Source organism: Hibiscus syriacus, unplaced genomic scaffold (assembly GCF_006381635.1).
Source record: "Hibiscus syriacus cultivar Baekdansim isolate YM2019G1 unplaced genomic scaffold, ASM638163v2 tig00116974_pilon, whole genome shotgun sequence".
NCBI lineage: Eukaryota > Viridiplantae > Streptophyta > Magnoliopsida > Malvales > Malvaceae > Hibiscus > Hibiscus syriacus.
The window spans coordinates 46940-103413 of NW_024063498.1; the positions used below are offsets into that span (position 1 = coordinate 46940).

At 37.2% G+C, this 56474-nt stretch overlaps 2 protein-coding genes and 1 long non-coding RNA gene across 3 annotated transcripts; all 3 read right to left on the reverse strand.

The window, feature by feature from the left end:
- Positions 1-25719: 25719 nt before the first annotated feature.
- LOC120192358 lies at positions 25720-43181 on the reverse strand. Its single transcript, XR_005522769.1, has 3 exons — positions 43043-43181; positions 27624-27627; positions 25720-25729 (listed from the first exon to the last, which is right to left on the reverse strand). It is a non-coding gene; the product is annotated as an uncharacterized LOC120192358 (long non-coding RNA).
- Positions 38282-39197, reverse strand: LOC120192357. The gene has a single exon (XM_039195149.1). It carries the CDS (start codon positions 39080-39082, stop codon positions 38282-38284), a length of 801 nt encoding a protein of 266 aa, XP_039051080.1. The 5' UTR covers positions 39083-39197.
- LOC120192356 lies at positions 39916-43031 on the reverse strand. The gene is made up of 6 exons (XM_039195148.1): positions 42976-43031; positions 42744-42876; positions 42380-42483; positions 41702-41846; positions 41474-41614; positions 39916-41370 (listed from the first exon to the last, which is right to left on the reverse strand). The coding sequence occupies exons 1-6, from the start codon at positions 43014-43016 to the stop codon at positions 39922-39924; spliced, it is 2013 nt and encodes a 670-aa protein (XP_039051079.1). The 5' UTR covers positions 43017-43031; the 3' UTR covers positions 39916-39921.
- Positions 43182-56474: the final 13293 nt, after the last annotated feature.

The window sequence follows — 56474 nt, forward strand, 5'->3', positions numbered from 1 at the left end:
TTAATATACCCTGGCAAAGTCTTAAGCTCTAGAGTGTGTGCATGCATTAATGAAGGCTTAGGAGGAATAAATTCATCAAAATTTAGAGGTTCAAAATTAATACATGATCTAGCTTGTAGTAAGCTAGATTGTTCCTCCAACATTGGAAAGTTGTCGGACTCCACTAAGCTTTCATCATCCACCCAATATTCATTTTCTGCTAGCTGAATAAAATTGTTCTGGCAAAGATATTCAGTCTCTTCTTCAATCACTGAGTTCAATTCAGAAATGCCTTGATATTCTTCAGTGTCATCAACATATTTGAGCGTTCCAAAAATATTGACAGTCACACACTGATCAGTGTTAGCGTGTTGTGAGTACTATAAAATATACGCAAATAATGTGCAAGTATACACAATCGCTCAAGTAATATAATGATGAGTGAGTATCGTCTCCACAGAGATTGGGTGAAATTACGAAAGTCTAACCAAAGCAATGCAATATTCTATCTAAGTATAGTTAGTCTTGATATATACAAATGTCACGGCAATGGATATGTGTATGCTGGTGGATGCGGATTGATGGTGTGATGGTGTAGCAAATGGAAATGCAGTGGCAATGATGGATGTTTAATGTTGAGTATGATGAAATGTCAAGGCAATGAAAAATGGTAAAAACAGTAAATAAAAAGATAAATAAAATAAGAAGAAAATAATCCTCACGTGACAAGCTTCCAATGAAATGAATGGTAAGGATTGGTCTAAGGTTGCTAAACTTATTTCTCAAGTATATTTAAGCTAACTGGTCTTTACTTACTCGACAGGGCTTTCCTAAAGTGTTCAAAAGAACCTAACAGAATAGGATGCCAAGGCATCTGCTCTCACTCAACGATGTTGGACAGCCTACCCTATTGATAAAGACACCCTTTTTAGTTGTTGAAATCCTATTCTAGTCTCTTCCGAGATCTAAGGGATTAAGTTATAATATTCCTAGGCCGGTTCAAAGCCCCTTGAAAATACCATAACCCATTGCTTATGAGGATCTTATCTTGCGTTTCTTCCAAAATACTTACAAGTATTTTTAGCTTAGGATTCTTCTGAATACCTAACCTTCATCTAAGAGATGGACATTTCCATACCTCTTACAAGCCTAGATGGTGAAGCATTCATAAGCAAAGCAAATAAAGAACCAAAATAAACTTAAATATACTATTGAAAATAAAGTTCAAACAACCATTCAACCAACCACCACCAAATAAGTTAGTTCATGGTGGGGTTCGAAATATCCAAACACAAAGTCATGAAAATATTTGTTCCAACAACCCACAAAATAATAATAAAATAGCAGCAAAAAGGGAAGTGAAAAGAAGCCTTCGACGCGCCACCGGAGGTCTCCTCTCGCCACCACGAACCACCTAGCTCGCTAGCTCCTTCCGGCGCCTAGCTTGCCACTCCTTGGAGCTTTATCAATGGAGGAATATTCCCAAGGAAGAAGAAAGAAAAAGAGAAAATAAAAATGTGATTTTTCTGCTCTATACGTGTGCTCTTCGTCCTCTCCCCCCTTCTCTCTCATGAGGTATCATATATAATAAAATATCTAGGGGTAATGATGAGGTTGTTGGGTGCAAAATACCCCTCATACCCCTAGAATCATATGTTGTGCATGAACCTTATCCTCCAAGTGGCAGTGGTCCATTGGCAGCTCTGGCAGGCGGTTACAGCAGTCCTCCACGTGCAGAGACAGCTGTCCAGTGCCAGCTGTCCTTATGCAGAAATATCTTTTTGTCTTTTTCTACGATAGAAATGCCAAGGCATTTCAATCTGCTTTAGCAACGTGTGATGCCGCGACATTACTTCCCAAAGAATCCTTTTTCTTGCTATTCCCTACACACCATAGACAAACTGCACCTTTCCCTCAAACAGCACCATTAAGAAATAAAATAGCACAACCACCACAAATGCAACTATATGCAACTACATGATCCTAAAATGACTAAAATGAGCTTTTAAACAAACAATAACTTAAGTGAAAAAGGCTTTAAAAGTAGCCTTTTTAGGAAGTTAACACACCCCCAAACTTAAGCTATTGCTTGTCCTCAAGCAATGGATAGCAATTACATAAGCATAATGTCATGGCAAAGTTCGATAGTAAGACAGTAGGATAAAATTGAATTTCAACCCTCAGAACGATAGGCTTCAATATGCTAGACTTATCAAGAATTCAAGTACTTTTCCCTAGGTCAAAATCCTTTGTGGTAGTGTGTGTGCGTGATTGTATCCAATCTATACTTAGCGAATTTAGACAATTTCTAATCAAGTCCCCTAGTTTTTGTCAAGGCATTTACTTATCATTAAGCACATTTTTACTCCCTTTTCTGTGATTTTTTTAAACTATTACGAAGGGAGTCAGCTCATCACACCTACTCTCCCACACTCTAGATGAAAGGGAGAATACCTTCCATCCCCGAGCTAGTTAAGTAGAGTCATCCCGTGACTTCTTTCATTCACTCATATGCACGAGGCTTCCATTTATTAAAGAAAGTTCCAGGAAATGCCACGGCAAAGAGGAGTGTCCCTCTACAGTTATGCTTAAGCATTTATTCACAGTTTCATTTCTAAGGGAGTTTGTTTTTGATTTTTCTTTTAAACACCATACTATCTTTCAATGCCAAGACTAACTAAAGTTCCTTCATAAAAATTTCCTAAATTTTCTAAGTATAGAAAACATACAAATAGTGTAAATATTTTTCACAAAGCATGAAGCCCTAGAGTGAGTTCTATCATTGTCAATAGTCATTTACATTCAGATTCTAGCCTAACAAAATTATCATCATCGGGTATCCTCAAAACATTTCATCTAACTGTCCTACCATTTACTGATGCCATAGCATAATACTATGCTAATGATATCATGCATATGACCTACCAAGAACAATACCTCCCCCAAACTTAAGGGAAGCATTGTCCTCAATGCTTTAAAGAGAACTAAACTAACTATAAACTATATGTTATGCAATGAAATGCAACTAAATGAAAATGGATGCAAGAGAGGTACCTCAATGTTTACGTGGTGGTGGTGCTTTGGAGGTGCTTGCAGCTCTTCGTCGGGTGCGCTTTCGGATAGGTGCTAGGCTGGACTCGGAAGAATTGGAGTAATAGTGCGTAATGCGTCCAGCCGTGGTCTTGGTGCGGCGACCACTACGTTGTGCATGAGAATGATTGGGTGCTGGGACGGGGCTGGGTGTTTCTTCGACAGGGACAGTGGATGGATATTCAGGAGTTTCGGAACGGTGTGTATCAGGAGTAGGGTCAGCAGGAGGAGGATCGGGTGCATCGTGCTCAGGCTCTGGAGATGCCTCGGCATTAAATGCCGGCAGAATTTCGTCAGGGAATCCAGGAAAATTCCGTTGTCCGTGGGGAATGATTTCTTGAAAGAATGATTCCACCACACCATCTCTATGCTTCACATATCCAAAGAAGTTACAGATGTCACCGTGTAAAGCATGCATTTGAGCTTGAGTCTGCGTCACAGCTTCCTCGAGAGCAAGTAACCTTGCCTCGGTATTTGATTCTGTAGCACCTGCAGATTGCTCCTGAACAGGGTCGTTAGACTTGGGATTTTCAATTACCAACAACAGTGGAAGTCTAGCCCTAGTGATGCCCGATAATCAAGGTAAAATTTCATCAAAAGCATTTTCCTCAACCTTTTCCTTACGACACAAAGCTGTAATTAAATTAGGAAACACCAAAGCACTTGCCTTTTTACCCAAACAGTCGTGAACTTGCTGAACAATGATACGACCCACATCGATCGGACGGGATACCATTATAGAATGTAAAAGCAATAAGCGTGAAAGTGATACCGTAGTGTTGTGGGAGGTGGGCATGAGTTTATGCTTGAGGAAGTGATTCCATAATTTGGCACGCGGCTGAAGACGTTCCCGATTGACCGAGTATCGGTTCGTCTGGCGACCATTCCACTCAGTGTTTTCGAAACAAAGGTCCTCCAAGACCCCATCGTATGTGTTGCTATCGGCTTCCTCTTCGAACTTGGCATGGTTATCCACAACATCCTGCAAATGAAAATAACGATTAATAGCAGTGGATGTAAAACGGATTTTCTTACCTCGAACGAAGATGGAGTGTTGATTGGGCTTGGAAATGTTCGCATAGAAATCCTTAACTAATGAGGAGTTCACCGAACCGGATGACGGGCAAACTTCTGCCACTTGAGCGGCGTCACGATGTCCATAATATCGGGTCCAAAACCACCATCGGTTTCCTCGGTAAAAATAAATCCCAACTCAAAAAAGAGTTTTCGGTTCTTGAAGTTTTGGAACCGAGCTTTGGCCTTGTCGTTCTCAAACTGTTGCCAAGAGGTCGTGTTGGTTGGAGCCGGTCTTGAGCACACCATTTTCAATGTTTTTGAAGTAAGAAAAATGAAAAAGGAAGAAGCTTCTGAAATCTTTAAAAACTTGGATGTATTTCGGCTATGGAGAAATAACAAAGAAAGAAGATGAATGAAAGAAAGAGAAAAGGTAAAAGTTAAAATGAAAGAGAAAATGAATAATGAAAGATAAAAGAAAAAGTTAAAAATTAAGAAGGAAAAGGGGTGATAGGACGGTTAAGAGAGAAGTTAGTGGGTGGGGGTTGTGCGTGTATGGGGAAGGAAAAACTGCCAAAAAGCAATGATGATGATGGGACAAAAACTGTGGAAAGAGAAAAGTAAATGTCAGAAATTAAATTAAATAAAAAGAAACAAATCAAAAGAATATCTCTCCAATTAATGCTTTGTCCTTTCCTCCCTTTGGTAACCGCTCCTTGTACGGTTTGCAGCAATGTGGTCCCTACAAATCAGATCAAAAATTAATTAAAATAAAATAAAACTAAAGAAAAAAAACTTAAATGTTAAATTTTATTTATGCACAGACACAAATTCAATGCCGAGGCATCGAATTTTGGTTCTCCTCTGGGCACGCTTCAGTATCGTGCAGCCGTAACACGTCCTTGTTGTGCGGTGGTGGAATTCCATTGTAGGCTTTCAGACGTTGGCCATTGACCTTGAAGATCTTCCTATTGTCTATTCTCTTGATGTCAACAGCTCCATGGGGATAGACATAATGCACCTCAAATGGCTCTGACCATCGAGATTTTAGCTTCCCAGGAAAGAGTTTAAGTCTGGAGTTGTAAAGCAAGACTTGTTGCCCCACATGAAAATTCCGTGGCATCAGTTTTTGGTCATGCCACTTCTTGGTTTTCTCCTTGTATATCCGAGTATTCTCATATGCTTATGCTCTAAACTCTTCCATTTCATTAAGTTCTAATAATCTCTGCTCCCCAGCTAGTTGAGCATCGAAATTCAATCGCTTGATAGCCCAATAAGCTTTATGTTCAAGCTCAACCGGGAGATGACAAGCTTTACCATACACTAACTTGAAGGGTGACATCCCCAAAGGAGTTTTGAATGCTGTTTTGTACGCCCAAAGTGCTTCATCCAAATTTGGCGACCAATCCTTTCGCTTTGGGTTCACCACTTTCTCTAAAATCTGCTTGATCTCTCGATTAGATATCTCAGCTTGGCCATTTGTCTACGGATGATATGCCGTGGTAATCTTGTGTCGAACTCCATATCTCAGCAATGCCTTGGCAATTAACTTGTTATCAAAATGGGATCCTTCATCACTGATGATAGCACGAGGTACTCCAAACCGAGTGAAAATATACTTGTGCAAAAACTTGAGTACGGTCTTGGAGTCATTCTTTGATGTTGCTATTGCTTCCACCCACTTTGACACATAATCCACAGCAAGCAATATATATAATTTTCATTCAAAAGCTGGGAATGGTCCCATGAAGTCGATGCCCCACACATCAAACAACTCTATCTCCAAAATATTTTGCAGCGGCATCTCATGTCGTCTGGAGATGTTTCCAGTCCGTTGGCATCGATCACATCCTTTGTAAAATGCTTGGGCATCTCTAAACAAAGTTGGCCAGTAAAAGCCTGATTGCAGGACCTTAGCAGCTGTCCTTGCTCCACCAAAATGGCCTCCACTTGGGGCCGAATGACAATGGTACAAAATATCACTTTGATCCTCTTCAGGTACACATCATCTAATGAGCTGATCGGCACAATGTTTGAACAGATATGGCTCATCCCAAAAATAGTGCCTTGCATCGTGCTTGAACTTCTTTTTATCCTGACTATTCAAATCAAAAGACACAATTCCACTAACAAGAAAATTAACAAGGTCAGCGTACCACGGGATTGCCGCGGCATATAAAATTTTCTCATCAGGAAATTCCTCTTGGATATCTACAGTGTCATGGCATTTAGAATTGTTCTCTAGCCTAGATAAGTGATTAGCAACTTGATTTTCAGTTCCTTTTCTATCTACCACCTCTAAGTCAAATTCTTGTAAAAGTAAGATCCACCTAATAAGTCTAGGCTTGGCATCCTTTTAGTTCACTAAGTATTTTATAGCCGAATGATCAGTGTGAACAATAACTTTAGTACCTATTAGGTAAGGTCTAAATTTATCAAAAGCAAATACTACGGCAAGTAATTCTTTCTCAGTGGTGGTGTAGTTCAATTGTGCTTCATTTAAAGTGCGGCTAGAGTAATAAATAACATGAAAGATTTTACCTCTGCGTTGCCCCAAAATAGCTCCTACGGCATAATAACTTGCATCACACATCAGTTCAAATGGTGATGTCCAGTCGGGAGGGACTACAATGGGTGCCGATATCAGTTTTCGCTTTAGCTCAGTAAACGCGCCGAGGCATAATTTGTCAAACACAAAGGGTTGGTTTTGTTGAAGCAATGTGCACAAGGGTTTAGAAATCTTGGAGAAGTCTTTGATAAACCTTCTATAGAATCCAGCATGTCCAAGAAAACTTCTTATTCCCTTGACCGAAGTTGGTGGTGGTAATTTTTCAATCACTTCAATCTTTGCCTTGTCCACCTCAATACCCTTGTGTGAAATTTTGTGGCATAATACAATACCTTCAGTCACCATGAAGTGACATTTTTCCCAGTTTAATACCAACTCAGCCTCCTCGCATCTCTTGAGAACTTTTGCTAAATTGCCGAGGCATCGTTCAAAGTCGTCCCCACAAACAGAAAAGTCATCCATGAAGATCTCCAGAAAATCCTCAACCATATCTGAAAATATAGCTTGCATACAGCGCTGAAACGTTGCCGGGACATTACAGAGTCCAAAAGGCATCCTCCTAAAGGCAAAAGTGCCATAGGGACAAGTAAATATAGTCTTCTCCTGGTCCTCTGGTGCGATGGCAATTTGATTGTACCCCGAGTACCCATCCAAAAAGTAATAGAATGCTTTGCCGGTCAATCGATCCAACATTTGGTCGATGAAAGGTAGAGGAAAGTGGTCATTCTTCGTAGCTTTGTTGAGTTTTCTATAGTCCATACATATCCTCCATCCGGTCACAGTGCGAGTGGGTAATAGCTCATTATCCTCATTCGTAACCACCGTCGTGCCTCCTCTCTTCGGAACACATTGGACAGGGCTCATCCATGAGCTATTAGAGATAGGGTAGATCACTCCAGCATCAAGCCATTTCAGAATTTCTTTCATCACCACTTGCTTCATAACAGGGTTGAGTCTTCTTTGTGGTTCAATTGAATTGCCGTAGCAATCTTCTAGCAGAATCTTGTGCATGCAGATCGTGGGACTAATGCCTTTCAAATCTGCCATAGTCCAACCAATTGCTTTCTTATGCTGCATCAAAACATTTAACAAACTTTGCTCTTGGTTAGCAGTAAGGTTAGCGGAAATAATCACCGGTAAAGTCTCATCGCTACATAAGTAAACATATTTAAGATGCCCTGGCAAAGTCTTAAGCTCTAAATTGGGTGCATGCAATAATGAAGGCTTAGGAGAAATGAATTCATCAAAATTCAGAGGTTCAAAATTCATACCTGATCTAACTTGTACTAAGCTAGATTGCTCCTCCAAAATTGGAAAGTCGTCGAACTCCACTAAGCTTTCATCATCCACCCAATATTCATTTTCTGCTAGCTGAATGAAGTTGTTCTGGCAAAGATGTTCAGTCTCTTCTTCAATCACTGAGTTCAATTCAGAAATGCCTTGGCATTCTTCAGTGTCATCAACATATTTGAGCGTTCTAAAAACATTGACAGTCACACACTGATCAGCCACTCTCATGGTGAGTTCACCTTTTTCACAGTCTATCAAGATACGTCCAGTGGCTAGGAAAGGTCTTCCCAGAATGATTGGTGCCTTGGCATCAACTTCTTCAATCTTTGCGGGAAGGGTGTGGGAGGTCTAGCTTCCTTAGTTGTAGGAATAGAATTTTCTTTTGCCTTGGCATCAGAATCTGGTACCTTGGCAGAATCCTCCTCCTTGTCCTTCTCAGAAACTCTATCATCTTGTAATTCAGCTTCAGTAGTAGGATTAGAATCATCTTGCTGTGGCCCACTATCCTTGACTTGTCGATTGATTTGTGTTCCACTCCTAAGAGTTAACACATTGTAGTGCTCTTTTCCAGGCCCTTTAGTGACTTCGGTATCACTTGGCAAACGTCCTTGCTGACGCTCTTGCAATGCCGTAGCAATCTGACCAACTTGACCTTCCAAAGCTCTCAGAGACGAGCTATGGCTTTGAAGTAAGGCGCTTTGACTATGAAGTAAAGCTCCTTGATTCTTAATTGAAGTAGAATGGTCTTGCAGCATTGTCTTCATAGTAGATATGAATTCTTGAATTGTAGCTTCTAAGGAACTTATGCTCGCTGAAGATGAAGCTCATTTGTTAGCATTATGCCATGGCATAGCATTTTGGTAACCTTGAGGCTCATTGTGATTCTGCTGCCTAGCAGGTTGATTAGCATTGTGGGCTCCTTGATTTCCCCATGAAAAATTAGGACGCTGACGCCATCCAGCATTATAAGTGTTTGAGTAAGGATTGTTGCTGCCTCGATTGTAATTGCCTACAAAGTTGATGGACTCATGGTTGGTTGGGCATTCGCTCTCGTGATGATTGCCTTGGCATAACAGACATGCCAGATTAGTTGTTTTCACTTCCTTCACATTAGTGGAACATCGTAAGTTCTTCAACATATTAGTAATAGCGGAGAGTTGAGCAGACACCAAATCTTTGGCTTCTAACTCGAATGCTCCAGGTGCTCTCCTCCCACTCCCAAGTCTTGAGGAAGGAAATTGATAATCATTGTTAGCAATTCTGTCCAAGATAGCAAACGCCTCCGTAGGTGATTTGTCCAGCAATGTCCCATTTACCGAGGCATCCAGTAACATCCTCGTGGGTACATTGACTCCATTATAGAACATGACTACTTGAGTCCAATCATGAAAACCATGATTTGAACACTTTCGAAGCAAACTCTTGTAACGATCCCAGCACTCATACATGGATTCGTCGTCGCCCTGGCGAAAAGATGATATTTCATTCCTTAGCTGCGTATTCATGTTCGGTGGGTTGTACCTCAATAAGAAGCTCTTGCAAAGATCGGCCCATGATTCCATCGAACCGGCTGGTACACCACTCAACCAAGCTCTTGCTCGGTCACGCAATGAATACGGAAAAAGCTTTAATTTCAGAAAATCCTCATGCATTCCTTCTTGGCGGAAAGAATCACAAACTTCCAGAAAATTACGAATATGCTGCCTGGCATCTTCAGTTGGCATACCCCCAAATTGCCCAATGGAATTCCACATGTTGAACATGACTGGTTTCAGCTCGAAATGTGCTGCTTGAATTTCGGGTGCCACAATCCCAGGATTCAGATCATCCAGCATCAGATTTAAATGATCTCGAATAACACGAGGCCTGATAGCAGGTTCAACATTGTTTAATGCCGCGGTATTTTGATTTCCGTCATCTTGACCAATGCCTTGGTTTCCAATATGATACATATTTCCTTGAGCACGTCTTCTTCTTCTAAAGAGTCTTTCAATCTCAGGTTATATCGGTTCCAAAGGCTCTTCAGAATTTCTTCTAGGCATACACTAAATAAACCTGAAAAATAAAACAAAAATATCAAGTAAACTATACAAAAAAATAAAAATGCAAAACAAAATAAAATGCTCTGGCAAAACTAAATAACTTCAGGCTGCCAATCCCCGGCAACGGCGCCAAAAACTTGTTAGCGTGTTGTGAGTACTATAAAATATACGCAAATAATGTGCAAGTATACACAATCGTTCAAGTAATATAATGATGAGTGAGTATCGTCTCCACAGGGATTGGGTGAAATTACGAAAGTCTAACCAAAGCAATGCAATATTCTATCTAAGTATAGTTAGTCTTGATATATACAAATGTCACGGCAATGGATATGTGTATACTGGTGGATGCGGATTGATGGTGTGATGGTGTAGCAAATGGAAATGCAGTGGCAATGATGGATGTTTAATGTTGAGTATGATGAAATGTCAAGGCAATGAAAAATGGTAAAAACAGTAAATAAAAAGATAAATAAAATAAGAAGAAAATAATCCTCACGTGACAAGCTTCCAATGAAATGAATGGTAAGGATTGGTCTAAGGTTGCTAAACTTATTTCTCAAGTATATTTAAGCTAACTGGTCTTTACTTACTCGACAGGGCTTTCCTAAAGTGTTCAAAAGAACCTAAAAGAATAGGATGACAAGGTATCTGCTCTCACTCAACGATGTTGGACAGCCTACCCTATTGATAAAGACACCCTTTTTAGTCGTTGAAATCCTATCCTAGTCTCTTCCGAGATCTAAGGGATTAAGTTATAATATTCCTAGGCCGGTTCAAAGCCCCTTGAAAATACCATAACCCATTGCTTATGAGGATCTTATCTTGCGTTTTTTCCGAATACTTACAAGTATTTTTAGCTTAGGATTCTTCCGAATACCTAACCTTCATCTAAAAGATGGACATTTCCATGCCTCTTACAAGCCTAGATGGTGAAGCATTCATAAGCAAAGCAAATAAAGAACCAAAATAAACTTAAATATACTATTGAAAATAAAGTTCAAACAACCATTCAACCAACCACCACCAAATAAGTTAGTTCATGGTGGGGTTCGAAATATCCAAACACAAAGTCATGAAAATATTTGTTCCAACAACCCACAAAATAATAATAAAATAACAGCAAAAAGGGAAGTGAGAAGAAGCCTTCGACGTGCCACCGGAGGTCTTCTCTCGCCACCATGAACCACCTAGCTCGCTAGCTCCTTCCGGTGCCTAGCTTGCCACTCCTTGGAGCTTTATCAATGGAGGAATATTCCCAAGGAAGAAGAAAGGAAAAGAGAAAATAAAAATGTGATTTTTCTGCTCTATACGTGTGCTCTTCGTCCTCTCCCCCTTCTCTCTCATGAGGTGTCATACATAATAAAATATCTAGGGGTAATGATGAGGTTGTTGGGTGCAAAATACCCCTCATACCCCTAGAATCATATGTTGTGCATGAACCTTATCCTCCAAGTGGCAGTGGTCCATTGGCAGCTCTGGCAGGCAGTTACAGTAGTACTCCACGTGCAGAGACAGCTGTCCAGTGCCAGCTGTCCTTATGCAGAAATATCATTTTATCTTTTTTCTACGCCAGAAATGCCAAGGCATTTCAATCTGCTTTAGCAACGTGTGATGCTGCGGCATTACTTCCCAAAGAATCCTTTTTCTTGCTATTCCCTGCACACCATAGACAAACTGCACCTTTCCCTCAAACAGCACCATTAAGAAATAAAATAGCACAACCACCACAAATGCAACTATATGCAACTACATGATCCTAAAATGACTAAAATGAGATTTTAAACAAACAATAACTTAAGTGAAAAAGGCTTTAAAAGTAGCCTTTTTAGGAAGTTAACAATCAACCACTCTCATGGTGAGTTTACCTTTTTCACAGTCTATCAAGATACGTCCAGTGGCTAGGAAAGGTCTTCCCAGAATGGTTGGTGCCTTGGCATCAACTTCGCAGTCCAGAATTAAGAAGTCGACTGGAAACACAAACTTATCTACCCTTACTATGACATCCTCGACTCTCCCTTCAGGTTTCACATGGGATCTGTCGGCAAGTTATACAATAACTGAAGTGGGTCTTGCATCTCCTATGCCAAGGTTTAAGAATATCGATTTCGGCATTAAGTTGACACTTGAACCAAGATCACACGGAGTCTTTCCAATGAAATTAGCTCCAATTGAATAAGGAATAATGAAGATGCCCGGATCATTTCTCTTTAGCGACAACTTACTCAATGAAGAACAAAATTCTGTTACCGTGGCAACAGTCTCTACTTTCCTCTTCTTGGTACAGATTTCCTTCAGAAATTTGGCATACATCGACATCTGTTCAACAGCTTCCAAGAGAGGTATATTGATATGGAACTGATCAAGAATGTCCACGAACTTCTTGAACTGAACTTCATCATTATGCTTCTTCAATCTTTGCGGGAAGGGTGGGGGAGGTCTAGCTTTCTTAGCTGCAGGAATAGAATTTGCTTTTGGCTTGGCATCAGAATCTGGTATCTTAGCAGAATCCTCCTCCTTATCCTTCTCAGTAACTCTATCATCATGTAATTCAACTTTAGTAGTGGGATTAGAATCATCATGTTGTGGCCCACTATCATTGACTTGTCGATTGATTTGTGTTCCACTCCTAAGAGTTAACATATTGCAGTGCTCTTTTCCAGGTGCTCTAGTGACTTCAGTATCACTTGGTAAACGTCCTTGTTGACGCTCTTGCAATGCCGTAGCAATCTGACCAACTTGACCTTCTAAAGCTCTTAAAGACGAGCTATGGCTTTGAAGTAAGGTGACTTGACTATGAAGTAAAGCTCCTTGATTCTTAATTGAAGTAGAATGGTCTTGTAGCATTGTGTTCGTAGTGGATATGAACTCTTGAATTGTAGCTTCCAATGAACTCATGCTTGCTGAAGATGAAGCTCCTTTGTTGGAATTATGCCATGGCATAACATTTTGGTAACCTTAAGGCTCATTGTGATTCTGCTGCCGAGTAGGTTGATTAACATTGTGGGCTCCTTGATTTCCCCATGAAAAATTGGGATGCTGACGCCATCCAACATTATAAGTGTTAGAATAAGGATTATTGTTGCCTCGATTGTAATTACCTACAAAGTTGATGGACTCATGGTTGGTTGGGCATTCGCTCTCGTGATGATTACCTTGGCATAACAGACATGCCAAGCTAGTTGCTTTTACTTCCTTTACATCAGTGGAACGTTGTAAGTTCTTCAACATATTAGTGATGGCTGAGAGTTGAGCGGACACCGAATCCTTGGTAACTAACTTAAATGCTCTAGGTGTTCTCATTCCACTCCCAAGCCTTGAGGAAAGAAACTGATAATCATTATTAGCAATTCTGTCCAATATAGCAAACGCCTCAGTAGGTGATTTATCCAGCAATGTCCCATTTGCCGAGGTATCCAGTAACATCCTCGTGGGTGCATTGACTCCATTATAGAAAATGACTACTTGAGTCCAATCATGAAAACCATGATTTGAACACTTCCGAAGCAAACTCTTGTAATGATCCCAATACTCATACATGGATTCGTCGTCGCCCTGGCGAAAAGAAGATATTTCATTCCTTAGCTGTGTATTCATGTTTGGTGGGTTGTACCTCAATAAGAAACTCTTGCAAAGATCGGCCCAGGATTCCATAGAACCGCCTGGTACACCACTCAATTAAGCCCTTGCTCGGTCACGCAATGAATACGGAAAAAGCTTTAATTTCAAAAAATCCTCATGCACTCCTTCTTGGCGAAAAGAATCAAAAACTTCCAGAAAATTACGAATGTGCTTCCTGGCATCTTCAGTTGGCATACCCCCAAACTACCTAATAGAATTTAACATGTTGAACATGACTGGTTTTAGCTTGAAATGTGCAGCTTGAATTTCAGGTGCCACAATCCCAGGATTCAGATCATCCAGCATCGGATTTAAGTGATCGCGAATAATGCGCGGACTAACAGCAGGATCAGCATTGTCTAATGCCACGGCATTATGATTTCCATCATCCTGACCAATACCTTGGTTTCCAATCTGATACATATTTCTTTGAGCACGTCTTCTTCTTCTAAAGAGTCTTTCAATCTCATATTCTATTGGTTCCAAAGGCTCTTCAAAATTTCTTCTAGGCATACACTAGATAAACCTGAAAATAAAATAAAAATATCAAGTAAACTATACACAAATAAAAATACAAAACAAAATAAAATGCTCTGGCAAAACTAAATAACTTCAGGCTGCCAATCCCCGGCAACGGCGCCAAAAACTTGTTCGCGTGTTGTGAGTACTATAAATTATACGCAAATAATGTGCAAGTATACACAATCGCTCAAATAATATAATGATGAGTGAGTATCGTCTCCACAGGGATTGGGTGAAATTACAAAAGTCTAACCAAAGCAATGCACTATTCTATCTAAGTATAGTTAGTCTTGATATATACAAATGTCACGGCAATGTAAATGTGTATGCTGGTGGATATGTAGTGATGGTCTGATGGTGTAGCAAATGAAAATGCAATGGCAATGATGGATGTTTGATGTTGAGTATGGTGAAATGTCAAGGCAATGAAAAATGGTAAAAACAGTAAATAAAAAGAAAATAGAATGAAAAGAAAATAATCCTCACGTGACAAGCTTCCAAGAGAATGAATGGTAGGGATTGATCTACGGATGCTAAACTTATTTCTCAAGTATATTTAAGCTAACTGGTCTTTACTTACTTGACAGAGCTTTCCTAAAGTGTTCAAAAGAACCTAACAGAATAGGATGCCAAGGCATCTGCTCTCACTCAACGATGTTAGCCAGCCTACCCTATTGATAAAGACACCCTTTTTAGTCGTTGAAATCCTATCTTAGCCTCTTCCGAGATCTAAGGGATTAAGTTATAATATTCTTAGGCCGGTTCAAAGCCCCTTGAAAATACTATAACCCATTGCTTATGAGGATCTTATCTTGCGTTTCTTTCGAATACTTACAAGTATTTTTAGTCTAGGATTCTTCCGAATACCTAACCTTCACCTAAGAAATGGACATTTTCATGCCTCTTACAAGCCTAGATGGTAAAGCATTCATAAGCAAAGCAAATAAAGAACCAAAATAAACTTAAATATACCATTAAAAATAAAGTTCAAACAACCATTAAATCAACCACCACCAAATAAGTTAGTTCATGGTGGGGTTCAAAATATCCAAACACAAAGTCATGAAAATATTTATTCCAACAACCCACAAATAAATATAAAATAGCAACAAAAAGGGAAGTTGAGAAGAGGCCTTCGACGCTCCACCGGAGGTCTCCTCTCGGCCACCTTGAACCACCTAACTCACTAGCTCCTTTCGGCTCCTAGCTCACCACTCCTTGGAGCTTTATCAATGGAGGAATATCCCAAGGAAGAAGAAAGTAAAAGAGAAAATAAAAATGTGATTTTTGTTACAGTATATGTCCTCCTCTCCTCCTCTTTTTTTCTCCCCCATGAGGTGTCATATATAATAAAAAATATCTAGGGGTAATGATGAGGTTGTTGGGTGCAAAATACCCCTCATACCCCTAGAATCACATGTTGGGTGTGAACCTTATCCTCCAAGTGGCAGTGGTCCTTTGGCAGCTCTGGCAGGCGGTTACAATAGTCCTTCACGTATAGAGACAGCTGTCCAGTGCCAGCTGTCCTTATGCAAAAATATTTTTTTGTTTTTTTATGCGCCAGAAATGCCAAGGCATTTCAATCTGCTTTAGCAACGTGTGATACCGCGGCATTACTTCCCAAAGAATCTTTTTTTCTTGCTATTCCCTGCACACCACAAACAAACTGCACATTTCCCTCAAACAGCACCATTAAGAAATAAAATAGCACAACCACCACAAATGCACTATATGCAACTACATGATCCTAAAATGCCTAAAATGAGCTTTTAAACAAACAATAACTTAAGTGAAAAAGGCCTTAAAAGTAGCCTTTTTAGGAAGTTAACAGTACTGAAAAGAAAAATAGTTGGCGTCTATTTTTTCAAGAGTAGCTGAAGAACGTTTATGAATTTAAGTCGTAATTGATGTGGTTATTAATTATGACCTTTTAAGAACTTTAGTTGAGGAGTTGATAAGTGAATTCTGGTTTTCTTTTGTTATAGACTGGGAAATTAGAAATTTAAAGATGAAACAAAGGTTAATACCTAGGTGATTTAATATTATTTTCAAATGAATCTATTTATATAAAAATACGTACAGATGAAGAAGGAATTAAACTTTGCAAAATCTGCTGGTTGCCACTTGGGTTACTCAATTGGAAAGGGAGAGTCTAAAACCCTCTCTTATTGAATCTGGGAAGATGTATAAGTGGATGTCCTTTTCTTCTATCTGTTGTGGAAAGTTAGGTAAAAATTTTATTTTGTTTGGCTAACCTCAACTACAGTTTTTTTGGCAGCAAATCATCTCTTTGGGCTGATTATCTTTTGTTTTCTTGCGAGATGAGAAAATTCCCCACCTCTCTCTTAGGCACACACATGGTTGCTGAAATTGCTAGCTGACAAATCATTTATATATCACTAAACCTAACTTTTAAGTTAGAATCACGTGTTCATTCTCCAAACATTTTAGTAAGATCTTTTGAAATCTAAATTAAAAGAAATTTGATATTTGGTTCTGAATGTGGATTCTTGTTTGCTTTCATATGGTCTTGTGCACCTAAGTGAGTTCCTTTGCTATCCATCTCTATTGAGTAGTGAGGTCACTTGACCATTGAAACTATTGAAAATTGCTAACCTCCACGACATTGATGTTGTTAAAAAGAGAAAACAGCAGTGAATTAATAGGACTAGGGCAGGACAAACGATTAGGAAATAAGATGGAACTCTAGGAAAAATAGGGTTATATGAACCTCTAGTTTCTACTATCGATTCAAAGATAATAATATGTAAGGAATAATTGTTTTGGTTGTAAAGCTTAAACTTATTTATATAGGCCTTCTTTCTTGCAAGCAAAGCTACTAGACCTTCTTGCCTTTAAAAAGATGATCGCCCTCAACAAGTATATACACTCGAACGGTGAATGGTTAATTAGAATGCTAGTTTCTACCAAGCAAACAATGTCAGTATTAAGTAAAAGAATTTTACTAACTATGCCTTGTGATGCAGTTGTATCGTTTTAATAAAAAATTAAGGTATTAATATGAAACCTGTCATCGGTGTTTAAGCATGCTTTGTTTATGGAACTGTTAAATTAATGTTCAATTATTTTTATTGTCATGACAAATAATTGTTCTTGTTAAATATTATTATTTTCTAATATTAATATGTTTGTTCATAATAACAGTTATGCCTCGTTTACCAATGCGAAAGAAGACGCATATCGCCATAATTCTTATTTTACAATTACAAATGATGGAGATTGTGTGTCATATGCTTATGGTTATTTCAGTTATTCTTAGAAAATATAAAAATCATCCTAAAATAACTTATGCAATGAAAGACTTCATAGACATAATATTAGATCACTTAATTTACATAAAATTGTATTTGAAAGTGATCGACAAAGTGTTGATAATTGTCGAATGGATAGGAGAGCATTTCTCAAATTGTGTCACCTATTACAAAGTCAATGTGGGTTAAAAGAGAGTCGATATATGTCTATAGAAGAAATGGTTATTACTTTTCTTCATTTTATATCCCACCATATTAAGATTAGAGTTTTAAAACGTCAAACAGTAAGATCTGGTGAAACAATTAGTAGAGTTCTCCATACAGTGATAGCTTCAGTCTTGAAACTGCATCCGATCCTTATTAGCAAACCAGAACCGATACAAGATAATTCAACAGACGATAGATGGAAATGGTTTAAGGTATTGTATCATAATTCTGAACTTTCTTTTAAGTTAATTACTAATGTTTAATACATAAATGGATAGTAATAATGCAATTTAACTTTATTTGATGAATATAGGGATGTTTGGGTGCTCTAGATGGAACGTATATTAAGGTCAATGTAGCTGCAATCGATAAACCTAGATAAAGAACAAGAAAAAATGAAATTGCGACAAATATACTTGGTGTTTGCACACCAAACATGCAATTCATTTATGTTTTACCTGGGTGGGAAGGTTCTGCAGCTGATGGTAGAATACTCAGAGATGCCATTAGTAGAAGAAATGGTTTAAATGTTCCATAAGGTAAATTATTAGGTCATTAATATATATATATATATAAAAGAATGTAAAATTCTTACAAGTTTTGTATATTAATTTACTTTTTAAATTAAAATAATATAGGGTGTTACTACTTATGTGATGCCGGATACACGAATGGAGAGGGATTTCTTGCACCATATAGAGGTCAAAGATACCACTTGAATGATTGGAGAGAAGGACACCAACCTACCACCCCTCAAGAATATTTCAACATGAAACATTCTCAAGCTAAGAATTACATTGAGAGATGCTTCGGCATATTGAAAACAAGATGGGAAATTTTAAGGGAAAAATCATTTTATCCAGTGAAAACACAATGTAGACTCATTTCCGCTTGTTGTCTTCTCCATAATTTCATAAGATTTGAGATACCAATCGATCCTATTGAATCTGACTATACTGAAGATAATAGGCATGCTGAAGAGATTAATGAAGTAGAAATGATCAGACATTGTGAGCCAAGCAGTACTTGGACTGAGTGGAGAGACAAATTAGTAGAAGATATGTTTACTAGTTGGTTGGCGTCATGTACTTTAGGATAGATGTTATTTTATGTTATGTATGACTTTCACCTTATATTTTATCTAATGTTAGTGGTCATTACTTTCATGTATTTGACATCTTTATATTTTATGGCATAAACTTTATTAAATTTTATGTATTTATCTCCTATAAAATTCGAATTTTATTTGTTATGGCCATTCATTACTTATGTCATTCACTACATTTGCTTTATATTATGTTACTATTTTAAATTTCATTTATGATTAGTATTGACAATGATGACATGCTTTATGTTATGTTATGCATTTTTTATATACATCTTCTTAGATTGTTTCGAAGAGCAATATATCAACATCAAATATGAAATATCAAAGGGGGGAAAACCGACATCTAGAAAGGTTAAGTATTTAGGAACTAAAAGGACATGGACTAAAGATGAGGATGCTGCACTTGTTGAATGTTTACACATTTTGGCTAAAGACCCACATTGGAAAGCTGATAATGGAACATGTTACGTGTTGTGAGTACTATAAAATATACGCAAATAATGTGAAAGTATACACAATCGCTCAAGTAACACAGTGATGAGTGAGTATCGTCTCCACAGGGATTGGGTGAAATTACGAAAGTCTAACCAAAACTAAGAACTAATCTATCTATGTATAGTTAATCTTTATATATAGAAATGTCACGGAAAAATAAAAATGTGTATGCTGATGGATGCAGATGAATGGTCTGATGGTGTAGCAGATGGAAATATAGTGGCAAGATAAGATGTTTAGTGTTGAAAATGGTGTAATGTCGAGGCAATGAAAGATGGTAAATAACAGTAAATAAAATGAAAAGAAGATAATCCTCACGTGACAAGCTTCCAATGAAATAAATGACAGGGATTGATCTAAGGATGCTAAACTTATTTATCAGGTATATCTAAGTTATCTGGTCTTTACTTGCTCGACAGGGCTTTCCTAAAATGTTCTCAAAGGAACCTAACAGAATAGGATGCCAAGGCATCTGCTCTCACTCAACGATATTGGCAAGCCTACCCTATTGATAAAAACACCCTTTTTAGTCGTTGAAATCCTATCCTAGTCTCTCCCGAGATCTAAAGGATTAGGTTGTAATATCCCTTGGCCGGTTCAAATCCCCTTGGAAATACTATAACCCATTGCTTATGAGGATCTTAACTTGCGGTTCTCTCGAATACTTACAAGTATTTCTAGCTTAGATTTCTCCCGAATACCTAAACTTCATCTAAGAAATGGACATTTTCATGCCTCTTACAAGCCTAGATGGTGAAGCATTCATAAGCAAAACAAATAAAGAACCAAAATAAACTCAAATATATCATCAAAATAAAGTCTAAACATCCATTAAACCAATCACCACTAAATAAGTTAGTTCATGGTGGGTTCGAAATATCCAAACACAAAGTTATGAAAATATTCATTCCTACAACCCACAAATAAATCAAAAAATAGTAGCAAAAAGGGAAGTGAGAAGAAGCCTTCGACGCGCCACCAGAGGTCTCCTCGGCCACCACGAATCATCTTAGCTCACTAGCTCCTCTCGGCACTTAGCTCGCCACTCCTTAGAGCTTAATCAATGGAGGAAAACCCAAGGAAAAAGAAAAGGAAATAAAAATATGATTTTTTCTGCTCTATGCGTGTGTCTCTTCCTCTCTCTCCTTTCTCTCCCTTTAGGTGTCATTATAATAAAAGGATCTAGGGGTACTGATTAGGTTGTTAGGTGCGAAATACCCCTCATACCCCTAGAATCACACCATAAGCATGAACTTAATTCTCCAGGTGGCATTAGTTCTCTAGAAGATGGCTACAACAATCATTCCACGTGCAGTGCCAGCTGTCCTCATACAACTGTATATTTTTGTCATTTTCTGCGCCAGAAATGCCAAGGCATTTCAATCTGCTTTAGCAACGTGTGATGCGGCGACATTACTTCCTAACGAATATTTTTGCTTGTTATTCCTACACATCATAGACAAACTGCACCTTTCCCTCAAGCAGCATCATTAAGAAATAAAATAGCACTACCACCACAAATGAAACTATATGAAACTACATGATCTTAAAATTCCTAAAATGAACTTTTAAACAAACAATAACTTAAGTGAAAAAGGCCTTAAAAGTAGCCTTTTTAGGAAGTTAACACACCCCAAACTTAAGTTATTGCTTGTCCTCAAGCAATGGATAGCAGTTACACAAGCTAGACATATCAAGAAATCAAGTACTTTTCCCTAGGTCAAGATCCTTTGTGGTCGTGTGTGTGCATGATTGTATTCAAACTATACTTAGCAAACTTAGACAATTTCTAATCAAGTCCCCTAGTTTTTGTCAAGGAATTTACTTATTCATTAAGCACATTTTCTTTACTCCCTTTTTCTTTTCTGATTTTTTTTAACTTGCTGTTACGAAGGGAGTCAGCTCATCACACCTACTATCCCACACTCTAGGTGAAAGGGAGCATACATTCCACCCCAAGCTAGTTAAGTAGAGTCATCACGTGACTTCTTTCATTCACTCATATGCGCAAGGCTGTCATTTATTAAAGAGAATTCCAGGCAATGCCACGGCAAAGAGGAGTGTCCCTCTACAGCTATGCCTATGCATTTATTCACAGTTTCATATATAAGGGAGTTGTTTTTTATTTTTCTTTTATGCACAATACTATATTTCAATGCCAAAACTAACTAGAGTTCCTTCATAAAAATTTTCCAAATTTTCTAAGTATAGAGAACATACAATTCGTGTAAAAAAATTTCACAAAGAATCAAGCCCTAGAGTGAGTTCTATCATTCTCAACAGTCATTTACATTCAGATTCTAGACTAACAAAATCATCATCATCGGGTATCCTTAAAACATTCTATCTAACTGTCCTACCATTTACTGATGCCATGACATAATACTATGCTAATACTATTATGCATATATCCTATTAAGAACACTACCTCCCTCAAACTTAAGGGAAGCATTGTCCTCAATGCTTAAAGAGAACTAAACTAAATATAAACTAAATGCCATGCAATGAAATGCTACTAAATGAAAATGAATGCAAGAAAGATACCTCAATGATTGCGTGGTGGCATGGCCTTGGAGGTGCTAGCAGCTCCTCGCCTAGTGCGCTTTCGAAGGGGTGCTGAGCTGGACTCAAAAGAAGAAGAGTAGTGATGCGCAATCTTTTTACGTCCAGCCGTGGTGTTGGTATGTCCAGCCGTGGTCTTGGTGCGTCGACCACTACGGGATGCAGGTGAAGGATCAGGTGTAGGGATAGGACTAGGTGTTTCTTCTACAGAGACAGTGGGTGGATATTCAGGGGTGTCAGAACGGTGCGGATCAGGTGTTGGGTCATCAAATGGAGGATCATCTTCACCTTGTTCGGGCTCTGGAGATGCCTCGGCATTGAATGCCGGCAGAATTTCGTCTGGGAAGCCAGGGAAATTCCGTTGACCGTGGGGAATAATTTCTTGAAACATTGATTCCACCATAGCATCTCTATGCTTCACATATCCAAAGAAGCTACGGATATCACCGTGCAAAGCATGCAGGTGAGTCTAAATCTACATCACTTCTTCCTCGAGAGCAAGCAATATTGCCTCGGCATCGGATTGTGTAGTACCTGTTGTTTCTCATGAACAGAGTCTTTAGACTTGGGACTTTCAATTCCCAATAGCAGTGGAAGTCTAGCCCTAGTAATGGCCGATAATCCAGGTAAAATTTCATCAAAAGCATTTTCCTCAACCTTTTTCTTACGACACAAGGCAATAATTAAGTTAGGAAACACTAAAGCACTTGACTTTTTACTTAAGCAGTCATGAAATTGCTGAACAATAATACGCCCAACATCAATAGGACGGGACACCATTATCGAATGTAAAAGCAGTAAGCGTGAAAGTGATATTGTTGTATTGTGAGAAGTGGGCATGAGTTTGTGCTTAAGGAAGTGATTCCATAATTTAGCACGCGGCTGAAGACGCTCTCTGACGCCCATTCCACTCAGTGTTTGCAAAGCATAAATCCTCAAGAATTTCATCATAAGTGTGGCTATCAGCTTCATTTTCGAACGCGGCATGCTCATCCACTACATCCTGCAAGTGGAAATAACGATTAATCGCAGTGGATGTAAAACAAATCTGCTTACCTCGTACAAAAATAGCATGTTGGTTTGGCTTTGAAATATTTGCGTAAAATTCCTTAACCAAGGAGGCATTCACTGAACTTGGATGGCGTGCGAATTTCTTCCACTTGAGCAGCGTAACTATATCCATTACATCGGGTCCAAAACCACCATCGGTCTCCTCGGTAAAAATAAAACCTAACTCGAAGAAGAGTTTTCGGTTCTTGAAGTTTTAGAACCGAGCCTTGGCCTCCTCGTTCTCAAACTGTTAGAACTTGGAACCTTCAGGTGCAACCTTCTTGTGCGCACCATTTTCAACAGTTATGAAGTAATAAAAAAATTGGAAAAGGAAATAGCTTTCAAAAGCTTTGTAGAGTTTCAGCTATGGAGAAAAGAGTGAAGAATATGAGAGATAAAAAGTAAAAGTTAAGAATAAAATATTAATGATGAAAGAGAAAAGAAAAAGTTAAATATTTAATAGGGAAAATGGTTGATAAGATGGTTAAGAGATAAATTAGTGGATGGGGGTTATGTGTGTATGGGGAAGGAAAAAACTGTCAAAAGAAATGATGATGATAGCATAAAACTGTGGAGAGAGAAAAGTAATATCAGAATTAAAGTAAATTAAAAAGAAATAAAATCAAAGAAATATATCTCCTATTAATGCGCTGTCATTTCCTCCAATTGGATAACTGCTCCTGCATGGTTTTGCAACACTGTGGTCCCTACAAATCATATAAAAAATTAATTACAAAATAAAATGAAACAAAAGCTTAAATTTTAAATTTTATTTATGTACAGACACAACTTCAATGCCATGGCATCGAATTTTGGTTCTCCTCTTAGCACGCTTCAGCATCGTGCAGATGTAACACATCCTTGTTGTACGGTGGTGGAACTCCATTGTAGGCTTTCAGACGCTGGCCATTGACCTTGAAGATCATCTCATTGTCTATTCTCTTGATGTCAACAACTCCATGGGGTTGACATAATTCACCTCAAATGGCCCTGACCATCGAGATTTTAGCTTCCCAGGAAAGAGTTTAAGTCTGGAGTTGTAAAGCAAGACTTGTTGCCCCACATGAAAATGTCGTGGCATCAGTTTCTGGTCATGCCACTTCTTGGTTTTCTCCTTGTATATCCGAGCATTCTCATATGCTTGTGCTCTAAACTCTTCCATTTTATTAAGTTCTAGTAATCTCTGTTCCCCAGCTAGTTGAGCGTCAAAATTCAATCGTTTGATGGCCCAATACGCCTTATGTTCAAGTTCAACCAGGAGATGACAAGCTTTCCCATATACTAACTTGAAGGGTGACATCCCCAAAAGAGTCTTGAATATTGTTCTGTATGCCCAAAGTGCTTCATCCAACTATGGCGACCAATCCTTACGCCTTGGGTTCACCACTTTCTCCAAAATCTGCTTGATCTCGCTATTGGAAATTTCTGCTTGGCCATTTGTCTGCGGATGATATGTCGTGGAAATCTTGTGTTGAACTCCATATTTCTTCAGTGCCTTGGCAATCAATTTGTTATCAAAATAGGTTCCCTCATCACTTATAATAGCTCGGGGTACTCCAAACCGAGTGAAAATGTACTTGTGCAGAAACTTGAGCACAGTCTTAGAGTCATTCCTTGATGTCGTTAGTGCTTCTACCCACTTTGACACATAATCCACAGCAAGCAATATATATAATTTTCCTTCAGAAGATGGGAATATTCCCATGAAATCAATGCCCCACACATCAAACAGCTCTATCTCCAGAATATTTTACAGTGGCATTTCATGTCATCTGGAGATGTTTCCAGTCCGTTGGCATCGATCACAAGCTTTGTAAAATGCTTGGGCATCTTTAAACATAGTTAGCCAGTAAAAGCTTGATTGTAGGACCTTAGCAGCAGTCCTTGCTCCACCAAAATGGCCTCCACTTGGGGTCGAATGACAATGGTACAAAATATCACGTTGTTCCTCTTCGGGTACACATCGTTTAATGAGTTGATCGGCACAATGCTTGAATAAATATGGCTTATCCCAAAAATAGTGCCTTACATCGTGCTTGAATTTCTTTTTAGCCTGACTATCTAAATCAAAAGGCAGAATTCCACTAACAAGAAAATTAACAAGGTCAGCGTACCACGGAATTGCCGCGGCATATAAAAGTTTCTCATCGGGAAATTCCTCTTGGATATCTACAGTGTCATGGCATTCAGAATTGTTCTCTAGCCTAGATAAGTGATCAGCAACTTAATTCTCAGTTCCTTTTCTATCTACCACCTCTAAGTCAAATTCTTGCAAAAGTAAGATCCACCTAATAAGTCTAGGCTTGGCATCCTTTTTGTTCACTAAATATTTTATAGCCGAATGATCAGTGTGAACAATAACTTTAGTGCCTATTAGGTAAGGTCTAAATTTATCAAAAGCAAATACCACAGCAAGTAATTCTTTCTTAGTGGTGGTGTAGTTCAATTGTGCTTCATTTAAAGTGCGGCTAGAGTAATAAATAACATGAAAAAGTTTACCTCGGCGTTGCCCCAAAACAGCTCCTACGGCATAATCGCTTGCATCACACATCAGCTCAAATGGTGATGTTCAATCAGGAGGAACTACAACGGGTGCCGAGATCAATTGTCGTTTCAACTCAGTAAATGCGCTGAGGCATAACTCGTCAAACACAAAGGGTTGGTTTTGTTGAAGCAATGTGCACAAGGGCTTAGAAATCTTGGAGAAGTCTTTGATAAACCTTCTATAGAATCCAGCATGTCCAAGAAAACTTCTTATCCCCTTGACCGAAGTTGGTGGTGGCAACTTTTCAATCACCTCAATCTTCGCCTTGTCCATTTCAATACCCTTGTGTGAAATTTTGTGGCCTAATACAATGCATTTAGTCACTATGAAGTGACATTTTTCCCAATTTAAGACCAACTCAGCCTCTTCGCATCTTTTGAGAACTTTTGCTAGAATGCCGAGGCATCGTTCAAAATCATCCCCATAAACAGAAAAGTCGTCCATGAAGATCTCCAGAAAATCCTCAACCATGTCTGAAAATATAGCTTGCATACAGCGCTGAAACGTTGCCAGGGTATTACAGAATCCAAAAGGCATCCTCCTAAAGGTAAAAGTGCCATAGGGACAAGTGAATGTAGTCTTTTCTTGGTCTTCTGGTGCGATGGCAATTTGATTGTACCCCGAGTATCTATCTAAAAAGCAATAAAATGCTTTGCCGGCCAATCGATCCAACATTTGGTCGATGAAAGGTAGAGGAAAATTGTCCTTCTTTGTAGCTTTGTTGAGTTTTCTATAGTCCATGCATATCCTCCATCCGGTAACAGTGCGAGTGGGTAATAGCTCATTCTCCTCATTAGTAACCACAGTCGTGCCTCCTTTCTTCAGAACACATTGGACAGGGCTCACCCATGAGCTATTGGAGATAGGGTAAATCACTCCAGCATCAAGCCATTTCAGAATTTCTTTCATCACCACTTGCTTCATAACAGGGTTGAGTCTTTTTTGTGGTTCAATTCAATTACCGTGGTAATCTTCTAGCAAAATATTGTGCATACAGATCGTGGGACTAATGCCCTTCAAGTCGGTCATAGTCCAACCAATTGCTTTCTTATGCTGCATCAAAATACTTAACAAACTTTTCTCTTGATTAGCAGTAAGGTTAGCGAAAATAATCACCGGTAAAGTCTAATCGCTACCTAAATAAACATATTTAAGATGCCCTGGCAAATTCTTAAGCTCTAATGTAGGTGCATGCAATAATGAAAGCTTAGGAGGAATGAATTCATCAAAATTCATAGGTTCAAAATTTATACATGATCTAGCTTGTAGTAAGCTAGACTGCTCCTCCAAAATTGAAAAGTTGTCAGACTCCACTAAGCTTTCATCATCCACCAAATAATCATTTTCTGCTAGCTGAATGAAATTGTTCTGGCAAAGATATTCAGTCTCTTATTCAATCACTGAGTTCGATTCAGAAATACATTGGCATTCTTCAGTGTCATCGATATATTTGAGCGTTCGAAACATATTGACAGTCACACACTGATCGACCACTCTCATGGTAAGTTCACCTCTCTCACAGTCTATCAATATACGTCCAGTGGCTAGAAAAGGTCTTCCCAAAAAAATAGGTGCCTTGGCATCAACTTCGTAATCCAAAATTAAGAAGTCGACTGGAAACACAAACTTATCCACCCTCACTATGACATCCTCGACTCTCCCTTCAGGTTTAACATGGGATCTGTCGGCAAGTTGTAAAACAACCAAGGTGGGTCTTGCATCTCCTATGCCAAGCTTCAAGAATATAGATTTTGGCATTAAGTTGCACTTGAGCCAAGATCACACAGTGCCTTTCCAAAAAAATTAGCTCCAATCGAACAAGGAATAATAAAACTGCCTAGATCATTTCGTTTTGGCGGCAACTTACTCAATAAAGAACAAAATTCTGTTACCGTGGCAATAGTCTCTACTTTCATCTTCTTGGTATAGATTTCCTTCAGAAATTTGGCATACATCGACATATGTTCAATAGCTTCCAAGAGAGGTACATTGATATGGAGTTGATCAAGAATGTCCACGAACTTCTTGAACTGAACTTCATCATTATGCTTCTTCAATCTTTGTGGGAAGGGTGGTGGAGGTCTCGCTTCCTTAACTGCAGTAGTAGGAATTGCTTTTACCTTGGCATCAGAATCTGGTGCCTTAGTTGAATCATTAGTAGAACCCTCCTCCTTGTCTTTCTCAGTAATGGTATCGTCATGCAATTCAGTTTTACCACTTTCAGTAGTGGGAGTAGAGTCATCATGTTATGGCGCACTAGCCTTGATTTGTTGATTGATTTGTGTTCCACTCCTAAGAGTTAACACATTGCAATGCTCTTTTCCAGGCCCTTTAGTGACTTCAGTATCACTTGGAAATCACCCTTATTAACGCTCTTGCAATGCCGTAGCAATCTAACCAACTTGACCTTCCAAAGCTCTCAAAGACGAGCTATGGATTTGAAGTAAGGTGCCTTGACTATGAAGTAAAGCTCCTTGATTTTTAATTGAAGTAGAATGGTTTTGCAGCATTGTCTTTATAGTAGATATGAACTCTTGAATTGTAGCTTCCAAGGAACTCATGTTTGCTGAAGTTGAAGCTCATTTGTTAACATTATGCCATGACATAGGATTCTGGTAACCTTGAGACTCATTGTGATTCTGCTGCCGAGTAGGTTGATTAGCATTGTGGGTTCCTTGATTTCTCCATGAGAAATTGGGGTGCTGACGCCATCCAGCATTAAAAGTGTTAGAGTAAGGATTTTTGTTTCCTCTATTGTAATTGCCTACAAATTTGATGGACTCATGATTGCTTGGTCATTCGCTCTCATGATGATTGCCTTGGCATAACAGACATGCCAAGCTAGTTTCTTTCACTTCCTTCACCTCAGTAGAACGTTGTAAGTTTTTCAACATATTGGTGATAGTTGAGAGTTGAGCGGACAACGAATCCTTGATATCTAACTCAAATGCTCCAGGTGCTCTCCTCCTATTCCCAAGTCTTGAGGAAGGAAACTGATAATCATTGTTAGCAATTCTGTCCAAAATAGCAAACGCCTCTGTAGGTGATTTATCCAGCAATGTCCCATTTGCCGAGGCATCAATTAACATCCTCGTGGGTGCATTGACTCCATTATAGAACATGACTGCTTGAGTCCAATCATGAAAACCATGATTTGAACACTTTTGAAACAAACTCTTGTAACGATCCCAACTCTCGTACATAGATTCATCGACACCCTGGCGAAAAGATAATATGTCATTCCTTAGCTGCGTATTCATGTTTGGTGGGTTATACCTCAATAAGAAACTCTTACAAAGATCAGCCCACGATTCCATCGAACCGACTGGTACACCACTCAACTAAGCTTTTGCTCGGTTACGTAATGAATACGGGAACAACTTTAACTTTAGAAAATCCTCATGTACTCCCTCTTGGCGAAAAGAATCACAAACTTCTAGAAAATTACGAATATGCTGCCAGGCATCTTTATTTGGCATACCCCCAAACTACCCAATGGAATTCAACATGTTGAACATGACTAGTTTCAGCTCGAAATATGCAGCTTGAATGTTGGGTGCCACGATTCCAGGATTCAGATCATCCAGCATCGGATTTAAGTGATCACGAATAACGTGCGGCCTACCAGCAGGTTCAGCATTGCCTAATACCGCGGCATTCTAATTTCCATCATCCTGACCAATGCCTTGGTTTCCAATCTGATACATGTTTCCTCTAGTGCATTGATCACGTCTCCTTTGTCTAAAGAGTCTTTCAATCTTAGGTTCTATCGGTTCCAAAGGCTCTTCAGAATTTCTTCTAGGTATACGCTAAATAAACCTGAAAAAAATATCAAGTAAACTATACACAAATAAAAATGCAAGACAAAATAAAATGCTCTGGCAAAACTAAATAACTTCAGGCTGTCAATCCTCGGCAACGTCGCCAAAAACTTGTTGTGTGTTGTGAGTACTATAAAATATACGCAAATAATGTGCAAGTATACACAATCGCTCAAGTAATACAGTGATGAGTGAGTATCGTCTCCACAGGGATTGGGTGAAATTACGAAAGTCTAACCAAAACTAAGCACTAATCTATCTATGTATAGTTAGTCTTTATATATACAAATGTCATGGCAAAATAAAAATGTGCATGCTGATGGATGCAGATGAATGGTCTGATGGTGTATTAGATGGAAATGTAGTGGCAAGATAAGATGTTTAGTGTTGAAAATGGTGTAATGTCGAGGCAATGAAAGATGGTAAATAACAGTAAATAAAATGAAAAGAAGATAATCCTCACGTGACAAGCTTCCAATGAAATGAATGACAGGGATTAATCTAAGGATGCTTAACTTATTTATCATGTATATCTAAGTTATCTGGTCTTTACTTACTCGACAGGGCTTTCCTAAAATGTTCTCAAAAGAATCTAGCAGAATAGGATGTCAAGGCATCTACTCTCACTCAATGATGTTGGCTAGCCTACCCTATTGATAAAAACACCCTTTTTAGTCGTTGAAATCCTATCGTAGTCTCTCCCGAGATCTAAGGTATTAGGTTGTAATATCCCTAGGCCGGTTCAAAGTCCCTTGGAAATACTATAACACATTGCTTATGAGGATCTTAACTTGCGGTCCTCTCGAATACTTACAAGTATTTCTAGCTTAGATTTCTCCCGAATACCTAAACTTCATCTAAGAAATGGACATTTTCATGCCTCTTACAAGCCTAGATGGTGAAGCATTCATAAGCAAAGCAAATAAAGAACCAAAATAAACTCAAATATATCATCAAAATAAAGTCTAAACATCCATTAAACCAACCACCACCAAATAATTTAGTTCATGGTGGGGTTCAAAATATCCAAACACAAAGTCATGAAAATATTCGTTCCTACAACCCACAAATAAATCGAAAAATAGTAGTAAAAAGGGAAGTGAGAAGAAGCCTTCGACGCGCCACCGAAGGTCTCCTCGGCCACCACGAATCACCTTAGCTCACTAGCTCCTCTCGGCACTTAGCTCGCCACTCCTTGGATCTTAATCAATGGAGGAAAACCCAAGGAAAAAGAAAAGGAAAAGGAAATAAAAATCTGATTTTTTTCTGCTCTATGCGTGTGTCTCTTCATCTCTCTCCTTTCTCTCCCTTTAGGAGTCATTATAATAAAAGGATCTAGGGGTAATGATTGGGTTGTTAGATGTGAAATACCTCTCATACCCCTAGAATCACACCATAAGCATGAACTTAATTCTCCAAGTGGCCTTAGTCTTCTAGAAGGTGGCTACAACAATCATTCCACGTGCAGTGACAGCTGTCCTCATACAACTGTATATTTTTGTCATTTTCTGCACCAGAAATGCCAAGGCATTTCAATCTGCTTCAGCAACATGTGATGTCGCGGCATTACTTCCCAACGAATCCTTTTTGCTTGTTATTCCTGCACATCATAGACAAACTGCACCTTTCTATCAAGTAGCATCATTAAGAAATAAAATAGCACTACCACCACAAATGCAACTATATACAACTACATGATCTTAAAATACCTAAAATGAACTTTTAAACAAACAATAACTTAAGTGAAAAAGTCCTTAAAAGTAGCCTTTTTAGGAAGTTAACAAAACATTTAGATCAGGTTATCTATCTAACCTTGAAAAGATATTAGATATTAAGCTTCCAACATCACAAATTAGGGCCCATCCACATATTGAATCTAGAGTGAAGCTACTCAAAAGACAATATAATGTTTTATCTGAAATGATGAATATTGGAAGTGGATTCGATTGGAATGAAGAAGAAAAATGTTTAACTGCACCAAAGGATGTGTTTGATGATTGGGTTAGAGTAAGTATTTTAATTGAATTTATCTTCTTTCTATACTCTTTGTTATCTACTTAGCTTTGTAAGATTTATTAAATTTGAGATTTTATTATATTGTAGAGTCATGCAACTGCTGCTGGATTGAGAAACAAGTCATTTTCATTCTTTGATGACTTTGTTCATATATTTGGAAAAGAAAGAGCTACAGGAACAGCAGCGGAGACAGCAGCTGATGTAGTGGAACATATTGATGTAGAAGACAATGCATTTATAGATACATTACTTGAAGAAGAGGGAGTAAGAGATTCTGAATCAAGAGAGGATGTTGGTGCTTCAACTTGCCAAACATCTGATGTTACTGGCTCTACCCCTATAATGAAAAAAGAAGCTAGCAAGAAAAGGTCTCGAAGTGATGATAGGTTAACTGAGCTTGTACAGGAGATAAGTAAGTTCGGTGCTGCATACCGAGAGACTACCAAAGAAATTAAGGATATTACTGTTTTATTGAAAAAAGAGGCAGAAGGAAATGATCGAAGAATGTCGATTTTCACTGAAATCATGAAAATTGAAGGACTGTCCACTGATAAAATGCTTACTGCAGAAGAGTATATTAGCAATGATGCGCAAAAGGTAGATTTCTTCTTTTCTTTGCCAAAAGAATTCAAGCAAGATTATGTGATTAAGCAATTGGTTGAATGCCGTCAATTTAGACCATCATTTTGACCGTCGCCTTCTACAATTATGTCGATCTCTTTTTGATTGTGACTTTAGAATATGGTCCCAACTTTTTTGTGTAGCTTAGCCAAGTATATTTCAATCTTTTGACTTGACGAAATTTGTGTGTATATAATATAGTCAACATATATGATTACGTTTAGAATGTCATGGCTATTTTCTTTTGTAAGTCTGAACATTGTACAATCTTTTGATGGTTAATGTTATACTTCTTTTTGTTATGTAGTATATGAGTTACAAGTAACGTGCTAGTTTTCGAATAAGTTTCTTTTTCATTGAAAGCATTGCAGGTTTGATCTTGATATTGTTCGAGTGATGTTGTTTGGGAGGAATAGTGGGTCTGACTTTATAGTTCTATCGTAACTTGGGATTGTTCTGCTGGTGCCCAAGTTGAGTTTTCAGTTCTGAAGGTTGTGGATTCATTGTGCAGGGTGTTGTACCATTGAAAATTTTGCCTTGGTTTGGGGTGAGTGACGCTCCTCTGCTGGTTTTATTCTGTTGGTTCCAGATGATTGGATTGTTCTGTTGATATTTTTATCTAAGGTAAGGAGTATGGTGGACTCTTTTTCCTCTACTAGGTTTGGGAAAGTTTTTTTCTAACGAGGTCCATGCATTTGTCCGATTTTATATGATTTTCCTTATATTATTATATAAGACTACTTTTTTTATTATAAAAAATAGTGCCAAAACTAAATTAATTGAATCATTCGATTCGGATTAATTGAGATTAATCATGTGAAATTGAATGTTTGATTGACAAGAATGATGAAGGTTTTCTCTAGACGATGCTGCTGTTGGAGAGAGCATATTTGAAGGGTTAGAGATTGGAGGGGAATGTCTGATGTAGATAGTTTTAGGTTTGGGCACTCTAATCCAAACACATTGTACCATCGAGATGAATAAACTATTTAAATTTTGATATTGATTTACGATTGAAACCACAATATTGATTAGTATTCATACGATACAAACAATTATAACTTAAAATGTTACAACACAAATTAAGGGGAATAAATTTTGATTTTTTAAAAACTTTTCAGTTATTAAAATTAAATTATTAATAGGAGCTTTTGGTTCGGGTTTCTGATCCGGTTCATAGTTAACATCAAATTCCACTCTTTGACCTGAAATAAAAGAAAGAAAAGATGAGAAGCTATTCACGTTTAATGCACAAAAAACTTGTTACAACATACAAACATACCAAAGAATCCACGAATTTGAGATAAGTATTCCTTACTGAATGAATAAATAATATAAATCATCAACCAATTACTGATAAATTATGTTTTCTTACTTATTAAAATATTAACAAAGATAATGATGAATGACGGTGAAATATAAAATTATAGACAATATGATTTTTTAGTGTTATATTTTCTTACTTATTTGAATTATGTTTTTGTAATATAAATTAATGAGATAAATAATAATGATAAAGTATGCATAAATAAGTATAAATATAAAAGATAAATAAATAAATTATTGTATATAGAAGATATAATAAATATTATATCTTAGATAACAAAAATAATTTACATCTTTTTATTATTATGAATATCTATGAAGAATTTCCACAATGTAAACATTTAGTTAAATGTTGATGTAAAATTTTAATATATTTTTACATAAATTATGTACAATTTTATATTAATTAAAATTAAAATAATACATGATATATTTAAATACCAAGTAATATATTATCAACAAATGGAATTTTTATATAAATATTTTTTATTTAAATATTTATGATTTCACTTATTAAAAAAAAAATATAGAACAAGGACAATTTGGTAAAATAAACATTCCAGTAATATTTTATTCCTCCAACAAAACACTGTAATCTTACATTCCTGCCAAACCAGCCAAACACAGTAATGTAACATTCCCAGTAATCCTATTCCCTGGTAATCTTTTATTCTCACTGGTAATCTTACATTTCGTGAACCAAACGCACCCTTAGATCATATCAGATTCCCCTCCTCCCTGAAAAATTCAGGTTAAGGACAATTTTTTTGAAAAATGTCGGATTATATTTGAATTTGAGGTTAAAAAATTCAATCCGATTACATCCGGAATATTATTATAATTGTCTTTATATATTGAGAGATATTTGTTATAATAACCCTCTCTTTATAATCTTTTCAATTATAACAATATTTTACCTTATATATATATATATATATATATATATATTTGTATCACATCAAATATAGATTTTTACCCTAAAAATCAAATAAAATGTTGGATCATATGTAGCTTCTCTAAACTTAAGTCGGATACAATAACGATTGGAGGGAAATATACTAGGATTGGTTCGGATGAGTCTAAATTCCAACCCGACCATGACAATGCCTAGACTAATATAGAACGTTTTAAACTTTAGAGATTAATATAGAATGGAATCATAGTTTAAGGATTCATATGGAATGTCTTAAAATTTAGAGACAAAATTTAAAATAAATGCAATAGTTTGGTGACTGCTTGTGCAATTATCTTGATTACTTCGTCTTTATGCAAGTTACGACCAAAAAGGACCAACGTCTAACACAAGCTATATTCAATGGCCACATAAATATTTTTGCAGTATTAGGGGTTGTTTGTTTGGCTCTGAATTGAATCATTTGTTTTTCACCTCTGAATGATTTAGTGTTGACTGATTCAACAAAACAGTGATGAATGATTTAGCACAGAAGTATATTATGAATGATTCAAAGCTATTATCAAACATCATGTCACATTCAGAGTTAATTCATACAGAGCTTCTGAATCATTCAACATTTGAATCATTCAACGCTTAATCATTCTGAAATAAACAAACATACCCTTAGCGTCACTTGCAAAATAGCACAAAACGACGCTGAAATAATTAAACTTTAAGCTTTCAAGATATAAAGCAAAAGCTTTCATGGAATCTATCTAAAAAGTCACCTGCTTTAACATTTGTTCTAAATTCATCCCTGCTTCCGATCAATCTATCTAACAATTTATATACCATTTCCATGCAATTTCAAATTTAATATGATATTTTATTGATCTTTATCAAGTTTAATTGTTTTTTTGATATAATATATAAATATAATAATTACGTTAATAAAATCATCAGTGTAAATTTTTCATATTAATAAAAGTTATTATCATTTATAAACTATTATATCAATAAATTTGATAAACAACTTAAATCAAATGGATTACTTAATTAAAATTTTTAATTAGAAGACTCAATTGAGCAGCACATAAGGCATGCGACCATCTGTCAAACTCAAATCGTTTGCAATGCTCTTCAAATGTCTTCATCAAAGGCCCACTCTTTTAGCATCGAACATACTGGGAAATTCAAATACCTAAACCAAAAGCTGTTGGTTTTCTTTCTTTCTTGTTATTAATAGTTAGAGTTTGATTTAATAAAAATTTAAAATTTAAAAAATAATGGAAGATAAAAAGTTTATTTTATTTTATATTGATTGATAAAAATTTATCTTTTTAAAAATATTTTATATTATTGTATTTTCAATATTAATATTATTATATATCTTAATTTTTTTCTTAAAAAAGGTTTTATGTTTTATTCGTGCGATTATTAAATTGATATTTTAACATTAAAAAACACAAATTCCAACATGACAAAAACCATTGCAGACCATTGAAATTCCATCTGAATCCCATCCGGTTCCAGTCCAGAAAAAAATTCAATAATAAAATCCACACAGTTTTATGTGGATAAAGATCTCTCATCTTTTAAGAGAGAAAAAGAAGCACAAACTGACGTTGAACTGATATTTTCCAAGAAACACAATCCTCATAGGCCATAGCTGGAGCCCAGGAGGGGATAGGTAAAGAGATTATAATACATAGTAGTAATAACTATTATTATCACCTTTGATTTCAACATATCAGTTACTGGATAAAGCAAAGTCTTTTCCATTCAAGAAAACTAATTCATTTGCAATCAATTCTTCTTCTTCATCAAATCAGACAAGTGTTGATGATAAAAGAGTTCATGTTGTTTCAACTTTGATGATCGATTACACAGATACATACATATATACAAAGAGCTTTACCGGACCAGATAAGAAAAACCAAGAGAAGCAAAGCTCTTGCTGATGAAAGTTGTTTCATTAATAATCACATCCCAATCAAATACAAAAAACACACCTATATGTGCTTATATACATAACATCTGTTTAAGGTTTATGTAGATTCAACAGACTTGGGAGAAGATGAAGTGACAGAGCTATTACTAGCGGGCATGGATTGGGATCGCTTCATCTTCCAGGACGAAGAGGTTGACCGATGAAATTTGCATCGAAACGAGCCCTGATGAGTGGTGGGTGAGCACAAACATTGGCCTCCTCTGCCTGAGTTGGCGGCTTCGGAGGCGTTGTTGCTGCCTTTCGGGGAGGCGCTCACTGCAATGTTTCCACGGGAAGCCATGTAGCATAGAAGAGAGAGAAACAAGGCAATTGAAGGGGCAAACTTGGTGAAGCGATTAGGCTATAGTTATATAGGGCAAGATGGGTAAAGAACTCAAATTTTGTCGCTCTTAGGGTTGTGTAAAAGTTTTAACTTTTATAACATTCATTTCATAATAACTCCATAAAAAATATAAAAATCATTTTATTACAGTTTCATAAATTTAATGATCATTTTATAGCTTTTGAAATTCTAATGTCTAAAATATAATTAAAATATAATTCAATGGCTTCTAGTATATTTTGCCTTGTTTTTTTATCTATGTTTTTGTCTTTTCATTCAATCTCTAGTATACTAGAGATATGAGATTATAGGATATGTGTCAGTTACCAGTTACCCCCTCTAGGATTAGATACTTCATTTTCATGACGAAATAGGAAAGGGACACATGGATTAGTGAACAACTAGCATGGGTTTCGGATTCATCTCTAACAGCTCAGCCTCATCCACATCCCTTTCCTCTTGGGGAGCTTCACCCTCTGTTCATCTCAATTAAGCCTAGTTTGGCCGTTTTCCAAATTTTTTTCCCATAAGATCTCTTCATATTAAATAGTTTTAAAAATATTTAAATTAAATTTGGATGATGGGTTACGTTTATGGTTTGCATAGCAGGAATATTTAGATGATGGCTGAGTGGTACTATAATTGGGATTTGGACCTCACCTTCTCAATAATTCCTCTTTTTCTTGTTGAACAGAATGAGGCGTTTGCATGCTGTGACGACGATAGAATCGGATATGTTTTTTCCTTTGTTTCTGTTGTTGTCTTACATCAATCATAAAAATAAGGGTAAAATATACTCGATCATCTCAACTTGTTTCTTATTCTCGCAGCCAAGAGGTTGGCAAAAGCCGCGCCTTCTCGGCCCACCGGAATGCGATTGCATAGCAGATCGCAAGACTCCCACACAACACATTTCCTAGGCTTGCGGATTCGTGAAAACATATAGGCTCAAATACACTCACCTATGTGTTCGGTAACAAACTCTCACTTTTTTCTTTCAAACAATATAATTTAGTAAATCAATTAAAATATTATTATAAATAGATCATCGACCGTTAAATATTAGATAAAATAATAATAATTTTAGTTCACAAAATTCATACATTCTGTCAATTTGATTTTAGTTCTATTAATTTAATATATATTCTCCTAAATTACTTGATCTTCTCCCATAAACGTTATATATAATGTTTATACTATTTTCTTGGTATAATAATAATTTAACATTAATTTATTGATGTTTTATGATAGAATGTGATTATCCAATTATTACTTTGATCCATGAATTTAATTGGTTTGATAGTACATAAAAAATAATAAATTAATAATAAATTTAAATGTAAATAATTATATTTATTAAATTATTTTAAAATAAAGTTAAATTGATAAAAATAGTGTATAAATTATTATATAGTGATTACATGAATGAGTGCGCGCTAATCTATGATTAATAAATTGAGTCAGTTTCGGACAACTGAAGCTTCTTTACCCTACGCCTATGTAGAGCTTATAGAAACCAAAAAAACATGTTATATATTATATAATGCGGGGATAAAGCCTTGCAGAGTGACAAGTTTGTGTTCTGTCTTTTAATGCTTATGGAAATCACCATTCGAGGCCCCTCAAAAACAGAGAGATTTTTTGGTCATCTTGTGCTGTTTGTCTGTTTGCACCATCACATGCATCGGTCAGTCCCCCCCCCCCCCAAAAAAAAAAAAAAAAAAAAGAACACAAACCCAGAAAGAAAAGGTTCAACTTTGCAAAAACACCCAACCACAGTGACAAAACAAATGAAAACAAAGCATTTCTGCAAAGTAAAAAGAAAACCTAGGAATTTTAGTTATCAATGGCACGCTTGTCTCGCTTGGGTTTTTTTTTATGAAAGAAGAGAGGCTAATTAAGATCACCATGAAGGCGAAGTACATGGAGAGCCTGATGAAGACGACGAAAGACCATTATTACAATTCGACTCACTGGCCGAAGTAGCTAAAGACCCGACATCTCTTAGAGGGATAGAACAAGCCTGTGCCGGAAGCTTCTTCATCGGACTCAATGGAGGTGTAATTGGAGGAGGTGAATAGATTCCAAAACAACCCTTCTCTTCATCTCCCGATGAACCACCGTTCTCCAAACGCGAAGGCGATGTATCCGGCGTCTCAAATGGAGTATCCGGCGCAACATCGTTAACGTACATTGGATTCGATATGTAAACCAAATCCTCCACCCCGGGACCTGAATTACCACTGCAAGCTTGAACCGAGATTTCCTCAGCATTGTTAGGGGAAGCTGCAAAGGAAGATGACGGAGACGTGGGAGACAATATCCCAATCCGATGAGGCCTTGTGTTCGATTCTCCGCCGTGGAGTTCGATGACATGATGAAGAGAAGTGATTTTGTTATCTTTTTGAACATTTTCAGGGCGTGCTGCAGTTGCAGGGAAGAGGAAGTCCATAGGTGCATGAAGAACTCCCTGTGCATAGAAGCTACTGAGGGGACTGGTTGTTGATTCGGTGATGGTGGGGGTGGTAGGGGCCGTTGTGGTGTCGGCAGTGGTGTGTTTGAGCTGACTGCGGCTCCGGCGGCGGCGGAGTAGGAGAGAGCAGTAGAGCTCGGCTAGCAACACTAGGATTAGAGCTAAAACAACGGCGAGGGTGACCACCATTACTAGTGTTGCACCCATTATGACTTTGGATGCCCCCTTCATTGTTTTCTTTTTACCTTTTTTTTCACTATTTCCTTGATTGTGATGGGAGTGAAAGAGGGACAGTAATTAAAGGGTAATAAAAGCTTTATTTTGGCGGGAAACAGTGGAGTCCTTTAATGCAAACAAGAAAACTGGATGGAAAAATTCTTTCATTAGTCCCTATATTATACATAAATCATAGATTTACTTTTTTAAACCTATGTATAAACTAATTTCATCAAGCATGAGTACTATCATAAAGACAATAATATTCTAATATCAAATATTTAGTGTTATTACTTTCTCAAGACCTCAAACCCGAATCATTGAATAAATTGGAATAACCTTGTTTTAGTGGAATCAAGCCCCCATAATTGATATATATAAGGACTAATATTAAAGTTTAATCAAAGTAGATTGGAGGGAATCTTGGTGAGACTTAGGACCTTGGGAATGTAAATGAAGTATTTAGGTTCTTTTCTGAGATGGCCAATGTGGTCATTTCAGTAACTGCAACATAAACTTGATGATGCATCATCATGACTTTTCTCTGGCTACAAAGGACTAAAAACAGTTAAAAGACCTGCAAAGTTCCATGGTCGAAGACCAATACTTCAGCCACTAGTGGATGACAGGAAATATCAGAAGAGAAAGTGTTAAAATATAGGATAAATTACATAAATGATAACTAATATTTATTAGGTAAATATCATTTAAGTTGATGTAAAGTATAAGAATGCCCTTGACCATATTATACAAGGTAAAATATGAAAATAAAGGAAGTTTTAGTATTGACGCAATGCATTCGAGGTGATTAGATAAAAAAAGGAATGATTCAGTGTGGTTTTTAAAAAAAAGCTCTATCTGCCTTTCATTGCCGCGAAGTGAGCTGCCAAATCATCATAATCTGGTAACTTCGGATGCACATGCTGAGCCGCGTTCGATCTATCAGGCTGAAAGGAGGCAGCACGAGCATACACCTTGGTTCCCTCTGATTCATCAGTTTGTGCAGAAGGGAGAGATACTGATCTGGCTGGACGGGAAACTGTCTCCGACATATCATCGGATCTATCCCTGCTTGCTTTCCGAGGAGCCTCACAATCACCCGCATCGCTTCCCCTATGATGTGCGTGACGACTTTTAGACTTTCTTCTTATCATTCCCTGTGCACCCGAGGGTGGCTTCTTACTGTAATGTATCAACAGATTGTCAATTATCCTTTCCTCCTCGTCATCTTTATGCTGCTCATCATCAAATAAAAGTTGCAGCCCTCGTCTTGAATCCTCCTTTCTCCTGCTTCTTGGTCTTCTACTCCTTGTAGATTCAACATCTTCGGCATTATCGACTTCAGTATGACTGGAAGATGATTTATGTCGCCTTCTAGATGATCTTCGTCTTGGTATAGGAGCATCACTTCCATCATGATTATAGTAATAATCCTTCTCAAGATCACGATCATGACTATTCCTAGCAGGAGGTGGAATTACCTGACCCTCTTTATCAGGCCGATATAACCCTTCTTGGTACTTATCAGTCCTATTAACCGGATTCTTGTCATGAGTTGTTCGATCAGCAGAGACCCCATTGCAGCCAGAAGCAGTAAGTGAAGACCCCAAATCAGCAGCAGCATGCCTGCAATCCTTCAGTTTGTTACTGGGTTTAACATAAGGAGGGGGGATGCCACTATTAAAGTGGGACTTCCACTTGGGTTCGTCTTCCTCCTGAGTTTTTCTTGCTGAATTTGGAAAACCATAGTTATCAGCAGTGGACTGGTCTATGTCACGATTCTTTGACCAAGGATCTGCATAACTAGGACTTTGCTCTGGCTTTCTCTCGGGTAGAACATCTTGATTATATCTTCTAGGTATACCATTCTGCCTACCATCTTCTAGTTTGGTTCCATCATCAGCTCTTTCCATTCTTTTCCCATGTGAAGAACTGCTTAATCTTGCTGTTTTCAAGGCAACATCATCCTTCCCGTTAAAATAGTCAAGCTTACCAGCAGATACTTCTTGTTTTTGCTGTAACTGTGTGTCTCGAGTCTCCTTCCTTGCAGTAGCTTGATCCCTACCATGATGCTGATGATACTCATCAACAATTAATTGCTGTTTAGGCGGAAGGACGATCTCATCCCTTTTTGAGGCATCCTCCTCCTTGGAGTTTCCCAATCTGTGCCCAGCTTTTCTCACTTCAAGTTTTTCTTTAGATGGAACTTTAAATTTTTCCTCTCGTGGATCAGCACTTCTTCCACCGTTTGATTTATGATTATGACCACTGACAGGGAAAGAGCCATGATTTTTATGTTGGTCCTGCATTACAATGCCAAAGATTAAGAGTTTCACTCTGCGGACACCGTACGGATAAGCTCAATGAGAATACCTAAAAAGTAAAGATCAAACACATGAAGCATACCTGTGGAATCACATTAGGTTTACACATTCTTCGCTTGAAAGCATCGGAGTCCCATTTTATGGAAAACTCTGATGCTATATCATGTATCACCTCGACTTTCTTCTCCATTGCAAAAGAATTTGATGCTGAATTCTCGATAAGCTATCATCAAATTTTATAACATTGGTCAAAGAAAAGCACAGACAACCATAAATTAATCTCTTTTTGAAACAGATAAACGAAAATTACCTGTTTATTGACAAATAATTCCAGGGAATTTCCATATCTTTCATGAAATATTTGCCTAAGATCACGCAACTCTGGCAAATCAGAGAATCTTGCAGCAGCAAACATTAGAGATGAGACAGCTTCCCTGCAATCTTCAGGGCAATCTCTGCGAATTAATTGAAGAAAATAAGCAACTTTTTTCTTCTTGTTATCATTAGCAACATTTAAATGTGTTACTATATTCAACAACGAATCCAACCGAGCATCAAAAGTACAATAGCCAATTGATATGATAAAAGAAGAGGAAAAATGAGGAAGTGATCAAGAAAGAAGAATGACAACTAAATCTTGCATTTAACATTCCCTCTGTAATTACCATCTACATCAGCCGCATGTTAATACACAATATGTAGTAGAAACATTGTATTAAACACAAGAGTAGACAACTTTATCCATCATTTCAGTGCATTGGATGAAGATATAACTGTATAAAGTGGAAAGAAAATATTTATGCGGTTTATGCGAGAGAGAAAATGATTTTTAGTTTCTTAAATTAATAAAAAAAATTATGTTTCTTTTGCAGCGTTGTTGAATGCTAATCTTATTCAGACTTCTTGCTTTTCATTTTCATCCTCCTCCATTTTAATGAATATAAACATAAATTCTACCTAAAGGAATAAACAATAGAGCTTCACATACCTTAGTTTTTGCAGAAGTGAAACGTGCTTCCACACGAAATCGCAGCATTCTTCGACAAAATCGTAGCAAGATGAAAGGACCAATTCAGCAATATATCCTTCCACCTGTTTCAACCTCGCAAAAAGTTAGCACAATAGTCGCTTATAATTTTACGTCTACAATTATATTACTTCAAAACAAAATTTGACAATTTTCAAACATTCAAAAAAGTCTGAACAAAAATACATAAGCAAACTTGAAACCTTAGTCTTCCGCTAATGCTATTATCATTCTATATTTTTTTTTAAATTTTTTTTGAAAGAACGAAAAACACACTTGACTAAAAGGATTAAAAATAGAAATAACAAATTTAAAAAGTAATTACCCTGCCATAAGCATTAATATCGAGGCCATTAGCGAGCAGATCGGCTACATCTTTCTTCAAAAACTTGAGCGTCGCAGTCTTCTTCCTCCTTATCACCTCGATCCGACTCTTTATCAGTTTTATCAATGATTTGCTGCAAATGAAAAAAGAAAGAGAAAAAAATTCTCATCAATTTGATTTTCCAAAAATTAAGAAAAGAAACAGCCCATTAATTCGAAGAGATTATAAAAACCATTTGGAGGCAAAACCACGGCCAAAGATCCCGTCCAGCATCTCCGATCACTTATTCAACTGCAAACTAAAAAACGAGACCGTAAACTCATAATGCAAGTCAGTAAAATGAGAGATCTGCCATTAAAGAAGACGAGAAAAGGTCCTTTGCTTAAAGCTTTCTTCAGTGCCGTTTCTCAGACAATTTTCCTTTTTTTTATTTTTAAGAAACACTTGTTTACAGCTTTTTTTTTCCAGCAGGGCAGGGAGCTAAAAACATGGCGCCTCGTCGATGTTACGATCATACCCTTTCTATTTCCATTTAATGACTGCGACTCTCAACCGGTCGATCATTTAAACGTTGGGAGGGTATTCTAGGGAACTAAACAAGTATTTGATTCGGTGCGGATAAAGGGGTACGTTGGATAGATATTGATCGTTATCGCATAATTAAGGTTAATTAATGACGATGAATATTTTTTAGTAATTTATGCGGCGTTTAAAAAACGATTAATATAAGTTGTGATTGGTTAAATAAGTAATCGATTAAAATTTAGATCGGTTATATTATATTATTTAACTAGAAATATTATTAAGTACATTAACATATTAGGTAACGCTTATATAATGTAATAGGTAGCGTTTATATAATAAAATATGTATTTAACCGGAAATATTATCAAGTACAATAACATATTAGGTAGCGCTTATATAATGTAATAAGTAGCGCTTATATTGACCTATTTTATAAGTAAACTGGTATATTTGTACCGGTAACATTACAAATTTACCTATTACATTATAATTATCGGTTTCGATATTTTTTTGATCAATACTTTTTATAAATGTATCGATAATATATGCGTTCACCCTTTTGGGCATTCATTCTGGAAAAAAGTATCGACACAACATTAAAAAGTTTCGACACATTATGTAGACATATTCTCACATAAAATCGGTATAAATATATCGGTTATATTACAAAATTACCTATTACATCATAATTATGAGTTTCGATGTTTTTGGGATCGATACTTTTTAAAAATGTATCGATACTTTATGAGTGCACCCGTCTGGCATTCATTATGGACAAAATATATCGACACAAATTTAATAAGTTTCGATATTTTATGATGACCTATTTTCTCATAAAACCGATATATTTATACTGGTTACATTGTAAATTTACATATTACATTATAATTATCGGTTTCGATTTTATTGTGATTGATACTTTTAATAATTGTATCGACACTTTATACGTGCACCCCGTTTGGGCATTCATTCTGGACAATAAGTATCAACACAAATTACACAAGAGTCGATATATTATGTTGACATGTTTTCTAATTAACCGGTATATTTTTATACCGGGTACATTGTTAATTTACCTATTACATTATAATTATTGGTTTCCAAGTTTTTTGGGTCGATACTTTTAGAAAATGTATCGACATATATTTAGGTAGTTATTGTACACACCTAAATATGTCACGCGAATTTAATGTTGTACCCACCCTTTAACTACCACTACCAATACCACATCCTATTGAAAGCATGACTGAAACATGATGAGTGAACCTTTACTTACATCTCCATTAACTCTGGGACCACTGAACTTGCACTGAACTTGCATAACAAAATTTTTGCCATGGATCATACTGATGTAGACAATGTTAAGCCAACCGAGGAATGCCATGAAGTACATAATGTTGATGAATCTGACAGATTGGTTGGTCAGCTCTACTCTTCACGTGATCAAACTTGGTACTTTTACAAGGGATTCGCACAGGAATATGGGTTTAGTGCACGTAAGGGAACAACACGGCTTGACGTGGAATGGAATTTGAAGATACAAGAATTTTGTTGTACCAAAGAAGGGTTTCGAGTATCAAAAGACAATATTGTTGATCGTCAACGTGCTCATACGCCAGTCACAAGAATAGGATGCAAGGCTAAAGTCGTAGTTACAACAACAAATACAAACGATCACTTGGGTTATAAGTAAGTCTTATCATAAACATAATAATGCATTGTGCACACCTGCTATGACACCATTTATGCGTTCTAATAGAGCTATAAGTAAGGCTGTTATCGATGAGATAACAACATTGAAAGAGGTCGGTGTTGGCACGTCACAAGTAATGAGCTATTTAACACAGCAGGTAGGGGGCTATCATAATGTTGGATTTACACATAAAGACCTCTACAATGCACTTCAAAGAGGTAAAGCAAAGGAAATCGTCGATGGGGATGTGAATGCGCTTATTGCTTACTTTGATTATAAGAAACATGATGATCTCGGGTTTTTTATGACATACTTGGTAGAAGAATCAGGGGCATTGCATAATCTTATTTGGTCGGATTCTACATCGAGATCAGATTACACATGCTTCGGTGATGTAATTGCGTTCGACACAACGTACAAAGATAATTTGTATGGTCGACCAATTATGCCTATTGTCGGTGTCAATCATCACCATAACACAATTGTGTTTGCTACTGTCATAATCGCTGACGAGACGTTCCAATCTTTCGAGTGGGTGCTACAGAATTTTTTAGAAGCCATGATGAATAAATCACCTTTTCAGTTGTCACCGATAGGAATAGGGCAATGCAGAGGGCTATCAAATCTATTATCCCTTATGCTAAGCACATATTATGTTCTTGCCATCTTCTCGCAATGCACAAGCTAACATTGGTGACCCAAAATTTACAAAAGCATTCTCAAAATGCATGGCTTCCTGGTGGATAACTGAGGAATTCGATATTCAATGGCGTTCGGTTGTTTCAGAATTCAACGTCGAAAAGCATCCATGGGTGATTGAGAAGGGAAATACTCAGCATGTATGGGCACAAGCATATCTAACTGGTCATTTCTTTGCCAATATTCGCTCAACATAAAGGTGCGAGTCTATGAATGCTTCACTAGCGATTGCACTGAAACACAATAAAGACATATTTAGATGTTGTTCGTACAATTGAAGATGGAATTAATAGAATGCGTATGAACGAGTTGAAAGCTGATTACTTAAGTTCCCAGACGAAGTCCTTCCAGATCACAAAATTGGTCGAACTTGAAAACCATGCTGCTGAGATTTTTACCCGCGAATCTTTTTGTGCGTTCCAAGATGAACTTCAACGGGAGACATTGTACCGGATTGAGGAAGAGATTTAGTCCTTATCATATGAATGTCAACATTATATTTTGACAAAATACAACATTTGAAATTAGTTTTGATTCTCGTACGAAAACCCTAATTTACTCCTGCAAAAAAATCGAGACCATTGGACTTCCGTGTCACCATCAACTTCACATTTTGAAGCACTTGGATTACACATATTTTCCCGGGACTTTTGATTCAAAGTAGGTGGACTAAGGATGCGAAGGCTTCTGCACCCAGTTATGTTGACTTGAATGTGCCTCCAGAAGTGATACAAATGGCAAGGTTCGATGTTCTACGTTCAACGTCAAGTAGGTTATGCTATATTGCATCAAAGACAGACACGTCTTTCAAAACTGCAAGAGATTAGATGAAAAGACTAATACAAGAATTTGAAAACTCGTTTGGTTTGAATGATTCAATCAACCAGAGCAGTGTAGTAAAACAACGTTCGCGACCCTCAACGAAAACAACGCAAGCAAAAAGAAGTTTTGAAGAACAAGGTCGAGAAGAAAATTAGGTGATGTGGGTACTGCAACGGTGAGGGACATAACAAACTAACATGTCCTCAAGTCAAGATCAATTTGAATACAAGCACACAGCCTAGATCAACTGATTTTTTCGAAGACGAAATAGAATGGCCATTCAGTCCCGCACATGATGACAACGATCTCCATATATCATAAGTATCAATATGACTCCTATTGTGTATAAGAAACATTTATAACAACCTATTGCTAGTTTTTCTCATCTCATACATAATTACATTCACATACAAAATTATAAATCGTATATAACTTATACAAAATTAACCATACATTAACAAAATTTCCTCTCTTAGTCTATTTTGATTGTGGCTTACGAGACCGTTTAATATTTCATCTGCATCATCACATAAATGCCAAACAATATGTAGACTATAGTCTCCCGCAATCATGGCCGGAGTCAGTTCTGTAACTGGGATTATCCAGGTTACTCATGTTGACTGCATAGCCAATAAAACTATCCTTATATAAAATTAAGAACAGTTCTTCAACGACTGAATACAACTATTAAATGTAATATTCAATCATGAACTCCTTACGTTGGAGGGCTCTAAACCCTAAACCATCAAATGAAGCTTGCCTTACCAATTCCTAGCTTACCATTTAGACCCTGCAAGGGGTTTTATTGGCTATGTTATCAACATGATTATGAGTTTCCTTTATCATTTCGCATTCAATAAGACTGTAAAGATTTGAATCAATTAAATTTGACTAAATATTTTAATCCAATTACCATTTCGAGAACAATTACTTGAATACATTGATACTTATTGGTCGCTTTCGATTTTCTTCAATATTGATACGCTAGGGCTCCATTTGAAGGTCATCATCTTCGCAAACAAAAATTGAACTTGCAACCTATAACCATTCACAAATAGCAAAATTTAAAACCTAACCCCTCTTTCCGAAGATTTTTTTTAAAAATTAGGGTTTCGACAACATACCTATCGAGCACAAGAAGTGAAAAAAGTGTTTGCCACATGAATAACTGATCGTAACTGTTATGAACGCTGGTATTTCTAATAGAGGGTTTATCGATTTAGGGTTTGTAGCGTTACATTATAAATAATGAATGAAGAAAAAACGTTTTATTTATAAGTATCGACACAAATCTAAAACGTGTCGATAAATTATGTTCACCTATTTTCTCACAAAACCGATACATTTATACCGGTTACATTGTAAATTTACCTATTACATTATAATTATCGGTTTCGATGTTTTTGGGATCGATACTTTTTATAAATGTATCGACACTTTCTGAGTTCACCCTTTTGGGCATTCATTCTGGCAAAAAGTATCGACACATCATTTAAAAGTGTCGACAAATTATGTAGACCTATTGTAACACCCCCAACCCATACCCGACCCGGATATGAGTCAGAGATACTACATTGACTTTAAAACACAACTCTTAATAAATAATAGTAAAATATTTGAACTTATATTAAGAAAACAATAATATACATACTGTAATATGTTTACAAAAATTCAGAGCATACACAACTTAACCCTTTAATTACATGCCAACTGTCATTTACATAACAAAATGACCTACTGATTAAGTTGCTTCTGATCTGATGGTTGCAGGAGTAATACTGTCAAGCTGCTTCACCTGTCTCTTCTATTTTCCTCGGATCCTACGTGTGAAACACTCACACGCTAAGTCATCGACTTAGTGAGGCAACAATAATAAGGCAATGTAATGTAATGAAAATGTCAGGATCATATGAGATGAGATGCAAACATGTAACTAATCAATGTAGTATACTTCATCAATATCCATACCTGTAAGCGGATGACTGTAACATTCATTATTTTGTATTAATAAGTTTATTGGCCCATGATAGCATATTGAACCTAAGGTATTTGAGTAATGTGAGGTTGTGCACTATGCTGTCACCACAGCTCGTATAAATGCACCGAGTGCCCGTAGAATTGCACCGAAGTGCCCGTAGAATTGCACCGAAGTGCCCGTAGAATTATGTCCATAAGGACCACGTAGAATTCCTTAAGAATCATATCTTATATGGATCAAGTATGTGTCTTTCAAGACTTCACAGGTTCCAAAGGATACATATGTCCTAAAGAACCGAGTATACCCTCTACCCTTGGCATGCCAACTATACCTATAGTTCTCATCTACATAACATGGGCTTATACATTCCCGTAGTTCATATCGAGCGTAGACATAGTATTTCCATACCTTTAACACATAGGCATATCATTTACATACCTTTATCACATAGTGCATATAACTTTTTCTGCATATTCATGTCATGTAATACATATAATATGAATTCATGTCATGTAATACATTTAATACAAATTCATGTCATGTATCATAATATGGAATGTAATCATATGTCAAAATAGGAATCTAGACTTATCACAAGTCTAGAACTGAATACTACTATTCATGCTATGCATATGCACTCACCTATACTTCTTTGCCTTTTCCTCGATCGATTCTACTTGTAGATTGTTCCCGAACTCGAGTAGGCTCGGTATCTATAATTGCAAGCCACACGTTGAGAGAAGGAAGAGAAGAAAATGAGGAAGAAGGAAGAAGAAATGGGAGAGTTCTGGAACCAAAGTCACACGTGGGTTCTCATATACCTCATAATATTTTATTTTAATTAAAATTCCTTACCAATGACCATTTGGTCCTCACCTTAATCTCATATTTACCAACCTTTATTTTTAAACTATATAATGTCTACTTTAATCACCAAATGTTGAAACTTTGCAAATTAATCACTTACCCGACATGGAGGATGTTACAAATCTCTCCCCTTAAGAAAATTCGTCCTCGATTTTCATTGCACGAACAAATAAGGTATTGATGTCGCATATCCTCTTCACGCTCCCACGTTGCTTCTTCTACTCTGTGATTTCTCCACAACACTTTGACCAAAGGAATGGTCTTGTTCCTCAATTGCTTAACTTCATGTGCTAAATTTGAATCGATTTTTCCTCAGTCAAGTCAGGACGAACCTCAATCTCTTCTGGTGTCACGATATGAGAAGGGTCAGATCTATATCTTCGAAGCATTGAAACGTGAAAAATCATGTATCTTTTCCATCCCAGGTGGTAAAGTTAGCTGATATGCTACAGGTCCTACTCTCTTTACAATCTCATATGGTCCAATAAACCGAGGACTCAATTTTCCTTTCCGACCAAATCTCAACACCTTCTTCCATGGAGACACTTTTAAAAACACCTTATCTCCAACTTGAAATTCAATTTCTTTCCTCTTAGATCAGAATAGGACTTTTGCCGATCAGAGGCCACTTTGAGGTTATGCTGAATTTCTCGAACTTTCTGTTCTACATCTTGAATTAAATCCGGACCAGAACACTTCTGTCTTTGAGTTCATACCAATTTAATGGAGTACGACATTTTCTTCCATAATGCTTCATATGGGGCCATCTTTATACTAGACTGATAACTTTGTTGTAAGCGAACTCTGCCAGCGGTAAACTTTTCCCATGATCCTTTAAATTCCATTACGCATGCTCTCACATATCTTCCAATATCTGAATAGTTCTCTGATTGCCCATCAGTCTGAGGATGAAAAGCCGTACTAAATTTTAAACGAGTCCCCAACGCTCCATGCAAAGATTTCCAGAATCTAGAAGTGAATCGAGGGTCTCGATCAGAGACTATGGAAACAGGTACTCCATGCAATCTAATAACTTCTCTAATATACAGCTCCGCATACTTTTCCATAGAGAAATCCGTTCTAACAGGAGAAAATGCGCTGACTTAGTTAATCGGTCAACAATTACCCAGATTGATTCTCTTTTGTTCGAGTCAAGGGTAACCCCGAAACAAAATCCATCGTAACATTTTCCCACTTCCATTGAGGAATGAAAAGTGGTTGCAATAATCCTGATGGAACTTGATGCTCGGCTTTGACTTGTTGACATATCAAACACTTAGACACAAATTCGGTGATGCTTCGCTTCATCCTTGACCACCAAATCGATTCTTCAAATCCATATACATCTTGGTTCCTCCCGGGTCGTTACGGACTGCAATGAGCCTCTGTTAATATCTCTTTCTTCAAGTTCGTCATTGTCGGGTATTACAATTCTTCCTTTACAATATAGATTTCCATCTGACTTAATCTCAAAGTCTTAATCTCTTTGTTCTTGACTTGTTCAACCGGGTGTATCGTTACGGACTGCAATGAGCCTCTGTTAATATCTCTTTCTTCAAGTCGTCATTGTCGGGTATTACAATTCTTCCTTTACAATATAGATTTCCATCTGACTTAATCTCAAAGTCTTTAATCTCTTGTTCTTGACTTGTTCAATTCTTTTCAAACACCATTTCATCTTTACCTTGCAATTCTCCTATTCGTTCCAACCATGCTGGTTTAAGGGTTAATTCTGCACAAAGACCACCATCTCCCTTTAAAGATAATCTTGCATCCATAGCTCGTAAAGCTGCAACGTCTTCTACTCAGAGCATGCTACCACATTAGCCTTTCCGGGATAGTCAATTATCACATCGTAATCCTTTAAGAACTCTACCCATCTACGTTGCCTCAAATTCAATTCTTTTTGAGTCATCAGGTACTTCAGGCTCTTATGATCCGTATATAAGTAACAACGCTCCCCATAAAGATAATGACGCCAAATCCTGAGAGCGAATACAGCAGCCATTCTAGATCATTGTGTGGGGTAATTCCTTTCATGTGGTTTCAACTGTCTCGATGCGTACGCTACCACTTTTCCTTGCATTAGTACACACCCAACCCGTTATGGGATGCGTCACTGTATACTACAAAATTCTTGCCAGATTCCGGTTGAACCAATATCGAGTTTCCGTCAGAATTCTCTTTAAAGTTTCGAAGCTTTCTTGACATTCAGAAGTCCAAACAAATGGTACGTTCTTTCTCATTAGCTTTGTTAGAGGCAGCACATCATCGAAAAATTCTTAACGAATCTTCGATAGTAACCGGCAAGTCCCAGAAAACTCGAACTTCAGACACATTCTTAGGAACTTCCCAATCCATTATAGCTTTAACTTTCTGAGGGTCTACTCTAATCCCCTGCCGAGATCATGCCCCAGGAAAATTACTTTCCTTTAACCAGAACTCACATTTGGATAATTTGGCATACAACTTTTTATCTCTCAAAATTTGCAAGACGATCCTCAGATGTGTGCTATGCTCTTCCTGGGATTTCGATACACCAGTATGTCATCAATAAAGACAACAACAAACGGTCCAAGTAGGGCTGAAAAATCCTGTTCATAAGATCCATGAAAGCAGCAGGTGCATTCGTTACTCCGAATGGCATTACGATGAATTCATAATGACCATATCTCGTTCTTAAAGCTGTCTTCGGAATATCTTTCTCCTGGATCTTTAATTGATGATAACCCGAACGTAGATCAATCTTCGAAAATACCGAAGCTCCTTTTAGTTGATCAAACAAATCATCAATGCGCGGAAGGGGATACTTGTTCTTGATGGTCACCTTATTGAGCTGTCGATAGTCAATGCAAAGACGCATTGATCCATCCTTCTTTTTAACAAATAACCAGGAGCTCCCCAAGGCGATACACTTGGTCGGATAAATCCCTTCTCTAGCAATTCTTGTAATTGATTCTTTAACTCTTGCAATTCTTTAGGAGCCATTCGATAAGGTGCCATTGCTATCGGAGTTGTTCCCGGCATTATTTCTATTTGGAATTCTACCTCTCTATCCGGAGGTAATCCTGGCAATTCAGCAGGAAAAACATCAGGGAACTCTCGAACTATTGAAATTTCCTCTAACCTTTTCTCTTGAGCTCTTGAACAATCACATTTGCCAGAAAACCTGACATCCTTGTAGCAATAATTTCTTAGCAATAATTTCTTGGCAGACATCACTGATATTACATTCGCTAACGGATTAAACTTTTCACTGTCACACTTATCTCTATTCCGTCTGGACTTTTCAGAGTTACCTTTTTCAATCTGCAACTAACATCTCCATAATACCGGACAACCAATCCATTCCCAGAATCACTTCAAACTCGTCAAAGGGTAATTCCATCAGATTAGCAGGAATTCAATTCCCTGAATCTTTATGGGACACCCTTACAAACTTTATTCACCCGGGCACTCTGGCCTAACGGAGTCGTTACTATAATCTCATTACTCGTAGCTTCTAAGGGAATCCCCAACTCCTTTACTAACTTACTTGTAATATAAGAATAATTAGAACCCGGATCAATCAGTACCAATACTAATTTATCATACAACGAAAAGTACCTGCTATAATATCAGGGTCTCACGGTCTTCACTGTTTTTAGATTGTATACTCGAGCAGTGGATCGAACTTCAGGTTGAGCAGAGAATTCAGACGGGTTCCTTCCTCTGCCTCTTCCTCGTCCTTTGAGAAAGAACCAGCTCTTCCAGATGGTGCCGGCTCACCATAATCAATGGACAATCACGGACAAAATGTCCGGCCTCTCCACATCGAAAACAAGTCCCAGCTGCCATACGACAAGTTCCGTAATGGTTTTTCCCACACTGCTGACACTGTCTCCCTGACCGGAGTAGATCTCCCAACACCAGATTCCACTGACTGCGTCTGTCTAGGTCTTGTCTGACTGCTCCCCTAGCAGACGATGCAACTGATTCTGATCTAGCTTGTGATCGAAATCCGAGTCTCTTCCCCTTTTTGTTGGTGTTGAACCAGAATAAGTAGTCGTCCTCTTTGATGTCTGAACTCTCGAGTCCCCAAATCTTTCATTCTGAGCCCTTTCAAGAGCTTTTGCACGATTGATCACCTCCTGGAACGAGGACAGGTTTAATACTATCAACATTCTTTAAGTCTAGGCGCAAGCCCTCCACGAACCACTCGCAAGCATCTTTTTCAGTAGGCACAAGCTCAGCTGCAAACCTGCTCAGCTTATTAGACACATTCGTACTCATACATAGAGCGGCTCATCTGCTTCAACTCATAAATTCCTGCTTCATTTGGCGGATAAACTGATCTCCAATATACTTGCTTTTAAATTCATCTAAAAACAAAGACCAAGTCAACTGGTCGGTTGACATCCATGGTGACATTCGTCCACCATATCCTTGCCTGACCCCTTAATAAAGACACGCCCATCTAATTTCTCCACTTCGGAACAGTGGAGACCATCTAACATGATTTCAAATCATTCAACCAAAGATCCGCTGACACCGGACCTCCTCAGCTTCTCCCTTAAATTCGGGAGCTCCTAAACTTCTCAATTCCTTTGCTACATTAATTCTTGGAGTTAGTGGCAGGAGGTTGAAGACGCGTCAGAATAGCGTCTAACGTTCTGAAGAACATATCTTGATCTTGCACAGGCACTCCTTGAGATGCCTGTTTCTTCACCGTGCCTGGCCAGGCAGGTGAATTACTGCTTTCAGCATGCCTATCTTCTCCCGCTTCACTTCGGGAGCTATTATGTCCGGACATCTAATAAGAATAAACATTGTTCTATTAGCAAAACAGCATACTCATACTATACCAGATCAGAAGTTCTAGCTATTTGTTGGCATGTATTCCATTTACAGACTCCATAGACTCTGGTTTTATGCCTAGAATCGGCTAAACCATAGCTCTGATACCATTAAATGTAACACCCCCAACCCTACCCGACCCGGATATGAGTCAGAGATACTACATGACTTTAAAACACAACTCTTAATAAATAATAGTAAAATATTGAACTTATATTAAGAAAAAATAATATACATACTGTAATATGAGTTTACAAAAATTCAGAGCATACACAACTTAACCCTTTAATTACATGCCAACAAAATGACCTACTGATTAAGTTGCTTCTGATCTGATGGTTGCAGGAGTAATACTGTCAAGCTGCTTCACCTGTCTCTTCTATTTTCCTCGGATCCTACGTGTGAAACACTCACACGCTAAGTCATCGACTTAGTGAGGCAACAATAATAAGGCAATGTAATGTAATGAAAATGTCAGGATCATATGAGATGAGATGCAAACATGTAACTAATCAATGTAGTATACTTCATCAATATCCATACCTGTAAGCGGATGACTGTAACATTCATTATTCTGTATTAATAAGTTTATTGGCCCATGATAGCATATTGAGAACCTAAGGTATTTGAGTAATGTGAGGTTGTGCACTATGCTGTCACCACAGCTCGTATAAATGCACCGAAGTGCCCGTAGAATTGCACCGAAGTGCCCGTAGAATTGCACCGAAGTGCCCGTAGAATTATGTCCATAAGGACCACGTAGAATTCCTTAAGAATCATATACATATACTATGGATCAAGTATGTGTCTTTCAAGACTTCACACAGGTTCCAAAGGATATACATATGTCCTAAAGAACCGAGTATACCCTCTACCCTTGGCATGCCAACTATACCTATAGTTCTCATCTACATAACATGGGCTTATACATTTCCCGTAGTTCATATCGCGTAGACATAGTATTTCCATACCTTTAACACATAGACATATCATTTACATACCTTTATCACATAGTGCATATAACTTTTTATGCATATTCATGTCATGTAATACATATAATATGAATTCATGTCATGTAATACATTTAATACAAATTCATGTCATGTATCATAATATGGAATGTAATCATATGTCAAAATATGGAATCTAGACTTATCACAAGTCTAGAACTGAATATACTACTATATTCATGCTATGCATATGCACTCACCTATACTTCTTTGCCTTTTCCTCGATCGATTCTACTTGTAGATTGTTCCCGAACTCGAGTAGGCTCGGTATCTATAATTGCAAGCCACACGTTGAGAGAAGGAAGAGAAGAAAATGAGGATTACCTATTACATTATAATTATCGGTTTCGATGTTTTGGGATCGATACTTTTTATAAATGTATCGACACTTTCTGAGTTCACCCTTTTGGGCATTCATTCTGGCAAAAAGTATCGACACATCATTTAAAAGTGTCGACAAATTATGTAGACCTATTCTGACATAAAATCGGTATATTTATACCGGTTATATTACAAAATTACCTATTACATTATAATTATGGGTTTCGATGTTTTAGGGATCGATATTGTTTAAAAATGTATCGACAGTTTATGAGTGCAACATTTTTGGATTTTCCTTGTGAACCAAAAGTATCGACACAAATCTAAAACGTGTCGATACATTATGTTCACCTATTTTCTAAAAAAACAGGTACATTTATACTGATTACATTGTAAATTTACCTATTACATTATAATTATCGGTTTCGATGTTTTTAGGATCGATACTTTTTATAAATATATCGACACTTTATGCGTTCACCCTTTTGGGCATTCATTCTGGCAAAAAGTATTGACATACCATTCAAAAGTGTCGACACATTATGTAGAACTATTCTAACGTAAAATCGGTATATTTATATCGGTATCACAAAATTATCTATTATATTATATTTATGGATTTTGATGTTTTTGGGATCGATACTGTTTAAAAATGTATCGACACTTTATGGGTGCACCCTTTTTGGATTTTCCTTGTGGACCAAAAGTATCGACAATAATTCTATAAGTGTCGATACATTATGTATATCTATTTTCTCAAAAAAACCGGTTTATTTGTACCGGTTACATTGTAAATTTAACTATTATATTATAATTATCGGTTTCGATATTTTTGGGATCAATACTTTTTATAATTGTATCGACACTTTATGCGTTCACCCTTTTGGGCATTCATTATGACAAAAAGTATCGACACAACATTAACAAGTGTCGACACATTATGTAAACCTATTCTCACATAAAATCGGTATATTTATACC

Coding starts and splice junctions, on each gene's coding strand:
- LOC120192357 (XM_039195149.1), bottom strand. CDS start 39,082: ATGAAGGGGGCATCCAAAGTCATAATGGGTGCAACACTAGTAATGGTG.
- LOC120192356 (XM_039195148.1), bottom strand. CDS start 43,016: ATGCTGGACGGGATCTTTGGCCGTGGTTTTGCCTCCAAATG. Junction 42,484..42,743: donor ATATTAATGCTTATGGCAGG/GTAATTACTTTT, acceptor AGGTTGAAACAG/GTGGAAGGATATATTGCTGA. Junction 41,615..41,701: donor AATTATTTGTCAATAAACAG/GTAATTTTCGTT, acceptor ATTTGATGATAG/CTTATCGAGAATTCAGCATC.